This window comes from Scleropages formosus, chromosome 1 (assembly GCF_900964775.1).
Source record: "Scleropages formosus chromosome 1, fSclFor1.1, whole genome shotgun sequence".
In the NCBI taxonomy this organism is placed as follows: Eukaryota; Metazoa; Chordata; class Actinopteri; order Osteoglossiformes; family Osteoglossidae; genus Scleropages; species Scleropages formosus.
The window spans coordinates 25,020,070-25,090,074 of NC_041806.1; the positions used below are offsets into that span (position 1 = coordinate 25,020,070).

The following is a 70,005-nucleotide window of genomic DNA, read 5'->3' on the forward strand; positions in this document are numbered from 1 at the left end:
GCAAACCGACATCTCTGACCAGTAGCACACCCTTGGACATTCCCATTCTACAGTTTCATGCAGAAGCTCTTGCTGTTCATGGTAGTGGAAAGCTGTGTTAGGATAGTCTCCGCCATGTACAACTACCTTCCGGGGACGACATCAACTTATTTTGCCTTTTTAATTTCCTTTCCTTGCCAAGGTATTTTCACATAATGGGAATGCACCTCTGCACTTGGAGTTGACAGTAACATGTCCCGTGTCTAAGGTTGATTGACACAAGCAGGACACACACATTTCATGCCTTAAAGAAGGGAGGAGTGCTTGCACAAAAAAAAAAAAAAAAAAAAAATACAGCCCTAGTGGCTGTTTAACTACAGGAGCTGAGGTGTAAGTACAGTTACTACTGAGCAGGACTGCTTTATATTCTTATATGTGCAGGACTACAGGAAAATCACTCATGCAAATTGCCTGCTGCATTTTTAAATCACAGAAAGCCTATGTTTATGTCTATGCTGCTCCTACAGAAAATGTTGTGTTTGTTGTCACGTTTTTAGGTTTGGGTTTAAAAAGCTAAGAGAATCACTCCAGGCGTAAATGGCGGCGGGGGGGGTTGGTCAGAGGCGTGTTGGACAAGGAGAAGCATGTGCCATGGGCCAAAATGTATGTGCGCTCTGGTTGGCTATCCAGCACCGAGGCTCCCTTGTGCGCCCTCGTGGCCGGCCGAAAACCTAGCAAAACACAAGTGATGAAACGGCGTCAAGGACTAGATTGGGGACGAACCACAAAATATGCATCGCTTGTCTTAAACTTGAGAATTTTTTTTTTTTTTTTTTATAAACTTTTAAAAAAGTTGCACTGAGGACTGTGATGTTAGCTGTTGGTGTCATGCCAACATTATATTTTTTTTCTGAATAGAAAAAAAGAGAACACAAATACTATTGTATGAAAGCTCCAGGTTCAGCTGTCTTTGTTAATGTGCTTCTTTGTAAAACGTAATGTTTGCGAAGGTGTTTGTGTCTCTGATCAGATGTGTGTGTGTGTGTGTATATATATGTACAAATATATATATATAATGTTCTGAAAAATTGATGAGCACTTTTTCTGAAGTGCTGTAGCCCTGCTGTTATTAAAGGGAGACAATATATTTGATGGTAAGATCATTGTAACAAGAAGTTGCACGATGCACAACTGTTTTACTTGACTGTGCCATAACATTTATGACATAAGAGTAAAATAAACTAAATAGGTTTAAATAATTGAAAAGTGCTGAAGTATGTTTCAAACCAGCTTGTTTGTTTGTTTTTGCTTTTTCTGCAAACAAAACATTGAAAAAAGGAGACCTGCAGTGATGGTCTGGTATGATGTGGATGTTCTGACACGTCTCTTGTTTTAGTTTGTCGATTTGTATTTTTTTTTTTTTTTTTTTATTTTGTAACACTGTGATTATACGTGGAGAGGAATTGTGTGCTGTAATGTTGTACCTTCGTGTACAAGTCAGTATGAATAAATACATGCATAAACTGGTCTTACCGACTGCATTTCGCTCTCCGGCTTTAAAGTTACCACTAAAGAATGGCCTCGGTTTAGGTGTTCGTTCGGGATGGATGGCATTGCAGTTGAGCTTCCCATCATCGCCCAAACCCCCCCCCACCACCACCACCACCACGACGGCCTTTTCCCCAAGACCATACTGTCTCACTGCTCTTTTGTATCTTGCTTTTCTATTAAGGTGCTGGATAAAAGGGAACCGAGAATTCTGGGTAGTTTTTATTTTCCTTTGGATTCTCTCCTGTTTCCTGGTTTCACGTTTCAAAGTACAAAAGCATGCCTCCCCGCCTCTGCTCTGCGAGCGCGTATGCCTCCGAGTGTGCCCATGCGTGTTTCATGTTTGTGATATACGGTACGTGCACATATGTACGCTCTGAAGGTTTCCGATCTCATCCCTCACAAAGAGTGGACTGGCAATTGAGTGTAACGCCGTGGCTCTCACGCACACACTTCCTCGTTCATTTCTGCTATTGTCCAGCCAGCGCTGGCCCCTTCCCAGGTGGAATGCCTTATCTCCCCTCCCCGGCATAGATGGCTTGGCTGCCAGACTTCAGCAAAGCCCCTGATACATTCTTCATGTGGTGGTGCTGCAGCAGCAGGAATTTGGACAACGATTTGAGCAGATGCGGACGTAGCAGCGAAGCAGGTTGTGTGGAAAATCTGAGCGCTTGTGTGTGTCATTTATTTGCGAAGGGAAATGTATTTAGCCTGTACTTCGGAAAAAAGAGTAGTTCTGTCTCCGTGCCAGTGTTCAATGGGAAAATTCTTTGTAGCGATGCCTGCGGACTTGTACTAACTAACTAATAATTACAAGAAAGAGAAACTTTGACCTTATCTCACCTGGGGTCCAAGCCACACACACACACCAGCTCAATCTGCTTGTCCCAAGCAAGGTCGCGGTGAGCCGGAGCCTGGCCCGGAAATGCAGGGTGCAAGGCCGGAGGGGGAGGGGACACACCCAGGACGGGACGCCAGTCCATCACAAGGCACCCCAAGCGGGACTCAAACCCCACACCCACCAGAGACCAGGCACAGGCCAAACCCACTGAACCACTACATCCCCCTACACCCACCCCATATTTTCCATAAGCAGTGTTTATGAAGTGGCTATAGCTCTTATTCTGAACTTCTGCTCAGCGCTCAGTTTTCTGCACACGTACAGAATGCACGTGGCCCACGCAATATTTATTAAATGCTGGTGGACGTCGAGTGTGTTTTTCAACTCTAGCCGACAATAATAAACTGCTCGACGGCCATATACGGTCGAGGCACCGTGGGTCCCTAACGAAGACCTTCATTTCCACTATTTTGGTAGCACTAAACCATGCATTTTTCGAACACCAGCGGTGGTAATTCATCTTTGCTAATGTGATTGGACTGCATAAGCAATGCAGGTACAGGTGAGACCAAGGGCTGGTGGAACCCTGAAACTGTTTCAGGTCACCTGTCAACCGGCCACACTGTAGGAAGCCTGAACGGTGAAGCCAGCTGGTAGGATGGTAAAGTTCCAATTACATGCACTCGGTAGTGCAGAGAGCTTCGGGTAATATTTTTTGTGTCGATAATCTATTAAAATCATATAACATTTCTGTTTGTGTTATATTTGCCTTGCGTGATGTATTTTATTCATTGTTCGGCTGATGCCTTCGTCAATGGCGGCGTCTCGGTTTGAACAGTGGAGCGTTGGCAGATACAGCAGCTTGTGGTCTGTACACAGATATAGTACTAAAATAACTATGAAGCGTACACGTGTTAGATTATATCTGCTTTCTCTGTGCCTCACTATGTTTCATTGCACATCACTGAGAGATGTAGTTTTCAGTTGTACTCCTTTGTTCTTGTTCCTTCTCCAGTGGCTTCGCATTCCTACTAGAATAATATCACATAATATCAAATAATATAGGGGGCAGCTGGTAGTGTAGTGGTTAGAGCTGCTGCCTTTGGATCTAAGGGCTGCAGGTTTGATTCCCCCTTGTCCAGCTGTGGTATGCTTGAGCAAGGTGCTTACTCTAAATTGCTCCAGTAAATTTACCCAGCTCTTTAAATGTGCAAATAGAATCAGAATCAGAAGTTGTTACCTAAACAGCATAAGTCACTTTGGGGAAAAGCATCTGCTAAATGCATATTAGGGCAATACTACCACCAAGATTGTTCCTCTCTTCGCAACATTGACCTGTTGAGTTTCTCCAAAGCAGCTTACACTGTTATTCTACTTAAACTTTTTTTTACCCATTTATACAGCTGGGTAATTTCAATGGAGCAACTTTGGGTAAGCACCTTGCTCAAGAGTACTACAGTTGACGGTGAGATTCAAACCTGCAACAACCTTTGGGTCTAAACAGAGCAGCTCTAAACCACGGAACCGGCCACTTGCTACCGCCACGCTCTATTCTGCCTCTCTCTGTGCTTTGCGACTCCCCTCTTCAAATGCAATTGGAAAAAATGTGCTTTTTCTGACCTTCTCTTGACAACCCACCCCTTGATATGATGCCTTGGGAGTGTTTAGCCTCCGCTCTCAGGCTGCCATAGTAGCACGGCAGGTAGGCGGTTATGCATTCAGATGTGGGTTCTTACGTGACTCCATCTGCGTGACGTTTGCATGGGTTTCTTCAGTGTGCTCCGGTTTCTTATGGCGCTCCGAATGTGTTACATTGTTCTCTTGCATGAATGTGTGAACGATTGCAGGAAGTTCAGTCTAGTGTATTTAGCACTCTTAAGTTCCCTTTGAGAAAGACATCCATGAAATAGTTTTAATTATCTATTCTCTGACACTTACTATACTGCATGAAACACGTCAGCCTGGCTGTGAACATGTGAATGGTATGATTTTGCTTTAAATATAGTATTTTACTTCATCTAAAATTGTTATCATGTCTTTGCTACCTTGTAATCACACACACATTTTCAGAACCGCTTGTCTCATACGGGGTCACGGGGAACCGGAGCCTACCCGGCAACACAGGGCGTAAGGCCGGAGGGGTAGGGGACACACCCAGGACGGGACGCCAGCCCATCGCAAGGCACCCCAAGCGAGACTTGAACCCCAGACCCACCGGAGAGCAGGACCGTGGTCCCACCCACTGCGCCATCGCACCCCCACCTTGTAATCATTTTGTGCTTATTAAAGCATTAATGTCAAACTTTCTTCTATTAGAAAAGCTAATATAAATGTGATCGTGTATGTATGTATCATGTATGGATCTTGTATGTGATTGTTTGTGTACCTTATTCTTAAAAATAATAAATATATGAGATTTTAAAAGAAATTTTTGGTAGGAGGTCATCAGGATTCATCTATCCTGCGTTTCATGCACCTACGCGTTGACCATCGGTCCATCAAGTGGAAAGTAATAAACTAGGTCTACTTAAGAATCACATGTCTGCATCCATGTCGCTTTCTCTTAATGTAATGTGATGCACAAATTGTATTTTCGCTGAGATGTACGTCGCTTTGGAGAAAAGCGTCCGCTAAATGAACAAATGTAAGTGTAAATGTAATCATTTGAATGAATAATGGAAAATACGGTCATCATTTTTGAAATTCCAGATGTAGTTGGTCACCCCTTATAACTGTTGTTACCTCTGGGCATTGCATTGTCTCATGTGTCATTACTTGTTTGCATTTTCTTGGTATCCATTACCTTGACCTTCCCCTCTGTTATTGTGACCATTTGTGTAACATACTCTTCTGCTGTCCCTGCTTCTCCTGCAGAACCCTTGATCAAGGCACTTCCCTGGATTGATGTAGTAACCTCGCAGTTGCAGTAGAGAATTACAGCCGTTCTGCTCTGCGGTCTTTCTGGTTCCTCAAAGAAGGGAAGACGATGGAGATGGAAAAACAAGGAGGGAAAGCTGTTTTACATCACCGCAAAGTTTCCAGGTCCATAACACAACGAAATACTTTATGATATTCATCACATTCTATTGAAATGAGTTGCTAGCTGTTGATTGGGTTTAACGAATCTACGGAACATATTACCTTTAACTTCGGCTTAAGAACTCAACGCACAGTGTCTGAAACCGCCTGTCCCAGCGAACCGTAGCCGACCCTCGCAACACAGGAGACACACCCAGGGCGGGACACCAGTCCATTGCAAGGCATCCCAAGCAGGGCTCAAACCCCAGACCTACCAGAGTGCAGGACCTGATCAAACCCACTGTGCTACCATGCCGCTGTGCCACTGCACCCCCACTAAGAACTCAGCAAGTGAAAAAAATTACTGTCTATATTTTCAGAACCTCACTTGTTGATCTCCGTTATGCTATTTGCAGTGAAGGAAGATGGTGAGAAGATAGTCATTCTGCACCAACTTTAAAGGTGGCCCCAGTATCCGTTGCAAATAGATTTGTCTGTGCTTTGCTGGGAAAAGTGATTCAGGTATTGACGATTCTGCTCATTCAGATCCTTGTTTGCAACAGGAACTTGTGGATTTCAATCCACGGGAGACCGTGTTCTTGTATGCAACGTGGCAAACCTTACGCTACCAGTCGAAAGTTTGAGCGCACCTACCAGAAGCCTCGGTTTCTTCGGCTGAAATGCACAGGAATCGGACATTTGAAGAGCGCAAGTCAGTCGTTTCGACAGACGTGTTAACGTTTTAAATATCTGGATATAACTGGTAAGTAGCTGTAAGATGCAGAGAGGGAGAGTGCGTGAGGCGCGACTGTGTGACTGTCTAGCACGGAGGAGGCGATGCGTGGTCTGGGATTGCTTTACTCGTTACAAGGTTGGTGATCTCCATCAAGTTCATGGCAAGGTCAACCAGCATGGCTTTCACAGCACACTTGGGGCTATTTGGGTGGTTCTTCATTATTCCTCTTTGTTCAGCAAGAGAAGAGCCTGAAACACACATCGAAGCTGAGCCCAAACTATTCGGCAAAGAAATTAAGTGAAGCACAACTTAACGACCCGGACATAAAATGTTGCGAGTTACAAAAAAAGAAGGAACTCGGGTGTACGTCACAACTTGTAGATGGAAAAATGGAGGTGCGGCACAAAGGCCGATTCCGGGTGTGCGTCACTTGGGGGTTTGCAGGCGGAGTCAAACGGAAGCCGAGCAAATGTAGTTTAATATTAATTTGTCAGTTTTAAGCCCGGCTTTCCTCTGCGGTGAGGGAGGAAAAGAGAAAGAGAGACGGGGAAAGGGAGACAGGTGGCCCGGCCGTTCTTTTCTTGCCCTCTGCTCCTGCTTTCTTTCATTCTTTCGCTCCATTCTGCGTTCTGCAGCCCATTCACTGGCTCATTCTTCCATCCCATCCCCTTTTGTCCCGGCTGCTCAGCTCGGTTTAGCCCTATTCATGTCCCAGACGGCCCGCCATTGACTGGAGCCCTAGCGCCCCCACGTCCCAGCCCTGTCCCACCCCGCCCCTCTCACGCAGTCGGCAGCTGCTATGCTAATGAGCGGAGGGGCAGGCGAGGCAGAAGAGCAATGCGAGAGGAAGGGAAAGCTGAAGCCCGGCGAGAACGGGCGGGGTGGGAGCTTTGGGGCAGTTGAGGAGGGGGTTCGACTCTCACAACTCAATGGACCAGCAGAGGCCTGAAGCAATAGACCTGTTGCACAAAAGGAAAAGGAACCGCACCCCCCACAACCCCTTTACTGACCTCCCCCTGCCTATCCTCCCTCCCCCCCTTGCTTGACCTCTTCTTTCTCATTCAAATCTATTTTACACCCAACATTAAATAAGGGGGTGGATGCAAACTTCACAGAGGTGTGTAAAGTAACCCCGGGCCTGCCCTCCAGGCCTGGGAAGAGGCACGGCGTGGCTTAGCCCATGTGTGCGTGAGGGAGAAAGACAGAGAGAAAGAGCGTCTGTGGGAATGCAGGCGCCTGGCAGGAGCCGTCGTCCTCTTCCCGCTCATACCATCGCGCAGCCTGAGAACTGACACCTGCCTCCGACAGATCCTCCCCTTTACACACCCATGCAAACATACATACGCAGATACATAACCACAAATTGTAAATTTTGCAGGCGGAATACGCACTAATACACACGTGCGTGTGCTTTAGCATGAGCATATGGGCACCAGTGGACTCCATGCACGCACTAGAACAGGGACACACACATTAACACAAGGTGTACCTTAATGCACCTGTGCAGGAAATAAATACCCGGAGGACTTTGGCAGGGAATGAGGACGTCTTGACTGTGTCTTTACATTGCACAAATACATCATGTCTAAGACAGTTATGATGTCACGTGTTACAGACTGTGATTTTGACCGTTTTCCCTGTACACCTTCATTTACATTTTATACCGCCCTTTGGTATTTGTTCTGCTGTGTCTAGACTGCAGGACGAGAAAGAGAGAGAAAGAGAGGTGAGATGAGTAGGATCTGATAAGGAAGACAAACAAAACGGCGTTAACTGGGGGCAGGCTTGATGGAGCCATGGGGTGTGTGGGGGGGGGGGTGTGCACATGAGGTTGGTGGCAGGGGTTTTGTAGTGGGGTGCAGCCTAGCAGCTGAAAAGGGCCCCATCTGACCCGTTGCCCTGAAGAGGCCACGATGCTCATGGGACATCTGCCTGCCGATGCAGAGAAGACAGTCCATATGGAACGCCTGTTGCAGCCCCCCCCCCCCAGTGCAATGGCTGCCACATTGCTACAGTGTTCTGTTGCCGTTGCCTTTGTTGCGCTTGCTGTAGTTGCTGTAGGCGTAGGTGGACACTGTACATGTGGAAGAGGATGGTGACAAGCCAAGAAGAGGAGGACAAAGTTCTCAAGACCTGCAAAAATCACTAGTGTTTAATGAGCTCCCAGCTTTTAGGATCAGCTCAGCTGGTGTTCTAGGCACCTGTCCCGTATCGAGCAGGGAGTAATCTATCGATGGACAGATCCGCTCACTTCATAATGGCATAAAAGCGGCGCAGACTGAGTAACTGATCAAAACTGTGCGGTTGGATAGATTACATTATTTTGCATGAATACATAATTATTTTGCAATGAAGTAATTTGGCAGTGAGGGGTGTGGTGGCGCAGTGGGTTGGACCGGGTCCTGCTCTTTGGTGGGTCTGGGGTTCAAATCCCGCTTGGGGTGCCTTGTGATGGACTGGCGTCCCATCCTGGCTGTGTCCCCTCCCCCTCCAGCCTTACACCCTGGGTTGCCAGGTTAGACTTTGGTTCCCCGCGACCCCGTATGGGGAAAGCGGTTCAGAAAGAGTGTGTGTGTGTGTGTGTGTGTAATTTAGCAACTGCAATGGAATTTGTTCTGACAAATCGTAATAAAAATAATTTGCTACAAAAGTAACTTTTGCAATGTTCATCATTATATTCTAAGGTGAATTGGTCCTTAAAGAACTAAACCATTAAGGAAACCATAGTTCTGGATTCAGAGACAGAGGACATGGGAATTGGGAATACTGATATAACAGGCAGGTCCGAAAGAATGAGGCTAGCATCCAGTAGAGTAAAAAAACAGGGGCTATGTGGACATATGAGAATGAGAATATAACCTCCTCCCCAACATACTGTGTTTGAGAAAGGAAGCGGTCCTTCAGGCCATAGACCCGTGAGGCTGTGGCATCGGGCTGGCCGAGGCCAACCGTCAGCGAGACCACCGGCTGCTGAGATGAGAGCAATCGAAGGAGTGGACCTGTATGTGCAGCTGGGCCAAAGGAGAGGAAGTAAGTCTCTATCCTTCATAAAGCAGCTGGAAAACTCATCACTGGGGAGGAAGGAGACCGAAAGAGAAGAGTAAAGAGCTCTGCCAGTCTCACGTCATATGGGAAGTTTTGTACATCATTTTTTTGTTCATATGCACTATTCAAGTATGGCTTTTTTTAACAAAGATATTTATACTTTCTTTACCAGATGTGGCTTTGAATGGGAAACTGAAGAATATGTAAAAATCAAAAATAATGACATACAAGCAAGGATAGAGGCGCTAAGGCCGGTATTACAGCAAAACAAATATAATAATAATGTCCTAAATAATGCTCATTGACACCGAAATGTGATCCAAATTCTTGCACCGCAAGATTATTACACAGCAGTATTACAGACGGAGAATTACGATAAAAATGCTTCGAAAAAAGGAGTTAACCAGCTGTTTGTTTGCTTTTGTCTTACTTTTTTTGTTCTAAATTGCTTGTTTACAGCTCCACTGGGATATGAGGAAAGGATAATGTGCTGTTCAAAGTGAACCACACACACACACATTGACTGAAATTGCTTGTCCCAATCAGGGTTGCGGTGAGCCGGAGCCTAACCCAGGAACACTGGGTGCAAGGCCGGAGGGGGAGGGGACACACCCAGGATGGGACGCCAGTCCATCGCAAGGCACCCCAAGAAGGACTCGAACCTCACACCCACCAGAGACCAGGCACAGGCCAAACCCACTGCACTGCTGCACCACTGCATCCCTGCATCCCTGCACCCCCCCCCGTTCAAAGTAAACTAGTTTAAGGTTAAGGTGTCTAAGGTCACTATTGTGTCTTTAAAGAAACTCTACATTAAGGATGAATCAAACCAGACTGTGGAATGAACTACAGTGATTGAACTACAATGAACCTTTGTGCTGGCGTTTCAGCGAAAGAATGCGTGAAATCATCAGCCTCGCCTGCTGTATACCTCAATATACCTGCTGTAGTACAAACAGTATAAATATTGCATATGTTCAAATTCTCAAAAATGGCAAGAGCCTTAGGTAGGTTCGCAGAAGGTCCAGTAATATACTCTAGTATTTTTGTCCCCATTGCATGGTAGCGCAGGGTGAACAAGGCTACCTTTCTGACCTTATACTGACTCTGACAGAGCTGCCTCCGTGTGTGTGTGTGCAGCGAGTGTGTGTTTCAGATGCCCCAGCGAAGTCTTCATCCTCAGGGAGAGTCATGAGTGGTTGCTAAGTACGTAGGTGAACACATTTAGAGCGCGTGTGTATGTTTGTGCCTATGCGTGCATGCATGTGTGTGCGTGTGTGTGCGTGTGTTTGGAGAGTAATTACCGAGAATAAAAGCCCAGCTGTACGGAGTGGAGCTCCGAGTTTGAAGTGTGAGGGGAGCTGCTTTTCTGTTTGGCTGGGCACACTGAAAGGACCTATTCAGCAGCACCTCACTGGAGGCTCTCATTCTCTGCATTGTCCCCCCTCCCATAATGCAACCCTGTGGAACTCTGGGAGGGGTGCTGGGTGGGGCGGGATGAGCGATTGGTAGACCAGCCTGGTGTTGGTGAGCATGGAGGGGAGATCTGGGTGAAAGTGGAGAGTTTGGGTTTTGCAATGCGGGGGGGCGGGGGGGGGTGAAGGAGGAACACAGCAGCTGAAAAGGATGCTGGGTGGGACGGCATGTGGACAGTTCTTGACTCGGTCCTCTCCGAAGTGCTGCGCAAGACATTCCAGCAGTGTCGGAGTGGAGCAGGACTAAGAGGCTGCTTCCATCCCACAATTCCCTGCAAAGCAACTTATAGTGTTAACTTTTACAATTATTTACCCATTTATTCAGCTGGGTCCTTTTACTGGAGCAATTTAGGGTAAGTACTTTGCTCAAGGGTACTACAACTGGATGCAGGATTTGAACCCACAATGTTTGGGTCCAAAGGAATCAACGCTAGCCGCTATCCTACCAGCTGCCCCAAATTTTGCTGTATTTAGCGCATTTCTCGTGCTTCTATGTGTGTAGGGGCTGCAGTGGTGCAGCAGGTTTGGCTGGGTCCTGCTCTCCGGTGGGTCTGGGGTTCAAGTCCTGATTGGGGTGCCTTGCGACAGGGTGGTGTCCCGTCCTGGGTGTGTCCCCTCCAGCCTTGCACCCTGTGTTTGCCACGACCCACCTAAGGACAAGTGGTTTCAGCCAGTGCGTGTGCTCTATGTAAATAGCAGGAATGCTGGAGGATTCCTGATGCCTTAGCTACGTTCGACTGTTTAGTGGCCCAGCCCAGCAGCTCACCTTCATTGAGGTAATAACCCCTCATTTTCCTGCACCACGATGACTGCCGCTCGACCTGCTTTCATTCCTTCTGCACCTCTTAACTGGAACCATATGAGAACACAAGGCTAAAATGACAGATATACCCTCTGTCCCAGAATTTCTGCTTTAATTCTACAGAGTTTTGTCCCATCACTGCTGGTTGTGCACCGACAGTGAAGCCAGTGCAGCGGCAGAGTGTGAACGTACACATCAGACTCATCCAACGCACATCTTCCTGAATGCAACATGTGAGCAGAGTCGCACTGTACGGGTGGAATGTGGTACAGGCTGTAAAGGTATATTTTGTGTAGGAAAATGTTTTTCTGTGTTTTCTGTGCTGCAGCTCCTCTTTGCCAGGAAACACTGCTCTCTGCTGGACACACACACGGCCCTTTGGGATTCCTCACGCCGCCCCGTGTTGAGGCCCGGCGTAGCCGGATCCCTGGTAGAGTCACAACTTCCGCTACACGCCGGGACGCCTGCGTTCATCGCGGAGTGTTTCTCGCAGACGCTCTGAACTGCCAGGGGTTGGGAAGAACGCAGGGCGAGTGCGTCTGTCCACACAGCAAAGCAGCGATCCGTTCGCCCCTGGTTCACCGAGAAAGAGCGCAGCGTGACGCACCACGTGGAAGTGGTTTGCTGATTAATTTTACTCCCTTCTCCCACCCCCAATGGGGACATGGCCAGTGATGGACATACAGGGCTACTCAAATGTTCAGGTTCCTTTAGAAGCCTGAGATAGATAGATAGATAGATAGATAGATAGATAGATAGATAGATAGATAGATAGAACTCTATTGTCATTGCATAGTACAGGTACACAGCAGCGAAATGCAGTTTAGCATCTACCAGAAGTGCAAATAGTAGAATTGTGCAAATGAACAAGTGCAGTTAAATATAAGAAATATATGTAAAGCAAGTAAATAAATAGAATATGGCAGAGAGTATGTACAGGCGCTGTTGAGCAGGTAGCAGTAGGAATGTATATATATATATATATATATATATATAAATATCTGTAGGGTATGTACAACAGTAGCAAGGATAATGCACCATGTATGTACAGATAATATACATATATAAATATATACATTTATCCATATTATATACACACACACACACACACATTTTCTGAAGTACTTATCCCATACGGGGTCGCAGGGAACCGGAGCCTACCTGGCAACTCAGGGCGTAAGGCCGGAGAGGGAGGGGACACACCCAGGACGGGATGCCAGTCCGTCGCAAGGCACCCCAAGCGGGACTCGAACCCCAGACCCACTAGAGAGCAGGACCCGGTCTAACCCACTGCGCCACCACGCCCCCCCATACCCATAGATATATACATATACACAAAGATAACTAGGACATTCTATGAATTATCAATTATTTACAATTATAATTATTATTATATAGAGATAACATCAGAAGTACAAGGTAGAGCAGAACCGCATAATGATTACGGGCAGTTAAAAAATCGTAAAGTGTCAGTGAGACATCAGTGACCTAATGGTGAAGTGTAGAGTTCAGTAGGGTGACGACTGTAGGGAAGAAACTGGCCCTGAACCTGCTGGTTCTGGTGCGAATGGCCCTGTATCTTCTCCTGGATGGAAGGAGGTTGAACAGTTTGTGACTGGAATGTGAGGAGTCCTTGATGGTTTTGTGTGCTCTGCATCTGTTATGGTGAAGAAGCTCAATGGCAGGTAGTTGTGTGCCAATGATGCATTGGGCTGAGCTTTATTTATCGGGAAAAAAAATAATAAATCTGGGGATCTTTTAGGTCTGTCCTGTCCAAAAGTGCAAGGTAAACTGAATGGGTTAAGAACTAGTTTTTTTAGTTGTATCTTTATAGTGGGGGGTGCAGTGGTGTAGTGGGTTTGGCTGGGTACTGCTCTCTGGTGGGTCTGGGGTTCGAGTCTTGCTTGGGGTGCCTTGCAATGCAGTGACATCCTGTCCTGGGTGTATCTCCTCCAGCCTTATGCCCTGTGTTGCCAGGTTAGGCTCTGGCTCACTGCGATACCCCCCCCCCCCCACTTGGGACAAGTGGTGTGTGTGTGTGTATCTCCATACTGGTTTATCTGTTGCATTTTACATTCACATTTATTCATTTATCAGACGCTTTTCTCCAAAGCAACATACATCTCAAAGAAAATACAATATGTGCATCACATTAGCAGAAAGAGACACCTAGATGGAGACGAGTGATTCTTAAGTGCAGTTAGTCTGTTTCTTTCCACCACCGAGTCATTTCTGTTAGACAAGTACTCGAATACATTGTTTGAAGTAAAGACCTCATATGTCCCTTTGAATCAAGGAAGAAGTCACAAATTGCTAAGAAGGTAGACAACGGACATGGGGACAGTGGAAGGCGCTGTGTGTTCACATCTGCCTCATATTGCCATCTCCTGGTTAGGGTTTGACTCAAAACACAGAGGCTATGTACCAGTCCGCACTGCTTTACCCGCAAGAGTACGGTAAATTACAGTCAGGGCTTAGTTCATGCCTCCAATTGGATCCAACCGGACTCACCTATGAGAGGACACTCCTCCACATTTGGAGGCCACTGTCCTTGCCCGCTCTCCTCTGACCCCAAAAACAAACTAGACTAAAGGCGACTTTATCTCTGCTTATATAAAACGAACAGATGATTGATCGAAACTCCGGCCTGAATGTATTTTGATCGCCAACTTTTTTTCTCGTGGTTTCCTAAATCTCCTCGCCAGCAATAACTTGCAGGAGACGCTGATGGGCGAGGAGAGGAGACGCTGAGGAGACGCTTCGATGGGGTGTAAAGAGAACAGTTTAATGTTATTAACAGAAGGTCCACCAGTTTAAACAAACAAACAAACAACCCCCCACCCTCCGCCAAAAATGTAGATCCAGCATGTCAAAGGTGTAACTTTCGCAAACATTTGATTATGAAACTTTCATTTAATGATCAAACCATCGTACCAAAAGTGATGTCACACATTCACCTTGCTATTATGATGATGATGATTATTATTATTATCCTCACTGACTCGCTTACTCAGTGTCCACAACCACTTGTCCTAGGTGGGGTCAGGGTTACCCAGAGCCTATCCCAAAAACATAGGGTGTGGCTAGTCATGCCACACCCTGGACAGGATGTCAGTCTATTGTAGTCTACCCTCACTCACACACACACACACACACACACACACACACGCACACACGTGTGCACATACACTACAGTTTAGAGCCACCAATTCACCTGTACATATCTTTGCAGTGCTGACTTTATTAGCAGATAATTATTTTTAATTATATCTTTAAAAGGTCTTATTAAAACTGAACAATACACCGGCACAGAAAACACCACCAACAGCTGACGACCAGGTCCTGGATCTGTCCGCAGCCAGTGTGAAGAGATCCCTAAGTAGGATCAACCCCCGCAAGGCTGCTGGCCCGAACAACATAGCTGGCCGTGTTCTGAAGGACTGTGCAGAAGAGCTTAAAGATGCCTTCACAAGCATCTTCAACATTTCACTGGGACAGGCAGTTATCCCCACATGCTTCCAAGCAACCACCATAACACCAGTGCCGAAGAAGTGACCTGCATCCTACCTGAATGACTACCGCCCCGTCGCACTGACCCCCATCATCATGAAGTGCTTCGAAAGCTTAGTCATGCAACACAGAAAATCCATCCTCCCTCCCACTCTAGACCCGCTCCAATTTGCATATCGGACCAACGGGTCCACGGATGATGCTGTATCCTCCGCCCTCCACCTGGCCCTGGCACACCTGGTCGACAAGAACACCAACGTCAGAAAGCTGTTCGCTGACTTCAGCTCAGCGCTCGATACCATCATCCCTTAGCAACTCGTGGGCAAACTAGACCGGCTGGACCTGAACACCTCCCTCTGTAACTGGATCTCGGATTTCCTTACCAGAAGACCTCAGTCAGTTCGGATTGGCAGGAGGACAGCAAGCACCACCATGGAGGGCCCCTGTGCTCAGTCCCCTGCTCTTCACCCTGCTGACTCATGAGTGTACCGCAAGATCCAGCTCCAACCACATTATTAAGTTTGCTGACGACACAACTGTGGTGGGTCTCATCAGCAACAATGATGAAACATCATACAGAGAGGAGGTAGACCAACTGGTTGTATGGTACAGGAACAACAATCTCCTTCTAAATGTGGGGAAAATGAAGGAGATTGTCATCGACTTTAGGAGATCCCATACCCATCATCCCCCACTGACCATCGACGGTTCTGTCATAGAGAGAGTCAGCAGCACCAAATTCCTGGAGAAACACATCAGTGATGGCCTCTCCTGGACCACCAACATTGCATCACTGGCCAAGAAAGCCCAGCAGCTCCTATACTTCTGGCAGAGGCTGAGGAAGGTGAGTGTTCCACCACACATCATCTACACCTTTTACAGGGGTACCACTGAGAGCATCTTGACCAGCTGTATCGCAGCATGTTATGGGAACTGCAATGTTTCCAACCGCAAAACCATACAGCGCATAGTGGCTACAGCTGGAAAGATTGCTGGTACCCCACTCCTATCCCTACAGGACATCTATCATGCCCGCTGTGCCCGCAAAACCTCCACACACCCCTCCCACTGCCTCTTCAGCCTCCTGCCGCCTGGGAAGAGATACAGGAGCATACGAGCCAGCTCCACCAGACTGCGCAACAGCTTTTTTCTCCCAAACTCTCAGGATCCTGAACTCTCTGTACCACCTTTAACCACCAATTACATACCAGAATCCTGCTCAATTTCTTTAATACATTCCACATCGACCTACATTAGATCACACTACCCCTCTTTTCCAAACAATTATTGCACAGAAACTCACTTTTTTTGCACGACCATTTTTAAATCTATTTTCATTTCTATTTATTGTACTGACCACACCACTGCACTTTGTGTTTTCAGATCAGTAGTTAGTTATTGTGAACTGTACTGTAGTATTAACAGTGTATGTTGTCCTCTGTGTTACACTGTGGTCCAGGAGAAACACTATTTCACTCCGATGTATGTTCTAAACATACTGTGCAAGTGACAATAAAGTTGACTTTGACTAAAGGTGAAAAATTGCCTTGGTGTGATTTGTCTAGATTTCAACCTTTATATCAACAAAATCTGAAATTTCAATAAGGCTGTGTAGACTTTTGAGGTCCACTGTATATAGAAAGTAAAAAAAAACACTAAACTTATTAGCAATGTGAACTTTCCTCTGCTTGTATGGACACATCCATCTCCAGTGACTTCTGGAAGGGCGTCTTGCAGGACAGCAGAGCAGGAATGTTGCTATTTGTGAAGGCAGGACTCGTACTGCTTGGCCACATAATCCCTAGTGCTACAATCACTTGGCTTGGATCCTTCGGTCAACAGCGCAGCACTGAGGTGTGGTGTGGCTACGGTGGGGCTGCGTCTGCCTCCGAGATCACCAGGTTGGAATGAAGACGCAACTCATCGCTGCCGCTTACGAATATGTTAGAGCTTTTATTAGGAAGTGCACAGCAGGCCTCCTTTCAGCCTTCGCTGAACCCCGAAAAGCAACAGTCTGTCTGTTCGTACAGCATACGAAGGCCTCGAGTGAGAAGACGAGACTCCGCTGCGTGGTCAGTATTCCCCCAGGACAGCCCAAGTCCACCCAGGAGCCCTGTTGGGTGAGAAAGCCAGAGAAACAGAAAGCAGCTGAACACAAGTCCTGCGATCATGGCTTCGAAAGCTGTTAACTGAACATCCAGCAAGAACAGTTGGCCTCATGTACATAGTATGAGATATAAACAATTTTATCTCACGTATTCTACATTTATTCACACAGAAAATTCTTTGATCCAAAGGGACTTACATTGCTTATACTTCTCATTTTACACAACCACTCATTGATAGAGATGCTATCCACGTTACTTCTCTTACACTTGTGAATAAAGCACCGCCAGTCTGACTCTTTATCCCCGAGGAAAGGTAACACTGATCAAATCGGTGCCCTGAAACAGGTGCAAAGGTTGTCACCTGCTGCAATAATCAGGTTGGGATGGGTCATATGAAGGATGGTTCTGATACCGCAATGCAGATTAACCTGACGGATATTTGATGGAGAGCTAAACCACTGCTGGAAGCAGGACAAATACTTCAGTATAATTAATATTTATTCTTATATATTTCCTACTTACCTAGACGTTGTTTGGAAGACAGTCTTCTCCTGACAGGAAAAGCAGAAGGACAGTTAATAACCACATGTTGACATCAGTATTGAGAAGTAATGCAGGTTATAAGTGAAAGGAGCGATGCTACACACGTGACTGCGAATATGTGAAAACACACTCCTCTCCACTGTTGCCGGATATCCTAGTAAACCACCAATGCAATGTAAATCCAGATTACCAGAATGTCAAGGAAGCGCTGCATATTAACTTTTACATTAAAGTGTTGTGTATTTGTGGGGGGTACGGTGGCGCAGTGGGTTGGACCGGGTCCCGCTCGCTGGTGGGTCTGGGGTTCGAGTCCCGCTTGGGGTGCCTTGCGATGGACTGATGTCCTGTCCTGGGTGTGTCCCCTCCCCCTCCAGTTTTACGCCCTCAGTTGCCAGGTTAGGCTCCGGTTCCCAGCGGCCCCGTATGGGACAAGCGGTTCAGAAAGTGTGTGTGTGTGTGTGTGCGTATTTTACTTATCAGTGCTGCCGGTCTGCGGAGAGCGTACGTATACACATGTGTATATTGTTCCACGTTCCACTCACGAGGAGCTGGCATGATCACAACAGACTCCTTTGGAAGGCCTTGGGACAGAGAGAACTCCTTCAATTTCTCTAGAGGTTCTGGCTCCAGCTTCTCTCTGCGAGCTGGAGAAGAAAGCAGCGGAGAGGGGCTGGATGAAACAAAACATGTCTCTGGAATAAATTTACAAAAAAAAAAAAAAAAAATAAAATCTATAGATGTTCGGCAGGAATGCAGATTTCGTGTCTCCTCAAAGGTACAACGATGGTTCCGTCCTGGGGGTCAGAACTTGACAGCTGCTGGTAAAGTGATGGAAACGTGACGACCACCTTGACACTCACTGTAAAGAGAGAGGTAGGAGAACTCTTTGGTCCTGTCCTTGTATTTCAGCGTCAGGGCGTATTCAACGTAATCGGTCTCCACCACAATGATTTCCTTCGTTCGTAGATGGGCTGAGCAGAAAAGATGGACACGTGTCACTGCCTTGTAAGGAAACTCGTTCTTTCTTCCATTAAATGAAACCAGTCCTTGGTTCCCAGCGCCCTCCACTGAAACATCCCCGCACCGAATGCACAGTAGCCCCACCTCCACCCCTTCCCACCCTGTACTTCCCTCAACTCACATTTGCAGAAATAGGTGAATTTTCCAGGAACTGCCGTTTTCTGGTATGTTACGGCAGTGTTGTAGCAACCAGATGACCTGGAAGAAAAAAAGAGCTCTATGGAGCTACTCGTGTAATGTACACTGGTTCATACTGTGGTATGTGACGAATGGACTGTACTCTACAATCACGCGTCTGCATCCAAATCTCTCCGGAGTGTGTTTTGCGGTCAGTCTCGGCTCTGTGCAGCAGGCGATCGGAGCGTCTCGCGTACTTCTGCTTCCACACGGTGGCGTTAATATCTCCGTTTTCCTGCGGAGTCATCATGACCATGGCGACGCGTAACTTGTCCTTGTAGTGGGCGAATCTAGGAGAGTTAGAGGCCGAGGCCACACGGTACCACTTTCCTGCAAACTGCACAAGACACACGGTGTAGCCAAACCGGTTCCGTAGAACATTTGCGGAACACAACATGTTAAACAGCTCTCCTTAAATCGCTCATTCTCTTTCAGTTAAAAGCAATACACTTGTACCTCATCTTACACACACACAATCGGGACCTGAATTAGTATGTTCGTAACTCTGAATCGTTCATAAGTCCACCCATGACGTCACACACAGTCGGAAACCGTTTGTCTCAAGCGGGGTTGCGGCGAGCCAGAGCCTAACCCAGCAACACAGGGCGTAAGGCTGGAGGGGGAGGGGACACACCCAGGATGGGATACCAATCCATCGCAAGGTACCCCAAGCAGGACTCAAACCCTAGATCCACCAGAGAGTAGGACCCGGCCAAACCCGCTGCACCACCGTGCCCCCTTATGTCACAATCGATAAAAGCTTATTAATTACAACAGGGATTAATCTCTCGGTTTAGTAAGCAGCTCATATGTTGCAGGGTCTCAGTGTCCCTCCGTACTGGAAACACTGGCCGTGAACCAGGATACTACGTGGACTGGAGGCCGGTTTATTTTATGGTCTTTTGTTAACATGAAATATTAAGACTGTATACTTTGAAATAACTACAAATGTCCTATGCAGCGTGCTGAAACCTGGAATTAATGCACTGCATCTTGATGACTATTTCACTCACCTTCTGCAGGTCAAAGTCTTTCTGAGGCTCTATGGTGGCGCTGACCCAGGACAGGCAGAAGAGCATCGCAAAAAATAGCATCGCGATGAGCTTCATTGTGCCAGCGAGACGAGAGCAGCGCAAAGTCACTGTTGCAAAATGGATTTCTGGGCAGAGCAAACGCAGGGCTCGATGCAAACTGAAGAGACTACGCCAAGAACGAGGCCTTTATAGCACAGTTCTCTCTGATGGACCCGCCCAAAGTATTTACAGTACATGCCATGTGGTTGAAGTGGAGAGATCGTCCCCCCGCCCCATGCGTCGCATGGGGTTCAGGATGTTTTGGAAGGCTAAATCAAAAATCTGTTTTTCCTTCTTCTTTTGAAAACAGCTGTTTTTCAGGACATATTTATTGAAAACATATCTATATAGATATATTTTATCCATGAGTAACAAAAAAAAAAAAAAAAGGATATTGCAGCTGAGAGGATTGCTATTGGTTCAGAACATTAAAAAGTCCCATTGCAGTCAAGAAAACAGTTGAGTACATTTTTGTCCCAATATTTTTTTTGCTTTAACTTGAATTCATTTTTGGATCACTTCTTTGAGATTTTTCTTTTTTTTTTTTTAAAAGAGCACTTTGAAAACTCCATGGGGAAACTGCCCTCTGCTGGTCACTTGACCACCTAGGGTGAGTAAAGGTAGTTGAAGGAGCTTCTCTTACACTTACATGTATTCATTTAGATGACACCTTTCTCCCAAGTGACCTACAATTATTTACCTATGCAGCAGGGTAGTTTTACTGGAGCAATTTAAAAGTACGTATCTTGCTCAAGGGTACTATAGCTGGAGGGTGGGATTCAAACCTGCAATCCCATCGCTTCTTTGCATGCAGCTCTTCACCTTAGGTGAGCAGAGCTGCATCAATCTGGAGTCGTCTCGGGAAACAGTAATGTGCACTTACACATATCCGTACCGACACACTGAAGAGAAGTACAGCATTTAGGTCACCTGTACAGCATCTCTTAGGAATGTGCTAGTAGCAGCACCAAGAGGAGGGCCACATTGACAAGTGGGTTTTTACTGTCGTTCCTCTATATAGCTAGTATACAGCGGAACGAAGTGTCATTTCTCCGGGACCATGGTGCAACAGAGAACAGTACGCAAGACTACACGAAGTGCTCGAGGTAGGGGCGAGGTGTAGCCTTGTAAGCATCGTGGATGTTCGCGTAAACAAGGTATAAAGTAACACAGTGAGGACATGCAAAAGCACTCACAGGTACAGCTGGGACCTGCTGAGAAACAACAGGTTTTAAAAATATTGACATTTACGCATTTGACCTCTTCAAATAATCTTTACAAAAAAAAAAAAAAAACTAGCACTGTGTGCTGTAGAGTTTTACCTGGCAAATAACTAATCAAACACAAACAAAACCTGTACCTTAGACTTTTGGCGATGACACTGACCATAAGCACCTGATTTCTTTTGAACCTATACCAAAAATTTCAGCGGAAGAAACTTTAATCCAGTTGAAACACTGCATTATCTGCTCTTAGATCTTGAAAAACTGATTTTGAAGTTCAATATTTATTTAGTTTCTTGCATGTAGTCATTTTTACTCCATGCTGTGGCTGAACCCTAAAGAACACAGGAGCAAGATGTACTCCCTTGGGGCTGGTATTGGGATGATGACATCCTGCCATTGGAGTTTTATTCACACACTTCAGACCACAACCAGGAACCCTGGAAAGAGAACGCAGCTATGCGCAGGCGCTACGGTAAGGAACAGTAACGCAGGTCCAGTTGGTTTTGTGGAAGTGGGTCTCTGATCGCCCTGTCTTCTGTTAACACTCTAAATCTTAGGGATTACACACTTAGGGGTTTTATATGGTACAATGCACAGATTCAATTTTAATTCGAAAGTGTGGAACGTAAAGCCGTGTTTTTTGGCAGGTATCTCCACGCATGGCCAGCTCACCTCTCACTGTTCTGCCATGTAGGTATCTTGCACATGAAGACATCAGCTCCCTGCTGAAGTGTACCTGTGCTCTGTGGATAGGTGGTGGAGCTGATATCAGCTGTGCATCACTGGTGTGTGTGACACACAGAGAGGCCACACATCTCCACATCAAGGCACTGGTTTCTTGAACCCTATTGAGGTCAAGACTCCCAAATAAATTTAATTGAATCTAGAAATTACAGAACACCGGGGTCAGAGCAACTACTTGGTTAAGGAAACTGCATTTCCAGTTTTTTTAAGTAATTTTATAAAATATCTAGGACCCCCACCCCCCCAACTTGGACATTAGAGAGTACTTTGTGTTTGAGCAGAAACTCTCGGTGAAATAGCTCCATACAGTAAAAAACGCGAAAACATCTAAGGAGGTGAATATATTTTAGACACTGTATATAATGTATATCCCCTATAACCACACCTACACATTAAGACAGATCATAAGCATGAAAATGCTGTTCAAAGAACACACAAACGTCAAATTTATTTTGTTGTGTGGGATTACAGTATAATTCAAACTGCGTAAATATTGCCCCAAAAACTGTTTCTACTGCAGACAATCATTTGAGGATCATCAATGTCAAAAAAAATCTCTGGTCCCCCCACCACCGAGGAGTGCTGGTCTGGCTTCATAGGAACACACCCACCTGTCTCACAAGGCACTTGTATTATTTTCAGACCCTCGACAATTCTGAGGTGTTCTGATGACCTACAATATTTGAGGCAAAACCAATGGATCCAGAGTTCAGGAACCTAGGACTTAAGCCCATTTCAAGGATGCATAAGCCCACTGAAATAAATTCTAGAGAGGTCCGACACTGACATGAGGTCAGCAGACAGTGGCCAGCAGACAGGCCAGAAAGGCCAAAGAATTCCCATTATACCTATGGAACTGCAACTGAAGATGGCTGCAAGTGGGAAAACCACAAAATTAAACACAAGTACCAGTAAGAATGATAGAACAACCTTGGTAAAAAACCTATTGTTCCAAGGTGGGAATGAGGTCTCTTTTGTTCTGAATTAGGCTATGTGGAAGAGAAGGAATCTATCCTGTCCCTTTGAAATGAGCCTGGATCTGCTCCAGGGTTTTGCCTTTGGTCTCTGGGACACAGAAGACAGTGAAAACTATGTTGAGGGCACAGAGTACTGAAAACAGCCAAAACGTCCCAGCGCTGCTCAGAAGGTTCTGCAAGACAAAATATTCAACATTTAGCATCTTACAAGGACTTCCAACACTCACAGACTTTCCAATATACAGCACTCGAGGGTAACAGTCAGAGTCTTAGATGTTGATTTTTGTACGTTTGATTTTACACATTACACCCATGTGTGGGTCATTTTGCAACTGTAATCACTGCAAGGCATAAGAAGAAGAATCATATAGGTTGGTAATCTACTCTATAATAGTAGTCGTCGCGAAAAACACATTTTCATAAATTTAGTACATTTATCTAAATCTATGTAAACAAATGTACAAAGATCTTAAATTTCACAGCGATTATTGAATCTATAGTTCAGATTTTTTTCATATGCAAATTTACACCCCTTAGTTTACACAACTTATGACTTGGAAAGTAGAAAATAAATCAAAAGCAACAACACTACTGTTTGTAACATGATCCACTCCTCACCATGAGATCCTGAAATGTCTTGGTGACAAGGAAAGCTGTGCTCCAGTTAGTCAGAACACAGACAGCACTGGCCAACCCCCGCACAGGCGTGGGAAAAATCTCTGACATCACCAGCCAAGGAGTAGGGCCCCAGCCCACAGCAAAGCCTGATGGGAAGGAGAAAAGTATTAAGTGCTACGGTTGTGAAAGGATATTTTTATTTATTTATATATATATATATATATATATATATATATATATATATATATATATATATATAAAAAATAAAAAGGTGACAGATGTCTGACTCTTCAAGAGCATCACACTGATATCAACATAGTATCTCTGATCATATCAGATGAATCATATTTACATTTATTCACTTAGCAGATGCTTTTCTCCAAAGCAACTTACAATGAATACTACGTAGTGTTATGGCCCACACACCTTATTCACCAAGGTGACTGACACTGCTAGATATGCTACTTACAATCGGTCACTCATCCGTACATCAGTGGAACGCACTCTCAATGTGTCACTTACACACTACAGGGGAACCTGAACAGCATGTCTTTGGACTGTGGGAGGAAACCGGAGCACCCAGAGGAAACCCACGCAGACACGGGGAGAACATGCAAACTCCAGTCATATATAACTAACTGACAAACACATTTCCAATAGCTCAAAAATACCTAAAAAAATGAAGAGCAATGACAGCACTTTTCTGTTCCAAGCAGTAAAAGTGCAGTCAAGAAGTGTGAGGGCAGTTACAACATCTAAGGTATATATGGTGTAAAATATTGAGATATTAATATATCTGACTTTGCCCTACCGGCAATGAAGAGGCCCATGCAAGCCAAAGCAAGCCATGACAAGTCCAACTGGGTGTCCTTCAGTGCTGGTTCCAGGGACCCAAACTCAAGGCCAGAAGAGTTGGTGGGGGTTGGGCTGCTCAGCCTGAAGTACACACCAAACACTGCTGTACTGACTGCCATGGCAACTCCTGGGCAGCAGAGAGGAGGACATGGAACTGAATTCATAACAGTCACAAAAGTAACCAGTGACAAAAACAGGTGCTGGTTTTACATTAAAAATAGCACATATGTTAAGTGGTCCAAAATTCTTTGTTCCTGAAAGAGTACAGAGTTTTTTTTGTCAACAATTCATCTAAGCCCTTCCTTGCAAATGTATGTCCAGCAACTTTTAAGGAGTAGCATTTTTAAATGTGACATTTTCATGAAGAAATATAACTAGTAAAGAAGATTAACTAATTGGGTCAGGGAAAAAGTGAGTTGCATACATGCGAACCTCCAGGAATTCAGGACAGATTAGTGGAGCTATTATAACTGCTGCAATGTCTGGGTGGTCTCTGAATTGTTTGTCACGGGACAGGCACCTGACACCACAAGCAGGACTTTCCTTCCGGCTCGGTCCATAATCACCGCTGCCAGAGCTGTGAAGATCACCTGGAATGCTGCCACTATCACCGATGCGACATCGCCATTCTAAAGAATGGGAGACATTTTTGGGACCGTTTTAGATGATTCAGACCCATTCATGACATAGAGCTCTGCTTCCTTTATTTACAAAAAAAATCCCCCTTGGAGTAAAGAATGACAATTTAACACTGTTATATTGTCAAACATTTTCACCAACTGCTCGAACATAAACCTGTACAAAGTCTAAACCATGAGGGGCTCCCCTAACCATTGCAACATCTGAAGGTAATAAGAATTCTATTCTTTAACTTCTATAGGATCCTTAAAACTTGTAATTGATAACTGACCTTGCCTATGTCTTGATAGTTGTATGAATGCAATTCCTTGAGAGAGGAATTCATTTTCAAGACTTGATATCTTTTCATTTTTAATAAAATCAAACTCATCCCCTTCTTTACCCAACATTGCTGTGGCAGAAACATGCCTTACCATAAAAGCAGTAAAAAAAAAAAAAAAGAAAAAAAAAACCCTACTTTTCCCTTTCTCACATCAATTTACCAGTTTCCCAGCCACAAATGTTCCGTATGATGCACCGAGGTCAGAGAGTTCGCAGCGAGAGTGCCATATCACAATGCTTAAATCAATTTAGGTTGGCTCTATGGTGACTCAGAGCCACTAAGCTGGTCCACAAAGAGCTGCAAAAAGGAATGCCTGTTTGCTTTCACAGCTCATGCACTTGTACAGGACCCTCAGCTTTACAAATACAAACATAACACAGAGAGAGACTAGTTTAAACCTCCATCAGCAGACTTGTAGAGCACAGTCAAGTATACATAGAGTTTAAAGAGGAAGCCAAACGAGCAATACGAAACTTGTCAAAAGATTTTAGATCATACTTTAAGTTTAAAAACACACATTTTTAGAACCGCTTGTCCCATACGAGGTCACGGGGAACCGGAGCCTACCCGGCAACACAGGGCGTAAGGCCGGAGGGGGAGGGGACACACCCAGGACGGGACGCCAGTCCATCACAAGGCACCCCAAGCAGGACTCGAACCCCAGACCCACTAGAGAGCAGGACCCGGTCCAACCCACTGCGCCACCACGCCCCCTAAAAACAATCAACTTTTATTTTTCCAAAAAAAAGTCCTCATTTGGCAAACAATCAATGCTCTCGTTACAGCCACTACGCTAGTTTGAATACTTCATGAGTGCAAAATTCTTGAGTATTATAGCAAAAACAAGCAACTAACAGAAATGATATACAGTACTAAAATGATTAGCAACCTCATACCTTAAAATGAGCAACCTCAAAGATGGTCTCAGCATAGAACATTATGGCATTGATGCCAGTGAACTGCTGGAAGAGCATCATCAGAATGCCCACTGCAAGAGGCTTGTAGATTCCAGGGTCTCGGAGGTCTGACAGCTGGAAGTGACTGTCCTGCCAAAACAGCGCAATGGAACTCGCTCAACCTCCTATGCACATTCAAACAGATTTAATCTCCAACACATTTCCTGTACACAAATGTTTAAACATACATGAAATGCATCACATGACATTACTGCACATGTTAAGTTAAAAGGTCCATGTCCAGAACCTGCTCCTTGGTGCTTAAAAATTCAGCAGATGCTTGTGACTTCCAGTTGATTGAATTATCCTGTTTCTTGCGCACAAGCTCTGACAAACACATGACCTGGATAGCTTAAGAGCACATATCAAGTTCTCCAAGAATTTTTTTCAATATCTTTGATTTACACCTCCGTTGCAGGGCTCATACCAACAGCAAGAAAGTCACCTGACTCTCATACTGGTTGAGTTGTCGTTAAAGGTCAATCAACACCCTTGTTTTGCATGTGAAAGCAACAGTATGCATTATGCACCTTGCTGGACAAATCCTCATTGAAAACAGATACCGAGAACAACAAATATTTTAAAAAAAATGCTTCCTTAGATAAATCAGAGATCAACAACCATAAATAAATCAGAGGAGAAGTCATCGCTCTTATGCATAACAAATGTATTCAGCATCTGTCAGTGACTGAAAGCATAGAGAGGAGTGTCATGTGCTCTTCAAGTGGTTAAATAATTGTAACCATAACACTGCAAGTTGCTTTGGAGAAGAGCATGAGCTAAATGAATAAACGTAAACGTAGCGTCTTCACCTGTGACATGAGGAATATCAAACTGTGGTTTGGCATCCTCTCACCTGCTCCAAGGACGCGCCCTCTATCTGGGCGCACTCCCACTCTGCCGGAGCCTCTGGGCCCCTAAGGAAGCGTAGTGCCTCTTCAGCCTCCCGCCGTTTACCCTGTGACAGCAGGAACCGTGGCGTTTCTGGCATGAAGCACATGAAGAGCAACATGGCTGTAGGTGGGACTGAGCAGGTCACTGCTAACCAACGCCAGTCCAGCACCAGACCTGGGCCAAGAAGAGGCAGGGGTGGTGAACAGAGAAGGAAACTGTTCAGTACAATTAAACTGTGTTCCAAAACACATTCCTCAGCTGACAACCCAATTCCAGAAACAAATCCTTCTAAAACTTATTACAGTCAAAGGAGTTAAAGAGTCCTAACGGAGCAATGTAAATTTGATTTCTTATTTACAACAAGATTATGTGAATTAAGTAGTGTTTGTGAGCGGGCTTTGTTCAGATAACAAAGAGTTCTGTAAGAGGAGAAGGGAACGATCATCTGCGGCACTGACACGCAGAGGACAGCAACACTGGGACATGGACTCTCCATTCCTTCCTCCAAAGAAGGTGACCCTGTTCTGCACATTTATATCAACTCAGAAAAAGACTAAACTTGGAAATGTATTGCTAATGACAGCAACAACTCTTTTTCAGGCATTAATTGGAACAAATTTTCTTTGGGTGATATTATACATTTCAAATACTAATATCTTGGCACCCTTTCGCACCTTCAATCATCATTACATGGTACCAAGAACACAGTTCCTGCTCTATATATACACACACATTGTAGCCAAGATAGTGGTCAGGAGACAAAACAGTTACTTTCTCTCTCTCTCTCACACACACACACACACACACACACACACACACACACAAAATCTGAATCGGTTGTCCCATACGGGGTCACGAGGAGCCAGAGCCTAACCTGGCAACACAGGGTATAAAGCTGGAGGGAGAGGGGACACACCCAGGATGGGACGCCAGTCCGGCGCAAGGCGCCCCAAGTGGGACTTGAACCCCAGACCCACTGGAGAACAGGACCCGGTTCAACCCACTGCACCACCGCGCCCCCAAAAAACAGCTACTTGTGCTTTGAAATATTTTTTTTTTTTTTTTTTTTTAAAACTAAATACCCCATACAGATCCAAATGATATAATTTCATACCTGCTATGTAAGCACCCATGATTCCCAGCACCACCATCAGCTGTACACAGGAGCCCAAGGTTCCTCGAATGCGCTGATGGGATGTCTCTGAGATATACAGCTGTAATGTGAAGACAAGACAGAAGGGACCAGGGCACCTAAATAAACAGCGTATCAATCACCGGATTTGCTACAAGTGAATAAAATTAGTCATTTTTTTAGTTCCCCAAATAAAGACATTTTAAAGGTTTGGAAATCAAAAGTATAGTTCAAAAGTAAAAGTTTGAGAAAGGATTCCTTTTGTTGCTAAATGTTTTGATTGGTCGAAAAATCCTTTAACCATCTCAGGTGTAAATGCCACAGAGCAGATTCTGTGGAAATAAACAGAAGTAATCTTGGATCACTGGAGCTAGTTACAGCATTCTGGTCACACCTAACATCTGGAGGGTTACCTACAGATATATGACAAAACATACGTGTGTGGAAGCTAAGGCAGACATAGGTTCAATTTAATAACGAAAAACAAGAACTCTCAAAAGTTTTAAACTGACACCAGAACTTCAAAATTATTCTGTATAAAGTAGTACATTTTTATTCCAGACAATTCCCTGTATGATATTTTTCTATGATCTTCAACAGGACTGTACGTACAGGTGCTGCGAGTGAGGTCACACCACTGGCCAGTCCAGTCAGCACTCTACCAAGGTACAGCATCCAAATGTTCTGGGCAGCAATGATGATGGTGAAACCAAAGATGAAGGGCATGGAGCAGAGCATGAGACTCAGCTTACGTCCAATTCTGTCCACAACCCAGCCACCCAGTACACCACCAAGGGCTGCACCCACCGTCACCACAGACTGCAAGAGATAGAGCGGTATTAATCCATTTACCGACACCTAAAAATTCATCTTTCTTACTTTGGAAAAGGTAAAAACGCACCCCAAACCAGGAGGCCTCTGTGGGGTCCAGTCGAAGACGTAGATCACTGATTTTGCTCAGGTTGGGGATGGCCGGGGAGCTGTAGCCTAGGACAAACCCAAAGCTCAGGGGACCCAGCACTGCTGCGAAGGTGGCTAAGTACAGCTTCTTATTTTGGACCTTGCTGAGACACAAAGGAACATATAAAAGTGGATAATGAATCTCAGCAGTCTGTTTGAACAGATAACCTACTAAATGAAACCTAAATGAACTGCAACTGTCCAGGAAACAAGTCAAAACAAATTCCTAAAGTAAAACTAGACATTTGATTTTTTTGAACTACCATTTTCTGTTTTGGAAAAAAATACCAATACGAAGTTGCAGGATTACTTTCAGAGAGAAATATGTTATGTCAAGTGCACACTTTGACACCAACAAAATGTTAAGTAGTTAAAAATTTACTATAACACACTGAGAAAAACAAAATATGCACAAAGGCAGAATACATTTTATCAGGCCTGCTGGGGAAACAAGCACAAAATGACCTATGAAATGTAATATAATACAAGCCGGGCTCAGATATCCATCACTTCTTTAACTAAATAACTGGTTAGGCTGCAATAAACACCAAAGAGGTATTATGAACATAAGAGTGGATGGGAAGACACTGGCAAAGCGGACAAAGAAATCCAGATCCTCCACAATCGTCCTATTGCGGCAAGTTCATGGAATCTTTTCAATATTAAGTGCTAAACGCGACAACAGCCAGATGTGCCCAGATGAACGCCCCCGAGTCACTCACTGGGCAGCGTCCCGAGCGAAAGACACTGAGGTCTTTCAATGTATGGTTAAACGGTGATGTGCCATGAGCTTGGGTGACACAGTGACAGTGCGTGACAAGGTATGACAGGGTATGACAGTGTGTTACAGTGCATTACAGTGCGTGACAGTGTCAGTGTGTCGTGTAACACTACAGTACTCACTCCAGGTAGGCGTCCTGTTCCGACTTGTGTCCTGCAGCTCCTCCAAGCTCCTCTGTTTGCAGCAGTGGTCTCGACTCCTGTCTGGTCTCCATTCGCACTTTTTTTTTTTTTTTTTTTTTTTTTTTATTTCACGGAAAACAACGGCAGCAACAACAACACGGAAAACGGCAGCGCGAGCCAAACGAACCGTGGGGTCCGGCACCTTCGACTTCACGTTTTTGCAGCTTCTCTCTCAGTTCTGAGGCTGCAAGCTGACCCGCCTGAGAGGAAATTATGCACAATAATGAATAATAATTAACTAGTCTAGTGTCGTTACGCACACACTGACTAAAAGCAATAACATAATTTCACTTCGTATCACTTTCGAAAAAGTAATGCTAACAGACTAGCCTAGCCAAAGTACGGGTACGACTTCTCTTTCCATCACACGACACATCCAACATGAATATTTTAATAAACCTATCTCGCTGACACATCTAAGAAAATACGTCCTCTTGTTGGCCACCGGCGGTGAAATGTGTGTCCCATCCAGGAGCTAAATGGGAATCTAACATGTTCTCGTCGTGGCGACTCCTTTCACTGCGAACGGAGCCGGACAAACCGCGAGCGCCGTCCGTTTCTCCGCCTCTCCGCAGCTGATCCGCTCGCGACTCCAATGAACGCGGACACCAGGGAACACGGTATGACTGCGCATGCGTCCGTGGCAGCCAATGACGAATGCGCTTTCCGTTCCTTACGCTTGCCGCGTGATTCGCAGCGCTTGTAAACTGCGGTCATAGCTTACTTTGCCTTGGGCGTTATTTTGTAGGAGTAAATACAATGTACTTTTCATATGACTTTTTTATTTTGTAGGAATAAATAGAATGTACTTTTCATGATTACCTTTGTCCTGCCACAGGCTGAGGTTCCTGCAGGCCCATCCCCCCAAGGACACTTTTGTTTATATTTTATTCATTCTGCTGGCACTTTTGTTCAAAGCAATTTACAATGTTGAGCAACCTAAAGTTGTTCTCCCCATTCACAGAGCCCAGTAACTTCTTTCTACACTTTTTAAGACACAATTTCTGAAACTGCTTGTCCCGTGCAGAGTCACAGGGAGCCAAAGCCTAACCCAGCAACACAGGGCATGAGGCTGGAGGAGAGAGGGGACACACCCAGGATGGGACACCAGTCCATCACAAGGCACCCCAAGCGGGACTCGAACCCCAGACCCCCCGGAGAGTAGGACCCGGTCAAACCCACTGCACCACCACACCCCCCCTCCCTTTTTAAGATACGTGCCTTGCACAAGGATACTACAGCTGAAGATGGGATTCAAACCTAAAGCCTTTGAGTTCAAAGGCAACAGCATTAACCACTGTACTCCTAGCTACCCCGCTTTTTCTGAGTCGTACATCACCAAATGGATAAATGTGAAATGTAAATACAGTTTAAATTATCTAGGTTTTGGACCCAAAATAGGGGTCTTGAAAGGTGTTGTTCCCACTCCCTTTTAACATAAGCTCAGTGCACCAGTAAGATATGAGTAAGTTGTTTTGGATGTTATAATTTTGAAAGTCTGGAAAGGTCTACAATGTTAGTTTTAAAAAGCAGTGAATTTTTCCAAACTTTATAGGAGACTGGGCATTATTTAGTTTCCTGAGAAAAAAAATGTAAATATGAGCTCTAGCAAGGATAGTGAACGAAAAGTTTACAGATTATTGCAAATGCTAGAGGATGGTGGCACTGCACCCTCAGTGTTGTGCTAGGGCGTATCATTTTATTTACCATTACTTTGGATTTTATCTTAATTGCAGTCAAGCATTTCAGGGACTGAAATTAAACAGCAACAATAACATATTTGAATTTTGCAAGGGAACATTATGGTAAAATTCTACTGAAAAGAAAAGCAAAGTTTTTCCCCCTGCCTTGATATGCGTCAGTGTTGTTTTTTTAAATCCAGCTAAAACTGGAAAAACAGGAAGTGTGATTCAAATGTTTTTACTTGTGTTGCATACACATATACTAACTGTACCGTACTTCAGTTTTTATACTAGGATTTGACAAAATCTAAATTCTGAAATTGTTTGTGGTAAGAAGTTAAACTGTGAGATCACCAATTTATTTCAATAAACTATTTCCTTGTTTAGTATAAACAAGGTAAAAAAACAAATGCAGAACCTATTTTTAAAATATTTTTCCCTAAAGCAGGTTGTATATAGTTTTCATGATAAGAACCATGAAAATTAAGGACTGAGTGCAGCAAATGTCAGGATAAATCTTTAACCACAGCACCACCTACTGCCCTTATGCATCCCTGCATTTTCAAAAACACATTTGTCTTTTTTCCAGGTATTATTAAATACAATATCATTTTAGTCATTTCTATCCAGATGGTGGCGCTACAGAATTACAACTACAGTACAGTACAGTAAAATCTGCCTGCCCAAGACAGTAGCAGCAGTACTCTGCTCTACTAGTAGTGAAAGGCAAGCATCCAACATTTTATTATACGACTTTACTCTGCAAAAGATTTTTATATTTTTAGCAAATACATTTTCAGTATTCTTTCCAAAATATGTTTTATTTTCCAATATATGTTTATAAATGGATAAATCAAATGCTTATTCTGTGACATTTATGTAGGCCCCATAGGCGTGCCTGCAAGGGGTTTCTGGAGCAATGCGTTTAAGCCGGACTGTATATGTCCCGCACATAAAATATTCAAATACAGCTTAGCACAAAAACACTGTTTAACCACAGCTGCATAATGAAACATGCAACCTGCAACGAATGTGTAAAACTCAAAGAAAACTGGCGCCAAGATCTCATAAGTGAAGACCTTAACTTATCTAGATCTATTTGCAAGTGTTGTGTACCTAATTATATCACGAGAACCATATTTGGGGCATTCAGGTGAAATGGCACAGCATGAGAGAAGAAAGGTGGCGGCTGGGGGGTGGGGGGTGGGGTTGGAGGCTCCAGGTTCAGACAGAAACGCCTTTGTGTTCCACAGCTGTTGCGGTAACAGCTGACAAGGTCTGCACTATGTACCCTGTCCACTGGACAGCTGGTAGCTGTGGCACCAAAGGTTTCCCTTCCCTAAATGGCTGTGGTGGTCACCACCCACGTGCCACAAATGTTATGTGTCTCTTGAACTTCATCTTTCAGCGGCTTGATTCCCCCCTGGGCTGTCAAAGAACATGCTGGGAGAGGGCAGCGGACGACTCCTTGTTACCATGGACGAAGCCCTTGGACAGCTGGGAGAATCCTTTGTGAACAGTACGCCCGACACACCGAGGCACCGCGTCGACTCGCGCTGCAGGTTCCTGCTGCGACACGTGGCCGCGTTCGAACCCTCGGTCGCAGTCAGGACCCGTGCTCTGACCACTCTTTCCCGTTGTAGGCTTCCTCAGAATCAATAGCTGTGTGTGCATGATTGAGTGCGCGCCCTAAGGAGCGTGTGAGTCACCATTTGTGTGTGTGTGTGTGTGGACGTCTAGGGTGCCGTCTGCGTACGTGTGCAGGGCTCGGCCTTGAGCGCAACGGTCTGGGACAGACGGCGAAGAGCGAAGGAGCCGAAAAGCACTTCACACCAGCCGTAATAAAAGTCTCAGGTTTCCGTCCTGCCGAGAATGGGAAAAGCAGCCAGGAGAGAGGCACGGGCAGCCAGACTCTCCCCTAGACAAAAACACCTTTCTCTAGGCACAGGAGCTCAGGGCCTGGACCCCAGTCAAAAAGCCCTTTGTGGACCGAAGCTTTCTTCACAATTGGCTGGAGACTGTTGTGTCTAAGACACGCAGCACATGTTTGTAGCTTTTAGCAAGTGTTTCATGGAGGCAGAAACAAGTCTTCTCTCGGCACAGAATCCTATTCAATTTCTTAGGGAATGCGCTCTGGCTTTTTCGACGTTTAATCCCCAAAACGTTTTCGCCGGCGACCTGCAGTAAAGTAACGTAATCGGGTCGAGGAGCTGGATTCGTTGCCCGTGTGCGGCGTGCGAGATGGGAGGTCTCGGCACGTTTCCTAGCGCAGCGCGAAGTTGTGCAGGACTCACAAAGACGCAGAACTCTCGCGCCAACCAGCGTCGTCTCTTGGAGTAAAATCACGAGCAGAAGAGGGGTAGGCAAAATATTTTATTCTGAAGCTGTAACACAGTTAAAATGTACAACACGAGTCATATTAAATACACCCAAGTCCAGAAAATAAATACACAAATATACATTTTTTTGCATATCATTGAGGGGGTTTGGCCTGTGCCCGCTCTCTGGTGGGTCTGGGGTTCGAGTCCCGCTTGGGGTGCCTTGTAACGGACTGGCATCCCATCCTGGGTGTGTCCCCTCCCTCTCCTGGCCTGTACCCTGTGTTGCCTGGTTAGGCTCTGGCTCACCGCAACCCCACTTGAGACAAGCAGTTTCAGTCAGAGTGTGTGTGTGTGTGTGTGTGTGTGCGTGTGCATATCAATGCAAAAAAGGATAAAAAAAACCCTGAAAGTTATACGGTCAAAGGGATGGCACTAATGAGAAAAGGCAAATTAGAAATGAAGGCGAGCGCAGCTGAAGCCTGTACGCTTTTTTCATGGGAACGTGGCGCTGTCTACCTGCTGCTTCAAGACCATCATTGGGTTCTCACTTTACAGCTAAGCGACTGGAACCAGTTCAACTGCACAAATAAGCGTGAGACACCTTCTAAAATATATTTGGCATTTTGCAGTGTGTATAGTGAAACGTATGGGTAAAATGCACTTTTACAGTCTTGACATTTTTAGACCGCTGGTTAACTACGTGGTTCCTGTCTCTAGAAGAACAGCGCCCAGAGATTCTTCCCCAAGGGGCATTTAAAGCACAATTTATTCAACTTGGAGAGATAAAACGTCTGCTTGCCTTCTCCGCTCTTAAATGTTCCAGTCGGTGGCTGGCCCGTCTCAATGTATAACCCTCATAGAAGATTTCTTCTCCCCTTTCCCTTCAGTACCTAGTTGTTGTTCTTCTTGCCACAGCTGCATGTGGGCAACGCCCAGGTAAATCCCTGGTGATCGCTGGGTTTGCACGTAGTAAATTGTCTGTCTCACTCTGAGCATCTCAGGAGTCCCCCGGTCTTTAAAGGTTTTGTATGTGTGATTTCTTGTGACCCCAACCCAGGGCCACAGTTTGGAAGAACATTTGTGTATGTTAGATCTGCAGCCAAAAAGGTGTGCGTAGGATCTTTTTCAGCTGCCTTTTGACATCCAGCTGTATGAAACTCCCTCTCTGTTATCCTTGTAATTTGGCAGGTGCTGGGGGTCGGTGCAGTGGAAGTATAGGGTTGCAGGCACGCATCCACGGCCGCTTGGTGGGGCACTTCCAGAAGGTCCGGACCTTGTCCTTAGTCGCGGGGTTGGGAGCCTGACATCAGACAAGAGTGAGTGTGGGTTAGCATGCATGGCTGGTGTGCCAAGGAAGTGCGTGAACTGCCATGTCTGGTGCTCGTGTGTGTAAATTCAAATAGTAATGTTTGCATGCCACATTAACTGTGTTTCCGCAGGGAGGAAGCACCATCACGCTATGGGCCTCTACAGTTTGGCGTCAATAAAAAAAAAGGTCTTCATACACAGCAACAAAGGGTGTAGCAGTTGAGTTTGGCTGCATTGCGACCCGTTCCTCCCAGTCGGTTGGCCTTAGGCAGCAAGAGCACAAATGACACAGCCAGAGAAAGGTGGTAGAAGCTGTGGACGTAGGCATAGTCCCACTCCTGCAGGAAAGCACATGGACACCCCCCTTTTACGTACAGTGTGTGCTCAGCCATCATCATCATCATCATCATCATCATCACACTCATCATCCTTTACATTCACAGGAGATCATTTTCCAGAATAGAACAAATGTAGGGATGTTACTCGGAAAAACTCGACCCGAAACCTCCGTTCTGAAAACGTGAGGATCTCCTGAGGAGAAGAGCAAATGAGAAGAACCATGGAGAGACAGCAGAGGGGCTCATTACCTCAAAGTAGAAGCGCAGCATCAAAGCAAGGGCACCGAAACAGCAGCCTGGGCCCACCTGCTGCGTGTAGACACTTTTCTCCGGGTATAGCCCCTTCTTCTCCTTCATCTTCTGCAGCTGCCAAAATAGAGGAAACATCAGGAGGAGTAAAAGCATATTAAAGCACACAGAGAGACACACCCAAGTCAGAGAAATTCCATGAACCTGTGATTTTCGTTCGGTATGACACTGAAGGTTTGTGTGCCTAGACACTGGCTAACACTGACCCATTTTACAGTAATCATCAGGATGGCGGTCCCAATGGGTCCTGAGTAGATTCCATATCCCCAGCGGTCCTGGTAGATCCTCACAGCAGCGGTCAAAACACCGAACATGGTCAATGAGGATCGCTTGGGCTCGTCAAAGTCTCCTAGAGCTGTGGATATACAGCATAAGGTCTGGACTCAGTCTCTGCATCTCCTCATCGACGCACTCACTCTTCGTCTAACTGCATGTGAGGCTGTAAATCAAGTAACTTCACGTTAATCAGTCAAAATGCTGGACAACAACAGGTACCCGGCAACGCCCCAGGAAAAGAAGTGGCTAAACCTAAAGTCTCCATATCGAATGCCCTTCTGAAAAGGTCGACCTTACCTAAGAGGGTGACCCACATCGAGATAGCGGTGCCGTAGACACTGAAGTACTCCAGAATCTCGTACTTCATGAAACACAGGATGGACAATCCTGGGCCATCGCATGCATGGTAGATCTGGTGTCAAACAGGATTTTAGCATTTCGACTTGTGCACTTGCTTCGACTTACAATACAAAGCATACAACACGTACAATATTGCGCCAAGGGTTCGGAGAAAACTGTGAACTAGCAGAGGTGAGATAAACTTGGATGCAATTTTGAGTACGTTGGCGATGCACCACGCAATCGCACATAAGCATAAAATGCAACAGGAGACTTGTGCTCATGTGTTTTCACACCTGCACACATAAATTAACCATACTTCACACAATTAATCATGCATTAACCCCCCTACACACATCAATCGTATAAGACAAATATAAGATAAATAAGATGGTAGTGGCAAGACTCTTACCGCTGTGAAAAACATGGTGAAAAAGTAGACCATTGCTTCCATATGGAAACCTCTTTTGGCGGCCACACTAGCGGTGGGCAGGAATACCAGACTGCTGATGGTGGGCAGCAGCATCTTAGCAATGAAGGTACCCATCCTGAAAATCAAAGGTTGTCTATGGAATGCTTTTTGTAGCAAGTCTCTGGGAAAGAAGCTCTCAGTTCAGAAGGCAAGGGAGAAATGTGAAGACAAGCAGCAAAGAAGAGACAGCAGAAGGGATCCCGACAGCTGTCTTCATGGGCTCTTTAAAATTTAAATGTCCAACTTGGACAGGGGACCTTGAATGTGCTGTGTCGTCACATGGGAGCAGCTGTTACTGTGGAGAGCTGCAGGAATCCACAGCACTCTCTGAAGCACTTCATTCCTCAGCATTCCTCAAGTCCACACTCTATGAAAAGAAATGCCTTCTTCTGCATTACTCAGCCCCACAGTCCGAATGCAGGACTAGTCAACTCTGCACTTTGTTCAGCGCTACTTTCGTACTTCAGCATCACCCTGGCAGGTGAGCGAAGGAAAACGATTTTGATGAAATATCTACTTTGGGGTCGCTCGCCGAAGCTACAAGATTTCGGAAACACGAGCGAGACAAAAGGGGTTCACTTGTTTCCGAGAGATGACAATGAACTGAGCTCCATCTGAGGAGCAGTGCTGATGTTTGTGACACTTTGCGACCCTCGGCTGTTCACGAAGGCTGGCTGCAGGACGGCAGGCTGTAGTCGCCCCTCTCTGCCCAGCTGTCCCACCTGCTAGAAGAACACAAAGGGACCAGTGTGGGAAAGGGCTCGCCCCTCAACTGGAATTCCCAGAGTGCTTCTGTAACTTGATCTCTCCCTGGAACCAGTGAATGTCACTTACAGCCTTGGATCCGAGCAGAGGGAGTACCCCACCCTTAGAGTGGCGCGTTACCTCACTTACGCCACACTCAAAGGCCTTGATGAGTAACAACAAGGCGCTCTCTGCATTTTAAACGGTCTTCCTAAATGCACGATTAGCTCCAGATAGCAGAGGTAAAACTGGGTGGTTAAGAAAAATCACTTGCAATGCAACTGCAACTTGATTTAAATAGAATTTTTCATGCCACATACAGATAATTAATAAGAACCATAAAACATCAGGGGGTTGTGGTGGCACGGTGGTGCGGTGCATTGGACCGAGTCCTGTTCTCCAGTGGGTCTGGGGTTCAAGTCCCACTTGGGGTGCCTTGCAATGGACTAGCATCCTGTCCTTGGTGTGTCCCCTTCAGCCTTATGCCCTGTGTTGCCAGGTTAGGCTCTGGCTCCCTGCAACCCCATGTGGAGCAAGTGGTTTCAGATGGTGTGTGTGTGTGTGTAAAACACTGTAAACCTGTCTGCTAAGGACTATTCACATGCGTAGAGCACTTAAACCGATGATTGAATAAATAAACACAATGGGTGTCAGAGGCAGGGAGCAGCTCCTCCCACTAGAAATGGAGTGGCTGTTGGCTTTAAAACATGGTCTGTGTCAGAGGTAGTGATATGGCATTTCACTGGAATGCTGAGATTTCCCTCTCAGAGCTGGATGTGTGCAACTTGAAATCTAATCAATTTCTCAACCTTTATTCAGCATAAGCACAAACATGTGCGCTCAGTAAATGAGAGAGGATGAGATATACTAGTGTGTGTATGGGAGGACTTCATTATTGTTCAGTTACAAATCTCAATGGATTTAACGACGGGATGTAGCAAGAAGACACAAAGTCACCTTTATTCGTTATTTCTAACAGTGTTCAAAAAGCCCTCCCGGATCTATCCCAGCAGGGTAGAGGGAAAGGGACATACTGTACACCGCTGAAGTGGCCCTGTTACTATAGCACCAAAGCAAATGCCAGTGATGTCATCCTGTTATCCATAATCCAGGTGGTGCTATGTGGCGTTGAGACACCACCCAGAAATACTGTACATTCCTGTCTAGGAGTGACGTAATACTGTGCTGATTTTGAATTTCCCCACGCATTGAACTCTGGGACTTGTTTAAGCTTTAGTTTGGATGTTAGTGATCAATAGATATTGTTAGATCATGAGCACCTGTATGTAGAGAAAACACGAATATACCCAAAACAGTGTGCATGTTCTCCCCGTGTCTGCATGGGTTTCCTCTGGGTGCTCTGGTTTCCTCCCACACTCCAAAGACATGCTATTCAGGTTCCTCCCTAGTGTGTCAGTGACAGAGAGAGTGTGTTCCACTGATTTATGGATGAGTGGTCCAGTGTAAGTAGTGTATTGTATCTAGCAGTGTAAGTCACCTTGGTGAATAAGGTGTGCGGGTTGATGACACTACGTAGAGTTCATTGGAAGTTGCTTTGGAGAAAAGCGTCTGCTGAGTAAATAAATGTAAACATAAATGTAAAACAGCCTGAGCCCTAGAGCTGATGCGATGGTTCACATCTGAGTTCTGTCACCTGGCTCCTGTCAATGGATGTAGTGACAGAAAAAATTGCATCATTCTGGTGGATAAATGAAATATTAAGAGTCTCAGCTGGTCATCAATAGGTGCCTCTTTGAGATGAGTCTACTGCCAGTGCATATGTTGTGAGAGACAACATTTGTACTGGAAAAACTTTGGTATTAGCAAAACGGAATCCTTTGACTATGACTTTGCGATGACTCATTTGAAAATTTTTGCAAAAAAAAAAAAAAAAAAAGTTGTACCAGTGTCTGCAGTCGTGGTGGATGCTTAAACGCCACAAAGTACAATGTGCTACGAGTGTCCGTGTTTCCTCTGCTATTCGCTTGGTTGTGGTTGTGTGTCGTGGCTGTGTGCCGCTGCAGGCACCCGCCTGGTCTACGTCTGACTAAGACAGAGCCTAGTCCTCCAGCCAGAACCTCACCGGGGGATGTGTATCTCATGACGGCTCTGCTTCAATGGAGGCAGCACGAGGAGGAGAGGGGGGCGGCGGCTGGCCTGACACAACCCGGCACTCGCAGCTTGAGACGAGAGCAGAAAACGTCTTTGCCTCAGAGGTTCTGTTAAACCTTAGGCACTAACGTAGTCCTTTGCAGACACAGGAGTGAGAGTGTCCAGCTGCAGCCCTGTGAAATAAAAGGAGAATCTCACACTGCATAACCGATAGCTGCTCTGGAATCCCGTCGCTTTCTGGGTTATCGGTGTGCAGTAAATTACCGGGCTCACGGCTTAAGCCCTTATAATGTATGCAACACAAACTTGCATTAACGCTATAACCTCTGGATTTTTACTGCTGCTATAGTTCTTCTCCTTACGTCGAAAGTAAAAGGTCACACACGTTCGTCTTTGAGATGCCACTGCACCTGATCTCAGCTGAACTCTAACCCTGATCGCTCCCTCTCTTCAAGCAGTTCTTTTTGAGCCAAGGAGTGCATTTTTCTCAGTATATTTCTCAAAATTTTTCATGTGTATGAGGTGTTGATGTGAGTGCTGAGCACAGACCGACGTTCTGAGGTTGCAGCCCTGTGGCTCCCAAGCAGGTGTACTGACACCGGGTGTGTTTCGGTGGACTCTGAAAGCCCCCTGTTAGTGCCGCCGGATGAGGGTGTACCTCAAGAGCTGGCGATTTCAGGACATTTCGCTTGAGCTGCATATGCCTCCCTCGGTCCTGGTGCACCGGAGAGGACCGAGAAGGTCTCCTGCACCGTGAACGTCGGGGTTTAGCCCGATGAGCACGCCCCCTCTCCAGCTTCTCTACCAAAGTGGACCAGCACCTCTGTCTCTCTTAAGAGAGTTTACGCTGGATTTCACCGCGTGCACGCTACCGCACTGAACTTCGATGGACGTGAGAGCGGCTGCTGGCCCCTTGTGGAGGGACTCAGGTCAATGCTCTGAACATCTGAGCGTGTCTCCAGCGCTGCGCCGAGAAGGGCAGACGCCCCTTAGTATCTCTGAACGTCCGGGGCTCTTTTACCTGTTGCAACTAATGGGTAATGGCGTCTTGAGGATGAGATGGGGGAAAGAGGAGCAGACTGCCGGGAGGATGTTAGGGGACCCAGAGACCAGGGGAGGGGGGAACAGCGACTTCCTCCGTGTCTGTCTGTGAGCCGGCAGCTTGGCTGGGAGAGTCACTCGGGCTCCACTCCACAGCACAGCAGCCCCACTCTTGGCACCGGGATGGAGCTGCTTTCATAGGCGTTCCCCCGCTGCCACTCTCTGCCTGCTGTGATTGGGGGGGAGTGGGGGGGGGGTGGTGGTGGAGGGAGGGTGTGGGTCGTTGGGGGGGGAGGAGGGGAGCATAGGGATGCAAGCGCACACCTTACCCACAGGACACATCTCCTCTGCAGCACAGTGCCTGCACTACTCCCCAGCCCCAGGACTGCAGCTAGGTGAGTGGGCTATATTTACATTATCAGGCCTCGTAGGTTTCGTCTGTGTGTCAGAACGCTTGTGAGCGCATGTGAGTGTGTGTCACTTTGGGTGAGCCCAGAGCTTTGGGTGCCTGCGCCTGCGTTTGTGTATACGCTCCAACCGCACAGGGGAAGCCTAGAGCTCGACCTTTTGCACCCCTGCAAAATAAACTCAAATATCTGTTTGCTTTACTCCAGCCCTATTGAGCTGGGGAAAAATTCTGCTGAGGAGTTCTGCCCGTGGCTTAAAGAACACCATGGGGTGATGCTTGGCGTCATGTGCGCTCAGCACAAGTGTCACGCGAACAGAGCTGTTGGGCTGATCTGTCCACCGATGCCCACTGATCTGGCAACACAGCGTGTGTTGCCCTGCTTTTGTCCGCAGTGTCGGGCGGCATCCATCATGTAACTTCTCAAGCGTTCGCATCAGCAGTTGTGAAGACCACTTTATGAAGGTCCATCTTCTGGTCTGAGATCAACATTCATGTTTCCAGCGGCAGATTCTGGCAATCATAACTCGCGCTGCAGTGTTCCGTGATGACATTATTATAAGCGCGTCCTATGAATGGAAAGCTCTATCTGGGGAATGGACAATTGCTACTGAACATTTTTGGGGTGCAACATGGAGAAACGATGCTGTGAGAATGTTCCGGGCTGTGGAGACCAGGGCTGGGTCATGGAACGCAGTCGCTTTTTGTCTGCATAATGTTGGAGGGACAGTGTTGCATTATGGGACGGCATTTTGAAACAGTGTGCAGGTGCAGGACGGAAGGTCTCAGAGCAACGTATGGATCGCATAACCAATGCTGAGGACCAGCTTATGTTTCTGGAACAGCGTTCGGGTGCGGTCTTCAAAGACCGTTGAGCAGTAGTGATGGGAAATACTGAAGCGTGCTGAGGGCTGGAGTAAGGAACATTTCCGAGAGATAGCAAATGATTCTCTGCAATGAGGACAAACCAAGAGAGTACGAAAATAAAATAAGAATTAAAGGGGACAAAATTATATGAATGCCCAGCAAATTCACGTTGGACGACCCGAAGAATTACGAGGGTAAGGAAACGAGTCGTTAATGCTCTGCGTCCATTAAAAACTCGTATTTTGCAGCATATTGCGAATGCATGCCGCGTGTCCAGTGTGTCAGTGGCGTTATGAAAATGAGAGATCTGACCGAAAAAACTTGCTGGAAGACACCTCTGATATGAAGGGGCAAGGCCTATAAAACTCTTCTTTCCGTTTCCAGCACAAGATGGAAACAGAAAGTTTATGGACACGTGAGTGTGCCCGGGTCAGCCCCGGTCAGTCCTGGTCAGCCTCTGTCCGTTCAGGCACTTGCCAACGCCGCACAACCCAGGCGCCTCCATTTTCCACTTGAGATGTGAACGTGAGAGGGTTTCTAGGAGAGGAGGAAGTCGAGTCTGGTTGAACAGCTCTCCAGAAAGGATGAGTCTTCTCAGACAGCCGGCTTGGAGCCTCCCCCCGGGATGGCCTGTTGTCTGTCTGCTGCCAGGGAAAGAAAAACATCCCTCCCCTGAGCAGGGGGCCCCAAAGGCAAAGGGATTTTGGGGGGCGGGGGCGCGGCACCACTAGGGTGTGCGGCCTGGGAAGCCATGAAAAGACAGGCCGTGCAGTCTGTCTGTGGGAGCCTGTGTCTGGCAGCTGGACACACTCCAGCTGTGTCTGGGAGCGTAATGAACTCCAGGTGTTCCTGCGGGTAGTTCAAGACACCTGTCACCAATATTTAGTGCCAGAAAAAGCCAGACTGCAAACAGAGCTAGACGATCTATTTGCTTATTTTAAGAAGCCTACCTAACTGGCGTTGTACGTCAGAGCAGGAGAGGTGGGGCGGGGGGTGGGGAGCGGGAGAGGAGTCTTTGCCAGAAGCGGTTTGCGGTTCGCACTCAGCGTCATGCCCACGAGCCGAACGTGTGTGGCGGGAGTCTGTTTTCCAGCACCGCAGATCAGAGGACCACAGACTGCCCTGTGGTCTGTACTGATCTTAGGGATGGAGTCATCCTGAGTGTCAAAGCTTCATCTAGAAAGCAAGAGCTAAGAGACCACGTCAGAACCTCAATGGGAGTGAAAGACTCTTGCGCTGAGAGTCTTTTCTTAATAACTTCAATTTTTCACAATCTGGAACTCACCATTAAAAAGGCCAGTCAAGTGTTAGATCAGCGTAAGGTACGAAACCATCTACAGGTATAGCGCTACCTCACTAAGCTGAAAACCTGTAAGTTATTTTCGAAGTTGGCTGTGGACAGATATGTGTGTGTGTGTGTGTGTGTGGAACATTATCTTTCAAAATCAACTGCAATATATTTAAAAGTCCCTTGTCTGCTATGAAATAAGAACTAATACTTTATAAAGGTAAAGGCTGGTAGAAGCTGAAACACATTGTAGGCAATTAATTCAGCTAATCATATATATTAAAGAGCATCATGCTTGCTTCTGGAAGAAACGAGTTCTGCATCCCGAAGACGACCCAGTATGCTGTAAATGGAGACTCCTTCTCTCTGCTGTCGAGTCTATGATAATTTTTTGTTGGTTTCTTTTTCTAAGGATGAGAATCTGTTGGAGTGCACAGTGTACAGAGGCAAGCCTGGTGCTGCTGGGGGTCTTGACTCTTTCGCTGTCTCTGGGAAACATCTCAACCAGAGGACAGGTACACAGCTCGCTCTGTGACCAGCCATAGTGGAGCAGTTTCTGAATCTTGCTCAGATCACCTTGTTTCTACTCACATGCCCGTCATGTCGTAGCTGTTACGGGGTAATTTTGGGACCTGAATGCTTCTGCTGTACGTCATCAATATAACCAATATTAGTCATCTGCAAATCCGAACAACACTTAAGGTGATGACGCATTGTATTCCAGGAGGAGGGCGTGGCCTCCAACAGTCTTGAGGATGAGTCAGAAGTGACCACGTACTGGTGGGGTGAATGGGCCAAATGGACGGCCTGCACTCGCACCTGTGGCGGAGGAGTCATGTTCCAGGAGAGGCACTGCCTGAAGCAAAGGTCAGGGCGGGCGAGAGGGACAAAGCAACTCATACAGGTAGTGGACAAAAAGCAGTGCAGACTTTAGGGAAATGTCACAAGATATGTCAAGATGTCAGCATCAGGCATTCAGGCTGGCGTGGTCTGAATATGGCACGGACTCAGAAAATGTTCTGCAGAAATCTGCCTCCATACTTCTCGAAGGAATTCTTCTGATCCGTGCCAAAATGATTTAGGCAAAAACCTCTGCTCTAGAGACTTCTCAGGAGAGCCTCACGGAAGCCAAATAGGACCGAGATCCAGTGACTGGGAGGGCTCCATTGGATGGGTAGCTTTTTGCATGTTCTCCTCATGGGATTTAGGTGACCACTGAGAATTGTGCTGCCTTACTTCTCACTACTAATTCAATCAGTCTGCCCAGTCTACGCCAGGAAAATGTGTCCTGGGTCATTATGTGTCCAACATCACAACGGCCTGGTGGAACCAGGCACTCGGGTTTAAGATGTCTCCATACGCACTCGTATTTACTGTGAAAACACAGATTGCCAGACCATACCGTCTGCAGTCATCCCCCAAAGTCATTTGTTTCTTGATAGACGTGATTGAATTGCAGAGGTTTGCCGCTCGGAGTTAGAAGGGGTGTCCAGATCTCTGAAGCTGCTGCGACTGTTTCTGTTGATCTAAGATACTTATCACCAAGACTCAGCTCGGCACAGTTTGCTCTCACAACTTGGACTAACACGTTCACGCCGCACAGGTTGGCCCGGTGCATACACTTCTTGCTGCTCTTCAAAAATGATTTCATGGAACAGGTTCTCAGAACAATTTCTGCACCCTACGTCACAGAAGCCTCTGCCAAACACGCACAGGCAATTAGACCCCATTCAGGTCACTGAGGTCTCCTCTTACAGCCGTGTTGGCTCATAATACTGTATGTGAGGAAAAGCCTTATGCCTGCAATAAGAGAAGTTGAAAGTGGAGTTTTGCGCATTTCACGTTCCGCTCGTGTTTGTGTGACGACCGTACAACGGGCCATATGTGCCGATTCTGTCTATTTGTCCACTACCTGTAGCCACAGTTACCAGAAAAGATGCTTAATGCGGAATACTGGATATTTGATTTTCAGATGTTCAACATACAGCAAAACATACACCACCAACAACAGATTCTCTTTTTGTTCAAAGGAAGAAAGCAGCTGTTGGAAAGGACAATGTGACTTGTAATGGCACTGCGAAGAAATACCTTCTTTGTAACACCAAGGTGAGCCTTCACCATCTCGGGTCTAGTAGAAGTCTGAGCTTGCTCCCTCCCTGCTGGTGTAACCTCACTCTATGACGGGAGCTGGAACTTAGACTGAAACATCATCACCACGGATGCTCTCAACTCTCATGTCAATGGTAACATGAGGGCAGTAAGACTGCAGGTATTCACCTGGTTTGCAGGACTGTCCAGCTTCTGGGCGGAGCTTCAGAGAGGAGCAGTGCTGGTCGTTCAACTCGCAGGTTTACAATGGGAGGAGCTACCACTGGAAGCCCCTTTATCCAGGTAAGAGCACAACTCTGAGGACTGCACTGCACTTCCCATCTCTGCCCATCACTGCCCCTGCCTTCTGTTTGATTTCTCTAACCAGGCCTGTGTTGTCCCACAGATGACTATGTCCATATCTCCAGCAACCCCTGTGATCTGCACTGCACTACACCAGATGGCCAAAGGCAGCTGATGGTGCCCGCCCGTGATGGAACATCTTGCAAATATAGCAACTACAGAGGCGTCTGTGTCAACGGCAGGTGTGAGGTTGGTGAGCATTCCGTGTTTCTGAGGGATGTGGTGGAGCCTGTCACAATGGAGGGAGGAAGAACTAAAGCTATGTTTTTTGGGAAGTGTGGCTGAAGCATGATGTCATGTGCAGTGGGAAGAGTTGGAGCTTCTCTCCATAATACATTGTACGAAGACTGCTGGATGACACGAAAAGTGGAAAAAGATTGCCGCCATGCTGTGATGGCAAGCTCACCTAAACAACCTGCCCGATTTGTACCTTTGCAGCCTATTGGGTGTGATGGCGTTCTCTTCTCATCTCACACCCTGGACAAATGTGGTGTGTGCCAAGGGAATGGCAGCAGCTGCAGCAGGGTCACAGGAAACTACAGGCGGGGTACATCCAGCTTAGGTGAGAGTCACTGAAGTGGAACATAGACCTACTGGGATGAGTAGAGCAGAGGTGGGATGTTTTACAAGTGCTACAGCCCTGCACTACACTCTAAATGTCACTCATGAGTAGTCCAGAGGCTACACAGGCCTTCACACATCTACCAATACGTTGTGGGGCAAAGGTGATGAGCAGGTAGAGCTGGTGCCTCACAGTGCCTGAACTATGCATTTGGCTATGGGTTCAAATCCACCTCAGTGTGTGTGTGTGGAGCTTGTACATTCTCTTTGTGTTCACAAAGGTTTCTTCTGGGTGCTCCGGTTTCCTCCCCAAGGTGTGTTTTAAATGGACTGGTGATTCTAAATTGCCCATGGTGTGTGTATGTGTGAGCGAATATGTGTGTTGGGTGAATGACTGTAAGATACTAATCTACAGTAGTTTATCTACAACTGTAAGTCACCTTGGATAAAGGTGCCAGATGAATACTAGTTAATAATCATTGTATGTGACTATGAATTAAAGTGCTAAATGAATGAATGGAACTAGTGCCGAGTTTAAACGTGTCAGTGGTGGATGAGAAGAGCTCTGTTGAAAGCGTTAAGTGAAATAAATCTTACGTGCTGCTCCTAGGCTACACTTTCATCACACAAATCCCAGAAGGCTCTTGGGACATCCAGATCATCGAAAGAAGGAAATCTGCTGACATTTTGGGTAATTACTTGCCTCCTTTTGCCTTAGAATAGTGTACATAAACAAATCAACCCGTCTGCAATGATGAAGAAAGCATATTTTCAAAGCAGATATATTCAGTTCAGTAATCTGGCACCTACCTTGGACCTTCTCACACTGCTACGCCCTTCATTCTGCAGAAAATCTACAACTCTGTGTGAAATATCCAAAGCCAGCAAATATGTTTGGTTACTCTGGATATCTCTATCTTGGACTGGCAACAGGATTTCGAGTAATTTTACAATTGACGCAAGTGAAACATGAAATTAAACCTACTTGGTAAAGAAGAATCTTGAATGTCTTGATAGAAGAACAAAAAATAACAGCTCCATTCAACCACTGCTCTGACCGCTGAGTCTAAGGCAGGGGTGCTTTACTTTTTTTATGCCATAGACCCTTTTGGCAGTCTGCTGGAACATGTGCTCCCCTTCTCAGAATATTGTATTTAAATGCATATAATGAAATATATCGGATTGCAAAGGAAACCAGTTATACTAAGATAGTTATCAAAATATTAAAAAAAAAACATTCATAATCAAATGAAATGCTAAATTTTAGTTAGAGGTTAGTGAAAATCAAGATGTACATTTTTTCCCCCATCTAATATTCAGAGTCAGTGTGAAACCCAGCAAGTTTTCTACCGGACCAACAGGCCAAAATTTGGCAGAATCGTTGAACTCAGTTCACATCTCAGCTCTTCCTGAAAGTTCAAGAGTTCAAGTTGTGTATTTTGACTTCAAGTGGGAATCATGAACGAGTACACCGACCCCTTAGAGTTTCTGTGGCCTTTGAAAAGTCTGTTCCTAGTGTTCCCCTCGCAAGAATCTAGCATTTTCTCATTCTCCCTTAAGAAATTTTGCAGAAGTAAATACAGTGCAACAGAAATCAGTGAAGATTTACATTTGTTATATTAAGAGATTTAAAAATCTGATTTGCCACATGTGGCGATTGGGGAACGTGCTGCTGAGCCCGTCTCTACATTGTAGCTGTGACAGACCAAGCCGGGAACTTCTTCTTCAACGGCGCATATAAAGTGGACCGACCGCAAAACTTCCAGGCTGCTGGGACGATATTCAAGTATCGGCGGCCTATGGATGTGTACGAGACCGGAATTGAGTACATTGTGGCCAAGGGGCCCATTAATCAGCCCATCAATGTTCTGGTACTGTTTTTCAGCAGATTTTTTTCACTATGCAATGGACAGCAGTACATGAAATGTGTATAATGCGATTAAAACGTTCAACTGTTCCCTTTCCAAGGTATGGAACCAGAATGGCCGCACACCCTACATCACCTACGAGTACACAGTGATGCGAGACCCCTTCTCTACTCCTCCTCTGCCTCTGCTCCACTCAGAGACAGCAGAGAATGGAGACACTGGCGCCATCTCTCCAGGTGTGGGGCGTCACAATGAGAACATGTCTGACCCCGAGCAGAACCATATCCTGAGGGATAAGTCCAACATAGAAGCAGCGGGAAGCCAGAAAGGTCAGGAAACCAATGAGGTGTATGAGGACACAGCTGGAATGGTCTGTGAGCAAGACGCCCCAACGCCATGTCAATACACAGGTGACACTTTCCAGAAAGGATCCTCCCTTTGTGATCTTTCATATCCGTCTCCTTCAGGACACAGGACACATCTTCCCTCCAACACATCTGTGTGGTCCTGGGTCGAATAATGACCGCAGCTGTAATGTTGTGGCTGCTCTTGTAGTGATGTGGCAGTTGCACCTGTACCGCCTCCAGTGCCGCTGAAATGAAAGAAGCTGAGGAGAGTACACAGCATGGTTGACTGGACACACAGGAGATGAGCCAGAAAGCTTAGGTTTTTTTTTTTCAAAGGAGGCCCATTCTGTCAGCCATCTAGAGACATGCATTATTCATGAACTGACACCATGTGTGGGCAAGGCACTGCTTTTTAAACCGTGGATCATTTAAGAAGCACGGTCATAGCCCTGCTGCAGGCTTCAGGCCCCTGGCATCGTAGTAATGGAGGCACATGGAGGCATATGGGATGCTTCTTGTTTGCCCTCACTTAGACCTCCCACACTGCGCTTTGCATCGTACCCCTTATGTGTCAGACTTACTTATTAACACACCAAAGCAGCCCACATACATTTGCGTGCATCCATACTCATAGCTACAAGCGGCCTCGCTCATAGAGCCTGATGTGCGACCATATTTGTGTCTCATTTCCCCCATCTCTTATTCCTCCCGCTTTCATCCTTCACGTTCTGTTGACTGTGCAGAGAGGAACGGCACCCAGTCCGGTGGTGCTCCGGGGCCCGTGTTCCCTGCAGGCCGTGGACCGTCCGAGGATGTCCCGGGCTCTGAGAACTTGATCTGGAGTGTGCTGCTTGGGGAGCGCATTGGCTCAGAGGAGTTGCTCATAAACCTCTCCACCAACCACCTGCTGGGCCAAGAAAATGTGTTCTCCTCAGAGACAGAGCCTTTGGACCTCGACTATGCCAGTCTGGAGCATGATGCCTCACATCACCTCAACAGCTCACTCCAGGAACTCAGCATCGGCCGCCATCAAAACGAGACTGGAGACTTTGTCTTTCCCAACCGGACAGCGCTACCGGCTCATAAGGGTGGTACTCGGACTAACCGGACCAGGTAAAGTAATCTCCAAACAGTCAGGCTACCTCAGTTTGCACTGTTCCGAATCTGGCTTTTCACCTGATACATCCATCTTGCACAGGCTGCCTCTTCTCCCACAGCGATACTGTTTGGGAGTTGAAAGGCTGGAGGAACCGGATGACTGCGGTGAATGTTTATTAGATTCAATACCAGCACTGAATTCAAATTAAAATGAATCACTTCTGCAAGTCGTTAGAAGTGAAAAAAAATTCCAGAAGGACATAAGGCAGGCAATTGGCCTGGTGGGATTTCATGCTGTGCCAATGATAAGTTGTTAGGTAACCAGATGGCTAATTTGTATTGCCATGTAAACAGTGAAGAGTCAGCAAAACATGACAGAGTTTTGTTTTAACATTTTCAGAGCGGATTGTGATGCAATTACGTGCATTATGATGTGGTCACTGCTGCTGTGCACACTAATATGGCCTTTCTTATGGTACGGTCAAGTAAGGGTTACGGTTGGGCCCTTAACCACAATGCTGCTTGATTTTGTTGTCTTTGTTCACACTCTGATCTGTGAAGGAGTTTGACCTGAAACTGTTGTTTTACTTAGTGTTTTCACTGTTTTTGACTGCTTTGTACCGCACACTCATGCTACTTGTGTTGCTGCTACATACCACTATTAAGCAAGGCCTCATGGGGTCACAACCACTTCTGGCATGCTGAAAAAAAGCACTGACAGGCAGTCATAGAAAAGGTTTTAAGGCTACATTATGTAGACACTAAATGGTTATTCCTTTGACTAAAGCATCTTTTGTGAAGTTGAAGTGAATTCTGTATACAGTTATGTGTGCAATGCCTGCGGGCAAAAACCGTGGTACGCGGCTAACTGTATTTTTCCTGAATTGTGTGCCGGCATCTGTGTCTCCATCTTTGGTGAAGCGCACGTTCGTCTACGTTGGAGTAACTACAGTGAGACCGCATCTCCGCAGAGACTTGATGTCACATGGCTGTATTTAACAGGCCTTTTGGGGGGGTGGTCACGCTGCCTTGGAGCGAACAGTCTGCTGTCTGTTCCTGGCCTCCAGACTTGGCCTCTTCCATTCTCTTAGAGGGAAGTGAAGGCAGGAACAGGGTTAGGGTTAGAATGAAGGTTTTGGTTCGGGGGGTTGCTTTCCCTCACATTCGAAACAAGCGCTTGGCTCTGCTTGCTCTGCTGCCGGAGGTGGTGAAGCACATGGTGCAGTGGAGAGACTTCCCGCCCCAGAGTGCAGGCAGAGAGCTCCAATGGAGGCAGTGGAGCGTGTTCACTGCTAACTCCGACATAACGGATGCCTTCAACCGCCTCTGCCTCCTCTCAAAGAGAGAGGTACAGAAACGTGGCTGAGCAAAGACATTGCAGGTTTACCTGCACATGGGTATCATTACACCATTGGATAGGTAGGTAGATCGCTAGCATGGCTGATTGGAGAAAAGAGGTACAGTATAGACCTAAAGCAGTTTTGTTGACTGTTTCTGATGAGCAAAGACTAAGTCTGTTTCGTGTAACCGGGGCTGAAGACAAGATACTGTTAGTTCTGTAACACAGCTGGAGTTCGAGAACATGATACGCCAAGTCTCTTTCCTGCCAAGAGGGGAGTTAGGTCATCGGCCAAGCAGAGAATCCCTCTTTTGTTAATGCACAAAGATGTCAACAGCTGATTTTACAGTTATCTCCCGATAACAGAGTGAACTGTTATCTGGAGTGAAACATTTTTAATTTTTTTTTAATGAAGAAGAGTGATGTTAAAATCTCCACGCTGATAAACAATGTGCAGGGTCATTCGATACGTTTTTCATTACGGCTTTAATAGTTTTCAGTTCTCTCTGAGGCTTAGACAGTGTTTATTTTAAATGAAGCTTTTCCCGAGAGGCAGTAGGGTTGAGTGGGCTCGTGTTTGGCAGTGCTCATGTGATGACAGCACTCTCTTGACAGGAATCACCAGAAGGCATCCCAGAAGAACCTCAGGCTGAGCCCAGCAGACATGTACCGCTGGAAGCTGTCATCCCAGGAGCCGTGTAGCATGACCTGCTCCATTGGTACCTCTCTCCATCCTTCACACGCACACATACACACACATACGCACCATCACGGTCCATGTTACATATACTGTATGTAAACACGCATCTGCTCTGTCTTACAAACACATTCATATTCATGTCAGTTAGAGTCTCATCTTTTCCACGCACATATCCAGTCACACTCAAACACTTGCACCGCGCGTGCTTGATTTTTTTTGTCACACAGATAGCATAGGACAGGATAGGATAGGATGGTGCTTTATTCATTCCTGCAAGGAAATTCACAAATTCACAGAGCTGTGCACTTTCAGTGACCTCTCCTTTTTTGCCCATATGGACCCCAGGTGTGGCAAAGTCTTTTGCCATGTGTGTGCGATATGATGGAGTGGAGGTAGATGACACTTATTGCGATGCCCTGACCCGTCCCGAACCAGTTCACGACTTCTGCATTGGCAGGGAGTGCCAACCCAGGTACAAAAGTCTTACCCAGGGTGCCGATCTCCAGTTCTCGAGGCCTGAAATCGCAGGTATTAGAATGCATTGTCATTGGCACCTGGCAAAGCCCTCAAAATCCAGATGATGTGAATAGCATTCCAAATAACGAGTTCAGTCACATAAATAAGAGTTGAATTTCAGAAAAATCCACTAAGTCATGTGACCCTCGACTATCTGAGTTTGTCAAATGTAACCGGACATCAGAGACGCAACATGAAAAAAGTACAAGTAAACTAACATTAAATACAAATGTTTGCTGAAATCTCTCTTCCCCATACTTCGAGTAACCTTACGGATACCCCTTCCACCCTCACACTGCCTCTCGCACCATTGCCGAGGGCTAGGTGGGAGGCAAGCAGCTGGAGTGAATGTTCTCGGACCTGCGGTGAGGGCTTCCAGTTCAGGATGGTTCGCTGCTGGAAGATGCTGTCCCCTGGCCTGGACAGCTCTGTGTACAGTGACCTCTGCACCCTGGCTGAGCTGGAGCGTCCCCCTGAACGCCGGCCCTGCAGGAGTCCTGCCTGTGGCCCCCAGTGGGAGGTGGCTGAGTGGTCTGAGGTGGGCTGCCTTCTCAACCACAACAGGACTATTTGTAAATAAACCACAAATACTCCTTAAAGGTCAAATGGTGAATGATGTCTCTTGTGATGGAAGACGCCTGAGACTGAAGAAGGACTGCAGGTACATGAGAAAGAGCACAGGCAAACGCAGTCCTGCAAACTACGTCTTATGTTTGTTTTCTAACACTTGACCAGTGCCCAGCGAAGTGTGGCAGCAGAGGACAGGTGACAAGGGAAGTTCGGTGCTCCGATGAGATGAGTTCATGTGACGTGTCCAGCCGCCCACCATCCTCCAGGAACTGCACGGGTCCACCGTGCGAGCGGCACTGGAGCGTGTCCGAGTGGGGTCCGGTGAGCATGCCGCTGGAAGAGATGTAACTGGACTTTTGCTTTCCGCATTTAAAAGGACATGGCCACATAAAGCATGTGCCCTATTTCATGTTTACAGGAAGGGTTAGGGTTGGGTAAAGGCTGATATTTGGCAAAAAGGTTATAGTAAGTCAATGTATAGCAGCTGCTAGAGAAGTGCTTAGAGCTACTGCTTTTGATCCCAAAGGTTGCAGGTTTAAATCTCACCTCTAGCTGTAGTACCCTTGAGCAAGGTACTTACATTTACATTTACATTTATTTATTTAGCAGATGCTTTTCTCCAAAGCGACTTCCAATGAAGTCTATGTAGTACCAGCCCACACGCCTTATTCACCGCAGTGACTTACACTGCTACATACACTACTTGTAATGGGTCACTCATCTATACATGAGTGGAACACACTCTCTCTTTCACTCACACACTATGGGGGAACCTGAACAGCATGTCTTTAGACTGTGGGAGGAAAACGAAGCACACGGAGGAAACCCACGCAGAGGAAACCCACGCAGACATGGGGACAACATGCAAACTCCACACAGACTGAGTGGGGATCGAACCCACATCCTCTCATACCACCCAGGCGCTGTGAGACCCTAAAACTGCACCAGTAAAATTACCCAGCTGTATAGATGTGTTAATAATTATAAGTAGCTTAATATTGTAAATCACTTTGGAGAAAAGTGTCAGCTTAATGAAAATATAATATATACAGCACATGGAACATTCTTGATGTTTAAAGATAACATGGACACTTAGAGAAATAATAAGGCCCTAACGTCTTTAAAGACAGATTGTTTGAGGTTATTTTGTATTCTTGTTTACTGTTTGCGTATGCTTCCTTGTCACAATTCAGATTCAATGACTTTTTATTTCTGCTGAGTCAGCACTGTGACTCTGTCCCTCATTGATGACCTCACAATGCAGTGCTCCGGGTCGTGCGGACAAGGGACGATGGTGCGGTATGTGTACTGCAAGACCCCTGATGGACGGGTGGTCCCTGAGTCCCAGTGTGACCCTGAGAACAAACCGCTTGCTATCCATCCGTGTGGAGAGAGGGACTGTCCCCCACACTGGCTGGCCCAGGACTGGGAGAGGGTAAGACGTTGGGGGCATGGGGTCGAAAAAGGAAATCAGCATCACAATGTAACATGCCTTGTGCCTCAAGGAAGGTATTTGTTCTTCATAAAAAATGTTTTAAGGGAAATATTGTGACATTATGATGTTGTTAACAGCTGAGTTTTTCTTCAGTCACCTTAAGTAGCAGTAAATATAGCTGAGACACCAAGTTCAGAAAGGTCAGTCTCAGTTCCCCTACTCGGGAGTACAACAGCAAGGTCCCTTCTCAAAGTTCAACCTGCCACCTCTTGGCTGTGTACTTGGAATAAACAAGAGAGCAGGATCTGGGCCATGGATTTGGGTTAGGATCTGGGTCTTCTGCAGTGCAACACCACGTGCGGACGTGGCTTGAGGCGAAGGGTCGTGCTTTGTGTCGGCATCACCGGGGGGAAGTTTCAGACCTTTGGAGAGGAAGAGTGTGATGCCAGCAACAGGCCAGTTGATGAGGACACCTGCTTCGAGAGGCCCTGTTTCAAATGGTACACCACACCATGGTCAGAGGTGAGCTGTACCTGCATTATCTGCCTCCGTTTAAAAAAGAAAGTATAACGTGAGAAAAAAGGCAACTGTTGATGATGTTCATGATGTGATGAGTAGGTAGAATTGAGTTAGCTGAGCCTTTCTGCTGTGTTTGCTGTCCCAGTGTACCAAGACCTGTGGGGTAGGGGTGCGCATGAGAGATGTGAAATGCTACCAGGGGCGAGAGATTGTTCGAGGTTGCGACCCCTTGACCAAACCTGTTGCAAAGCAGACCTGTGCTCTGCAGCCCTGTCCCACAGAGCCCCCAGGTAAGATGAAAGTTCACCAACGCAAAACTGCAGTACAGGGCTCCCGTCCCTTGTTCACGAAGACCCCAAATCACAATCTGTGAAGGACAATAAAAAACCGTGACTGAACCATCGTTCGACTGACTACAATTTCTTTCACAGATGAGAACTGCCAGGACCGCCCCACTACCAATTGCTCCCTGGCCCTGAAGGTGAACTTGTGTAGCCACTGGTACTACAGTAAAGCCTGCTGCCACTCCTGCAGGGCTTCCCGCTCCTCCTAGCCCTCGCTACACCACAGGATCACTCCAGCCTGCACCTGGGGGTTCTTCTCCCATGGAGCACGATACCCCAAACACACTCACAGACTTGCAACCAAAGTCCCTTATCACCTCCAACAGAGTCTTTGCTTACGCTCGCCAACATCCAAGAGTTTCTTGCCCTCAGGTTCCTTGTCCTCTGCCTACATGTGAGCACCGCCGTCAACTCCCCTAGGCTGCATCGGAGTCCTCTCGAGCCCCCACTTTTCAAACAATAAACCACCACCTTCTTCATGCTGGACCCTCGCAGTCACTACAGCATCCCCTGATCCCCCTTTGTAGTAGTTTTAGCCCCCATTCTCTATCTGGGGGGCCGTGTGTATTTGTAGGAGGAAGAAAACGTGAAGAAAACTTAACAATTTCAGCTTTGAGTCATCTTCTATATTGTGATGGAGGAGATGAGAGCACATTTCCACTCAGCTACCTGCCTTGGCCCTCGTGGGCAGGGTTCGAACACAAAGCTGACAACTGTTTTTATATTCTCAATACACTCTGACAATATTCCACTGCTGTGGAATGACACATTAAATTATTGTTCAGTGGAGTATACTGCATGTTTATAGATTATATTTATGATTCATATTGGTAATGGAAGGGGTTTTACATGATGAGGTTATCGCATGACAAAGGTGCAATATTGAAATGTTACCTCTGGCTAGAAATCAGCACTTGCTCTGTATGCTCGAACCCAGGTCAGCTCTTGTTTAGCTGCTGCTTGTTCACATCGCTCACTTACTGCACCCTTCTTCAAGTACTTGTTAGTTCTAGTTCTACACCTTGGAAGCATGTGTCTGGACCATGTCAGTACAGTTCAGTGTAGACCAGTGTTTTATGGATCCATCACATCCTGCCTTGAAGCTTCAAGATTTGATCTCGATATGCACTGGTCTAGTTCCTCGGTGTGTCAATGCCTAGCAAATGACAATGGAATGCAGACAGATGAACAAAGCTACGATGACAATGTTGTCAATCAACTGCAGTGATTGGCTAACAGCTAGCTAAAGGCTACCCTTAGTGAGGTATATTCAATTACAGTAATAATGCCAAGAAACTGACTCTAACCTTCTAAAGGCATGTCAAATACCAAAATCAGTTAAATACTGCAAAAATACAGAAAACATTGAAGCAATAAGCGTATCCGAACACAATGCATTTAATGCGAAAGGTGCTTTGGGCATTTCGGGTCGTACCACCCGGACACTTCCGAGCTTGAGCAGTTCCCATATACGAGGGTGTGTGCATGTGAAATATGGCCAGAGGCAGTCTGCCGCTCTTCGGTGCGCCAGTGTATTAAAAGGTCAAAGGAAAACTTACCTCAAACATATCTTGGAAACCTGCTTTTTGCAGAAAATCTTTTCCCAACACCCTCTCTGTATGTATCGATTTGTACTTCTTTCTATAAACATTCAAAAATCACAGCAGACTTTGTGTGTTTTTTCAATTCATTTCCATGTTATTGTAAACATATCACCACTACTCTGTTCTGTGACAGCAGGCTTTTTCAAATTGAATTTAAAACACAGATATTTCTTTCAAAGAACTTTTGAAGACATCCTTTATGACTGATATCATCGACGAGTATTACAGTAATGGGTGTAATTGAATGTAGCTGTTAAATCTGAGGCTGAGCGCTGTGTCTGAGCACAGCCTGTAGTTCTCAGCAGGGAGCAATGAGACCGGTGCTGGGCTTTATTAGCACCATTGTGTTAATTGGCCTCTTGTACGTTTTCAACCGTGTGGGTAACAAGCTCGCTCTCCCTGGGTGTGTGGACGTGGGCCAGGAGGAAAACATTTCTACCACAATCTTGACAGCTTCAGCAGACAGTGTGAAAAACAACAGCAAGGGTTCTCAAGTCAGGGAAGGATTATATACGTGTGTTTGTGTGTGTGTGTGTGTGTGTGTGTGTGTGTGTGTGTGTGTGTATATATATATACAGATGGCATGTGAAACTCGGTTTCTGGCTTTGCATATATATGTACATTTATTCATTTATTCATTTAGTTGATGCTTTTCTCCAAAGCAACTTAAAACAATAAGCTGCTTGTACTGTAATTATTTACCCATTTATACAGCCAGGCAATTTTACTAGAGTACCTTGCTCAAGGGTGCTACAGCTGGAGGTGGGATTTTAACCTTTAATCTAACCTATAAACCTTAAACCTATAGTTCTAATCGACTGGTTGTCCCCTGTATGTGTTTGTGTGTGCGGTTTGCTCCATTGTGCATTCATGTGTGCATGAGTACCTTTGGACAAGGTAATCTAGCAAGGGAATCATGGGAAACTCCAAGGTGGACAGGCCCATACAAATCCATGGCTCAGGGCTCATTAGCGTCACCTCCAGAAGGGCTGATGCTGACTTGTTGTGAGGCATGGAGAGGGACACTTCAACACCGGCTCATTACAATACCTTAGGAGGAGAGCCAACTTCAAAATAACAGAAAAACCCTAACCCTACAGTGGTGGTGGGGCTCACAGCAAACTGCCATGCTGTAGGATCAACTGCCCCCTACTGGTCCAATTCCTGCTCAGAATCTCACAAACTGGGCTTCAATCCAACTTGCGTGGGGCCTTAAACCACCGTTCATTCAGAGCCTTCATGTCCACCCAAACGCCCAAAGGCAGAAGTAAAATGTTTTTGCTAGAACACGCGGCTTGTTGTCCGTTGCATATTTTAACTCTTTGCTGTGTACCATCTTTATGATGCCTTCTGTGCGATGTCATGACCATGTTCTGAATGCACCATAACAGTTATTCAGAAAAGGTGTTCTCACACATTGACTGAAACCGCTTGTACAGAGCGGGGCCGTGGCGAGCCGGAGCCTAACCCAGCAACACAGGGTGTAAAGCTAGAGGGAGAGGGGACACACCCAGGACAGGACACTAGTCCGTCACAGGGAACCCCAAGCGGAACTCAAACCCCAGACCCACCGGAGAACAGGATCAGGTCAAACCTGCTGCGCCACTGCGCCCCCCCCAAAAGGTGTGCTCATAATCCCAAATATTTTGGTTATGTTTTCACATTTAAAGTATACGAATCAGAGTTCACTTCCCCTCTACATAAATGAACTATGTTGTCAAGCAAGGTGGGACAAAACTCAACACTAAACTCTGACTGGTCAGCGCTAGTCCACGATTGTAATCTCATTTCACAGAAAAATGTTTACCTTTTAGGTGAATGTTTTAAAGTAAACACTAGTAAAAGTGTAAATATGATCTTGTTACTACCTGTCTGTGGCTGTGACTATGAAGGATATGAAGGTCCCATGAAATTGATGTCAAGTAAAATATTACTATTTTTGTTCTTCAGAAGTAATGCCTAAAACAGTAAGCAACAGTTTGAAGAGAATAACACCATTGAAATAACCAAACTGAAATGATTGATTTTAAATAAATTATATATTTTTTTATTATTCCTGTAGGAATGTACAAAGCTACTGTCAGTATAATACACAGAATTTTCCATGCCTTTCCATGTAAGAATATTCTAAATCGGCTCAATGCCTTTATTGAGCAATTTAAAGTACTTTGCCTAAATTCAGTTTACTGTAGTTTATGTACAATAATAAAGTGTATAAGTTGATACAAACAGTTTAACTGTAGGTTTGCCACTGCACAATTTGCAATAACTCCTGAAATTGATCTCCTGAAAACAATTTATTTGATGAAGTTAATAACAACAGTGGCATCTTTAATTAAACGCCATCATCTTTAAGGGGACTGGTTATGTACAAATAGTCCAACAAATGCAAAAGATAAATGATTCAGTGGGTTTTGTATAGGCTGAAATGTTTTTAGACAACTGCTAAAACACAGGTGATGCTATTTTGTCACAGTTTTCAATGACTACCTGTATTTTTCCAAAGCAGTTATATCGTCAGTAAGAGCATTTAATATATAGGCAACAATTAATGTAATAAATGACACAAACTACTAGCCCCAATGAATGACTTTAAATTGTTCCTGTAAAATATTAAGTTGGATTGTCTAAGCAAAGCAATGAACTCAAAAACCTTCCCATTTCAAAGACTTTCATAACTGATCCAATTAGTAAGTAGGTAAAACAGAGTTTTGATAACAATGTAATAATGTGTGAAGCTATACCTTGCACATACCTTCCAGCACTGAAAGGATACTGTTTCACACCATGATTTTTCCTGTAGTATCTGCACAACATAATGTCCAACCATCTGAGGCAGTGTCAATGACAACAGAAGTGGAACAGCTCATTTTTTGGCTTCCTTGTGTGTGCTATTTTCACATGTTGTTGGGATCTGGAAAACACTTGGACAAATAACAACACCACTGAAACTGGGAGGAAAAAGAGGCTTGTTTTTGTTTTTGTTAGTGACTGGCCATTTAAAATAATGATCGCCAGCAAATATTCCCAGGTGCCAATTAAAATAAGGTTAAAAACAATGTTTGTAAACTGGCATACAGCACTACCTGGTCTCAGAGGGAAACAGCAGGTATGAGCTTCTCTCTTACATTTATTTATTTATCTGACACTTTCCTCCAAAGCGACTTGCAGTGTTAAGCTTCTTACAATTATTTGCCCATTTATACAGTTGGGTATTTTTTTTACTGGAGAAATTTAGGGCAAGTACCTTACTCAAGGGTACTACAGCTTCAGATGGGATTTGAACATGTGACCTTTGGTCCAATCCAGGACCATATTCTACATAAGACCAGCATGCAGTATGGTGCCTTTGTATTCGGTAGAAACCAGTTTAAAGCACTGCTGGTAGATCACGGAACATTATGTAGGGAATTTAATGGTTAGAGGATATCCTCCTAGTAGTGAGGCCATTTACATTATTAGAGTGCATTTGCATTCATGTTAGTAATGTCATTTTAAAGAGTCTAAATCATGTCAGAGGAAACCATGTAAATACCATACTTTGATCATTTTATCTGACTAAGCTTATAATTGGCAGTACGCATAAATACATTAAGATGTGCGTATTACCTTGGTTTATTTTTGGAGTACTGGGACTTCATCGTGTTATTGGTTTCGCCGATTCTGCGCATGTGTGACATGAGGTGAAGTACCAGTCTTACAAAGATGTGACTGTACCTCTTGATGCCAGCTGAAAGCCTTACAGTGAGTTTGAGCAAATAGCCCTATTTCCTTCGATTTACATAACTGAATGATCCGTTATGTACATGTAAATGGGAGTATTATGGAAACATTTGTTTTTTTTTTTTTGCAGACTTGTGAACAGTTTAAATGGACTATCAGTTTAATTTACGATTGACTCTAAAGTCTATTAAACATATAGTGAGTGACCCCGCTGTCATTAGTGTAAAAAGTGTATTAACAGGAATGAAAAATCAATGACCTTTTGACATGCAAAATGTTTCCAGTAATTCAAGAGGGAAAAAAAAAACAAAGGCAAGAAAACAGCGGAATGAAATCAGCAGTTTTTGCATACAAGTACAAACTGGTACTGCTTCCAGAAGGACAGCAAGAGAGACAACGTTGATGTAGACATAAAATGCGAGAGCGGTTTCTCTTATAGTTGCAGTGGTGAGAGCGGGGTATTCCTGTACACAGATGTGCACAGAGGTGACATGTGGGATGTCCCAGTTTCGGAATCTGCCACACTCAGCCTCTCCAACTGGACAAATAACAAAAAACAAATAACAATTGCACAAACAACACAAGGACAGCAATGGTGAAAACTGCCCAAAGGTAAGAGAACTCTGCAGGAATCTAGAATTTTCCTTCCGCTTGACATGAACTGAGTGCAAAGGTCAGGTGCCTGGCCCTGGCAAAAAAAAAAAAACAACCCTTCCCAGGAGCGCAGATCAAGTCCAAGAAGGTGGATCTCAGTCCATATGCATCAAATGCTGGTTGCGCAATCCCAGCACTGTGAAATAAGTGCAGAGAAAATACCGGGGTACTAAAGATTAGCCCATCAGAAAAAGGAGCTTCAGTGAGGCTTAGAACACAGTCTAAATATTATCATTTCAAAGTGAAAAAATACATAGTAAAGCTAAATGTAAAAATATGCTTTTTTTTTATTGTGCCCAAAATATCTTTTTTTTTTGTTAATATGAAATAACACGAAATGCCTGTAAACCGGAATCCTAAAAATCTGTTTTCTTTTGGTTTTCGTTTAGCTAGTAAATCCTGACCTGCTTGATCAAGACTAATTGTGTTTTCGTTGTTTTTCTGGAGAACTTTTATTTTCCTTTTCAGTTCTCTTCCTCTCTCTCCTCTACCTCCTGAGCTCCTCTGACATCCGGCGCTTCGGGGTCACGGTGCGCTTTCGTCACGAGACACATCCAGGTAAAAGTGAAGTCAAAGGAGAGCTTGTCAGCTTTCAACGAGCCCTTCATTGCATCATCTTGACACATGGTAAATATGTACAGTACCATAGTAGAAACATGTACGATACAACATATAAAGCAGAGTACATAAATCATGCTTTTAACAAACTGCACTCAAGGAAAATGTTTTTGGTTCCTTTTCCAGGCAGCGGTCCATTGGGAATGATCCTTGATTCTGCGTTCAGGCCACATTGCTCCGTACAGACCAAACAGGTCACCCCTCACGGGTGGGGGTGGGGTGGTCTGCTTATACGGAGATTAGGCTGAAGACAGGAGCATTTCGGGAAAAGAGCAGAACCTCCTGGGAAAAGGTGTATGGCAAATATGACATAGGTAGGGAATACAGTAAGTTTTTTGTCTCCGCCTTTTCGTCCGTTTCCCCTGAGACTCCGTTAGCAGCGCAGAATGAGGATGGGAGACAAAACATCTGTCATCTACGAAAGGATGGCGGGAACAAGCAGCTGAAAGGCGGCGGGGACAGATAAACTAAGTTGTAGCCGCCTGTCGCAGAGGAGAGATTTCAGAACAGAGCACAAAATCACAAAGCTTTTATCAATGAGCGTGTGCAGCCCCACGGACACCCGCATCAGCTGGACACGTCGTACATGGGTGCACGGTACCGCAGGGTACGTCTGAGGGTGTGCTCACTGTGTCTTTTTCAGGGTTTCGTGTGAGGTCGAAGAGGAAGGTCACACATCGGTGCTGAAGCTGTGGCCGTGCGAGAACATCTCTTTCATGGTGGAAGAGCGGGCGAGCTGGAGCTTGTGCCCGGCAGCCGGGTCGATGGGCATTCCCGGGCTTCTGGGCGACACCGTCCGGTAACCGAGGCGCTGCCCGCCGTTGCGCAACCCCTGCGGACGTAGCCCAAAGCCGGGAAGCTCGTGGTGCATGCAGGAGGGGCAGAAGGTGTGAGAGCGGGCCAGCCGGGGGGGTGGCGCTGGGGGGTAGGCGCAGGGCCCGTTGGCCGCGCACATCGCCACAGCATCACGTGGGAAGCGGGAGCTCGTGCCGAAGCTCGGCTCCTCCTGCTCCTCCTCCTCCTCCTCGTCCTCCTCCTCCCCCTCCTCTGACTCAGAGTCTGACTCCAACTCCTCCTCCTTACAGCAGTAGTACTGGTGACGGGGGTGTGTAAAACACAGAGAAAGAGACAGAAACTTAATGCCTCGCCAGACTGAATGGGGTTCTGCAGTGGAACCTGGACTCTCTGTCTCAGTGTTTACTAACGCTGCACTCTGCAGCCGTAGCTCAGCCGGTCGCTGCTCCCTTGCTGACTGCGTGGATTTAACTGGATGTATCAGCCGACAAGTGCACAGAATCTCAAACCACGGACTGGACGAAACTCGGCCGGGTTAACCGAGAGACGTCGTTGAGACTCCGAGGTTACCTTTCGAAGCAGGGTTTTACGAGAGCTTCTCAAAAAGACGTTTACGCCATATCGTTAGCCATAAACATATTCAGTTATGCTTATCGAAACCTCCATGTGCACTTCTCAAATACGGCACTACTTACTTCCCATCCAGGTTTAAACAAAACACATCCACTGGAGCACATTCAAACCCCCACAGCAGAAAAAGGTGAGTCTTACCTGCAGCCGACAGTAGCACAGCACTATGATGATGCATAATAAGATTACTGTAGCTAGAATTCCACCTGTGATGACCACTGTACCAGCTGTCATTCGAAATGCTCTCCATTAAACCCTGCAGACAGAGTATGTAGGTGGGAGGAGTACCGTTAACCTAAAGGCCCGTAACAACAAACATTTACAACAATGTCTCTTTAGGGAACACATTTGCATTCACATGCTCAGCTCTGAGAGCGCAAACATGTTGTTCCTTCCTCCCATTCCCTAGGGGTGCTTTAATTACATTGTTACCACAGAGATATGTTGCCATTACATGTCGTGATTAATTAATAATTCAGTAAATGCAGATGCAGGGATATTTGTGGGCACAAAGCTGGAGAACCACCAGGTTACTCAGCAGAGAAGATCGTATGTAAGGTCTGTGCTGAGCAGCGTGCAGAAATAATCTCTGAAACTGTCCATGCGACTGGGATGTGCTGCTGCTCCTAAGGATTTCTGACAATTGACACGCTACAGGGGACAAGGAATTGTAAAGACTAAGCCCAACAAAGTGCCCTTAGTGCGTCTACATTTGTCGCATTTTCTCAAGGAATTATTCCATTCCTGCTGCTTAGCTGTTTGCTATTAATTATCTTAATAAAAATCTCCATACAGTGTCGATAAATATTAGGATTCAAAATCGTAAGTAACTTCAGTTTTCTTAGCTGGCAGCACGGCAGATGGGCTTCCAAATCAGACTGTGACTCCCTGGAACCTTAAAAATATTGTGGTAATTTGCACTGGAGATCTACATCTGCACAGCCAGAGGGCTTGACATTTCTGGACAACTGTAGCATTTCTAAAGAGAAACACAAATAAATCCAAGCTTCCCATTCCATTTTGACCACTCTGTTACATTAACCAGTTTGCTCCAATCCTTCGTCAATAGGAAGGTCTGCAGTATTTTACAACAGACAGTATATGAATAAGAAAAGAGAGCTTACTTACTTCCAGCGCATGGGAGTCATATAAGAGAGCCAGAAATCATATCAGCATAATTACGTAGAAAGGGACCAGAGCAGCTGAGGAGAGACCTGCTCATCCTCCTATAGAAGAGTGTAAGCGTGTCTGTCTTCCATACGTGTTTCAGAGCTGCACAATAGTCGCAATGAGTCATGGCACCTGGAGAATCAATGCTCACGGCTTTGGATGAATCAATGCTCACGCTCTCCAATGACTCAATACTCGTGCTCATATTTTCAGCAGAGTCAGGCTGGTCCAGTTGCCTAAGAATGTTGTGGAAGATGTACCATAAATCACTCATGCACTGATATAAAAAGGGAAACCTAACTCCTGATGAACTGACATCTAGCTGCAGACCTGCAACGTTACCATCGGTCTGCTCACGAAAATAACGTAAAGAAATACGCCATGTGTCATGTTACAGACATTCCTCTCATGGCTCTTGCAGCCCGTTGCGCCACGATTAAACGTTGCGTCCTGAATCAGGCTGCACTGAGCGATGCCTGAATGAACGATGTTCATTGAATCAGACCCTACAGAGCGATCTCTGAATGAGTCATGCACTTTGAATAAAGCCTGATGAACGGATGCACTCTAAATCAGGCCAGATAGAATGATACCTGGTAAATGAATTCATAAAGATCCGGTCCGCAAAGATTGCAATCTGAACGAGGGGCGCAATTCAAAGTAGGAATGGAGGAGCGACGCATTCTTCACAAGAGCTGATGCAACAATACCTTGCAACTTCTACTACCGAGCCTTAGTACTTATCCTGAATTGCAGCAGTAAAAATACAAAGCTGTATGCGAAGCTAAGGAAGAAGTAATGGTCAGTAATAGCATCAGCATTTCAGCATTTCAGCGTAAAACTATTAACCTAGACACAACACATTGTGATGTTTACTATGAGTTGTGTTTCTCAAACGATTTAATGTCAATCTAAGTATATAGGGCTTGAGTTTTCTCATTGTACAAAAGCTGATACTCCTGAACCATTCGGTCGACCAGAAGGGACGTAAATCTATTCATTTAGCTGAACCTGTTCTCCTGAGCGACTTACAATTATTCAACCATTCACACAGTTGTGTAATTTTTGCTGGACCACTTTACAGTAAGTACTTTGCTCAAGGGCATTGCAGCAGTGAGTGGGATTTGAACCTACAACCATAGGGTCCATAGGAAGCAGTACTAACTACTATGCTACCATCTGTACTAAGGCAGCAGTGCCAACAACATCAATAAAACCAGTTATACTTAATCACAGGCTGCCAAACACAGTTCACTGCTTAGAGCTAATTGTACTTCCCCTAACATATGTGCTTACAGAGCTCACCTGCTTTTGCATTACACCAGTAATATACGAGGTAACATAATAGAGTAAATAACCAAAATGTTCTTTGCTACTGCTCAATGCTGAATGAATGAATGAATGAATGAATGAGCTGTATGTTGTTTTTCCACTTCAGCCTGCTATGTCTCTGTAGATTGGAATATAATGACTTGTGACTTGGAAATATTTGAGGTTAAAAAAAATCCTATTCATAAACTTCTCTTTCATACAGATTTTCTATTGGAGTTCACAGAACAAACTTGAAACAAAACATTTTGATTCCCTCAAGTGGTGACAGATCTTGTGGACCATCCTTAGTTTATCTTTTTAACAAGTTGCGATGTGTGATACATGTGAAATGTATTTGAACCCAACTAATGAGAACACGACTCGATATAAATAGAAGTGTTATTACAGTTATTTCATATATGCATGCCATTCACATAATGTAACATTGAAACCAGTAGCATAAAGCAAGAGTACAGACTTGTTATTCCACATTTGTATGTCTTTTTCTGTTTCCAAGGGAAGCAAACATTAAATTATCATAAATTACTCAAAGGGCTAAAATAAAAGTGAAACAACACAATAAGAGGGAGTGATGATCGAGGTAATTCTGTATATCCTGTATATGTGGGGTGTAGAACCAGGATGCACAACAAGGCCTTTGTCACAGCACAGTACTTTACTAATAGAGTGCCACTACTGTATTAGTAAAAGGAATAACATCTCTGCAATGAACTTGTCATCTTACTCAGATGTCTAGTTACTTCCAAATGTGACTTTAATACAAATTTACATTTACATATTTGCAAAGTGCTCACAATGTTAGCAATACGCATTTTATTTCTCGAAGATGTTCAGTTTTTTTTTTGTTTTTTCAAATTTCCTTCTTGTCCTGTGAGAAGGAAGACACAGAAATGAGAGGTAACCCAAAGAGACAGGACGTTGTGAGCAGGGAGGGGACAGTGAGGAGAGTGGACAGTCCAGGCCAGGGTGGGGGAGGGAAGGAGGCGAACGCCTACAATCACTGCTGTATGCTCCATAGGCCTTGGAGCGTGTGTTACCTAACGTCTTGTTAGAGGTGAGAGCAGGACGATGAAAGTTTTTCTGCCAACAAACATTGCTGTAAAACAGCCTAAGATGAAGCCATCGCTGAATGTGAACTGAACGGCTTTCATCATGACATCACTTCCAAATCACCCTGCAGTGAAACCACTTAAGAGGAAAAGCCTTGCTCTCTTTTTTTTTTTTTAATTTTACAAATGGTTACTAATGTGTGCTGTTGAAATGGGTCAATCCTTAGCGTCTGGAGTCTGCAACGGAGTGGAGCGGCATCACAGTGACACCGGGTCTATATCCGATGACTGGAAGTGCCTGGTCTTCCAATCCCAGCCTAGTTACACAAGACGGCCTCTGCACCCACACTCGCACCCACATAGAGCCAGTCGTGTCTTTTTGCCCACACACCACTATTACACTGACCAGCAGTGGGCTGTAAGAGCCCTGGGACTCTCCACCGACCACCACAGCACTCAAATATGCATTACAATAAAATATACAGTGCTGTAATAAGTTACATACATAGACCTCAGAGTCTGCACTTAGTTGCACTTCTTGCTCCAAAATCAAAAGATCATTATGTTCACATTAATAAGATCAATACTATAACATTTGGAAATGTGATCCAACAATCCAGCTTCAATAATTTATTGGGAATAGTGCATGTGAACGCTTAACAGTCTCGCTATCACCTGACAGAAAAACGGAAAAAGGACAAACCATACTTTTAGACCGAGTTAAAACATATAGAGAGATGTCCAGCATTCTCTCAAAGAATGTCGGATTGTTCAGCTTCCTCATTGTCACGATCATCACGGCACACATATTTCAGCTATGCTTACAGCCTCCATCTCCTCACTAATGCCAGGATAGGTGCATTTTAACACAGCTTTTAAACCTTTAACACATTCTAATTCAGGGCTGACTATGGAGACTGGTACGAAGGTACTTATGCTCCATTGTGTATTTATACTGTACCAAGGGTCATAAGGTATTTATATCATTATGGAATGTAAATTTATACCTGCTTACTGGACTACATATTCCAGTAAATCATGTAAACATTACAAAATGGGAGACAAAGACACTAAATTAAAATCCATGGTAAATGACAATTCAAATTATAGACTGAGACTGCAAAAAACTGAATGGGGTATAGCAGCGGTCAGATACTTTAATTTTTCTCTCAGTTTGTAAGTTGTTTGGGTCTTTTATTAGACTAACAACTGAAAATAATATATGCATATAATTAATGTGAATAATTGGATTCAATTTTAAATTTAAAAACAGTGCTATGCCTTTTAAATTCTGCTGCACAACTGAAGCACTGGAAATTGTGAAGAATGATAACCTGTTTTGTCACTTACTAATATTCAGTCTTCCTGTGAGCAATGTTACTATGGTTGCACTTCAGTTCATCCTCCTGTTGTCTATGTAGTAGTGTGACTGGGTGCTCAGCCATTTTCTACCATGTCTTGATGTAAAAATTCAACACCATTTGAAATGTCCCACAATGCCTTGAAGTTCCAGATGACGGTAGGAAATATGATTGAGCATCGGAGTCATACTGCCAGCTTTTCTATCACTGATGTATAAATGTAAATTAATAAAATGGGTATTTTATGACAGTCAGATTTCTGACCTTCATTCCATAGGTAGAAATTTATTATATATGGAATAAATGATGGTATGAGGAGCAGATTACATCTCCAACAGAAGAATCTATCAGTCTAGTCCAATGTCCAAAAAATATTTTGGTGTGGCACTATAGCAGCAAGGTCAAATTCTGAATCCTGAAGGTCACAGATTAACATGTTGAGGTGAAGGATGAGTTTATGAGAACTAAAGACTTCTATGATAGCAGGAGAGGTGTTCGAAAGTTTGAAACCACTAATCTCTCAAAACAAGCTGTTACTACTTCTTACACCCAAAATAATGCAATGCACCTTACAAATGTATCTTAAATTTTATAAAGAATTTAATTTACTACTGCCAAAAACCGCTTATTTAATTCAGAAACTTCTTGTTAATGTAAAATAATTCTGAAATTATTTGTCAAACTTGCATGACTAACCACATGAGCAAGTTTATAATTACATTTATTATACAGTATATTTTCCAGATGAATGATCAAGTGTGAAATACATCACAGAAGATGTTCATGTATCTTCTGGAATATACTGTAACACACAGAAAATGCCCTGAAACACAAATCACTGCCAACTTTTCCTTTTAACTCAGTCTCCCGATAATAAAGTTTCTGTTTTTACTTAACGTTCTGAATTACCAAAATTAAGAAGTTATGTTTAAATAATGATAGCACTTTTGAGAAACTGCTCACTGAGCATTACTGTCACCTTTCCAGGATAACCAGTCACATTAATCAATAATTTACCAATTTGTCATTCACAAGTCTCCTCCCCATGAACTGATGGCCGGATGTAGACGGTCACAAAACCTTTTAGTTTCAGAGTTCTTATGATGGTTCCAAGGATTGGAGCACCTTAACTATTAATGTGATATAAGAACCTTTTTAATTCTTCACAGTAGGAAAACGTATTCTTTGGTATTTTTAACACCCCAGCAACTGTTTCCCATTTCTGGTTCCTCTCCAACTATGACATTCTTCTGTTTTTTGTGTGAAATCCAAAACATGATTAAAAAAATTATTCCATTGTGCTCTGCAAATCCAATTTGCTTTATTGCATTACCCCATCTACTGTCCACCCAAGCTGAAACCATCATCGTGTTTTTACCCCTATTATAAGAGATGGGCATTTATAGCCACGGTGAATCAAATGGCTGCTCATATTACAGACATGCTGCTGAGTCCCTGTTTTTGCATAGTTCACCTGCCACGGCACTGCACTGTCAAAACATATCACAAACAGTAAACGGAAGTGCTCAAGTAAATTGCTTACGTACACAATGAAGGAATACGCATGCATTATTTTTTAATCGCATGCTTCTACTGTTAATTTCCTGAAAATGGAAATGGACTGCACTGTATTATCGATAGCCTATCATTATCTCTC

The 70,005-nt window shown here is 45.2% G+C and overlaps 6 protein-coding genes across 9 annotated transcripts in view; 2 read left to right on the forward strand and 4 right to left on the reverse strand.

The window, feature by feature from the left end:
- The window catches only part of nrarpb (NOTCH regulated ankyrin repeat protein b), a 3,953-nt gene extending 2,465 nt beyond the window's left edge, over window positions 1-1,488 (forward strand). Inside the window, exon 1 of the mRNA XM_018746466.2 lies at window positions 1-1,488. This exon is cut by the window's left edge and continues 2,465 nt beyond it. The gene's annotated coding sequence lies outside the window, so the exon portion shown is untranslated.
- Window positions 1,489-16,887: 15,399 nt separating this feature from the next.
- Window positions 16,888-20,008, reverse strand: lcn15 (lipocalin 15). The gene is made up of 7 exons (XM_018746477.2): window positions 19,816-20,008; window positions 19,000-19,139; window positions 18,747-18,823; window positions 18,466-18,576; window positions 18,148-18,249; window positions 17,585-17,613; window positions 16,888-17,067 (listed from the first exon to the last, which is right to left on the reverse strand). The coding sequence occupies exons 1-6, from the start codon at window positions 19,909-19,911 to the stop codon at window positions 17,585-17,587; spliced, it is 555 nt and encodes a 184-aa protein (XP_018601993.2). The 5' UTR covers window positions 19,912-20,008; the 3' UTR covers window positions 16,888-17,067.
- Window positions 20,009-22,267: 2,259 nt separating this feature from the next.
- Window positions 22,268-30,735, reverse strand: slc2a8 (solute carrier family 2 member 8). 4 transcript variants are annotated; one of them, XM_018746467.2, is made up of 11 exons: window positions 30,574-30,735; window positions 30,102-30,361; window positions 29,140-29,302; window positions 28,851-29,057; window positions 28,221-28,320; window positions 27,069-27,280; window positions 26,153-26,302; window positions 24,816-24,924; window positions 24,252-24,422; window positions 23,441-23,586; window positions 22,268-22,995 (listed from the first exon to the last, which is right to left on the reverse strand). In XM_018746467.2, exons 2-11 carry the CDS (start codon window positions 30,191-30,193, stop codon window positions 22,855-22,857), a joined length of 1,491 nt encoding a protein of 496 aa, XP_018601983.1. In that variant the 5' UTR covers window positions 30,194-30,361; window positions 30,574-30,735; the 3' UTR covers window positions 22,268-22,854. The 4 variants fall into 4 exon arrangements, with proteins under 4 accessions (XP_018601983.1, XP_018601984.1, XP_018601985.1 ...); XM_018746468.2 differs by having other exon boundaries at window positions 28,851-28,922; window positions 29,046-29,057; window positions 30,102-30,735; XM_018746469.2 differs by lacking the exons at window positions 28,851-29,057; window positions 30,102-30,361; window positions 30,574-30,735 and having other exon boundaries at window positions 29,118-29,173.
- A 4,928-nt stretch (window positions 30,736-35,663) lies between these two features.
- mymk (myomaker, myoblast fusion factor) lies at window positions 35,664-37,281 on the reverse strand. The gene is made up of 5 exons (XM_018746478.2): window positions 37,147-37,281; window positions 36,693-36,807; window positions 36,326-36,474; window positions 36,060-36,176; window positions 35,664-35,810 (listed from the first exon to the last, which is right to left on the reverse strand). The coding sequence occupies exons 1-5, from the start codon at window positions 37,279-37,281 to the stop codon at window positions 35,664-35,666; spliced, it is 663 nt and encodes a 220-aa protein (XP_018601994.1).
- A 6,796-nt stretch (window positions 37,282-44,077) lies between these two features.
- On the forward strand, window positions 44,078-55,621 carry ttc16 (tetratricopeptide repeat domain 16). The gene is made up of 18 exons (XM_018746458.2): window positions 44,078-44,179; window positions 44,389-44,531; window positions 45,695-45,770; window positions 45,953-46,055; window positions 46,159-46,304; window positions 46,554-46,677; window positions 47,287-47,367; window positions 48,372-48,547; window positions 48,645-48,954; window positions 49,635-50,004; window positions 51,944-52,047; window positions 52,374-52,500; window positions 52,869-53,082; window positions 53,280-53,435; window positions 54,379-54,549; window positions 54,895-55,071; window positions 55,214-55,358; window positions 55,500-55,621. The coding sequence occupies exons 1-18, from the start codon at window positions 44,078-44,080 to the stop codon at window positions 55,619-55,621; spliced, it is 2,847 nt and encodes a 948-aa protein (XP_018601974.1).
- A 6,618-nt stretch (window positions 55,622-62,239) lies between these two features.
- Window positions 62,240-70,005, reverse strand: part of fam163b (family with sequence similarity 163 member B) — an 8,469-nt gene continuing 703 nt past the window's right edge. The window contains exons 2-3 of the mRNA XM_018746457.2: window positions 63,578-63,692; window positions 62,240-63,104 (exon numbers count right to left, since the gene is read on the reverse strand). Of these exons, the coding sequence (XP_018601973.2) occupies window positions 62,682-63,104; window positions 63,578-63,670 (516 nt within the window). The 5' untranslated portion in view covers window positions 63,671-63,692 and the 3' untranslated portion in view covers window positions 62,240-62,681. The remainder of the gene's footprint in view (window positions 63,105-63,577; window positions 63,693-70,005) is intronic.

What these genes read in the sequence shown, in the direction of transcription:
- mymk (XM_018746478.2), bottom strand. Translation starts at nt 37,281, where the DNA reads ATGGGTACCTTCATTGCTAAGATGCTGCTGCCCACCATCAGCAGTCTG. An exon ending in GATGTGGGTCACCCTCTTAG is followed by an intron (nt 36,475 to 36,692) that starts GTAAGGTCGACC and finishes GTATATCCACAG; the next exon opens with CTCTAGGAGACTTTGACGAG. An exon ending in TGATGATTACTGTAAAATGG is followed by an intron (nt 36,177 to 36,325) that starts GTCAGTGTTAGC and finishes CTATTTTGGCAG; the next exon opens with CTGCAGAAGATGAAGGAGAA.
- slc2a8 (XM_018746467.2), bottom strand. Translation starts at nt 30,193, where the DNA reads ATGGAGACCAGACAGGAGTCGAGACCACTGCTGCAAACAGAGGAGCTT. An exon ending in CAGAGGCCTCCTGGTTTGGG is followed by an intron (nt 29,058 to 29,139) that starts GTGCGTTTTTAC and finishes TATCTCTTGCAG; the next exon opens with TCTGTGGTGACGGTGGGTGC. An exon ending in TTGAGGTTGCTCATTTTAAG is followed by an intron (nt 24,925 to 26,152) that starts GTATGAGGTTGC and finishes CCCATTCTTTAG; the next exon opens with AATGGCGATGTCGCATCGGT.
- ttc16 (XM_018746458.2), top strand. Translation starts at nt 44,078, where the DNA reads ATGAGAATCTGTTGGAGTGCACAGTGTACAGAGGCAAGCCTGGTGCTG. An exon ending in ACATCTCAACCAGAGGACAG is followed by an intron (nt 44,180 to 44,388) that starts GTACACAGCTCG and finishes ATTGTATTCCAG; the next exon opens with GAGGAGGGCGTGGCCTCCAA. An exon ending in TAGCATGACCTGCTCCATTG is followed by an intron (nt 52,048 to 52,373) that starts GTACCTCTCTCC and finishes TATGGACCCCAG; the next exon opens with GTGTGGCAAAGTCTTTTGCC.
- lcn15 (XM_018746477.2), bottom strand. Translation starts at nt 19,911, where the DNA reads ATGAAGCTCATCGCGATGCTATTTTTTGCGATGCTCTTCTGCCTGTCC. An exon ending in CTCCTACCTCTCTCTTTACA is followed by an intron (nt 18,250 to 18,465) that starts GTGAGTGTCAAG and finishes TTTCTTCTCCAG; the next exon opens with CTCGCAGAGAGAAGCTGGAG. An exon ending in TGTGATCATGCCAGCTCCTC is followed by an intron (nt 17,614 to 18,147) that starts GTGAGTGGAACG and finishes TTTTCCTGTCAG; the next exon opens with GAGAAGACTGTCTTCCAAAC.